Raw genomic sequence first — 72089 nt, 5'->3', positions numbered from 1 at the left:
TTGCTTAAAGTGTCTTCCTCAAAACAAGAAGAAAGGCTATCCATGATAATTCAAAAGAGGTATGGTGAGAGAGGACACCCTTGCCTAAGGCTGGAGGAAGAATTGAAGTAACCTTCATGCGCCCCGTTAATAGATATAAAGAAATGCACATCAGAAATGCAACCTTTTATCCACAAAACAAAGACATCAGGGAAGCCCTTGGCAAGCAAATGATTAAGCAAAAATTCATCGAAAACCGTGTCAAATGCCTTATGGATGTCAAATTTTGAACAAAAAAAAATTGTATGGCATTTAAATTAAAATCCTTAAGTAGGTCATCCGCAAGCAAAATGTTATCAGAGATGACTCTGTCTTTAATAAAGCCAGATTAGCTAGGATGAATAATGGACGGCATAACCTCCTTCATTCTGTTGGAAAGAATCTTAGCAATTATCTTATAGAGGGTGTTACAAAGTGATATTGGCCTATAGTCAGAAATGTCTTGAGCAATAGGCCATTTAGGGATAAGTGCAATGGCAGTGGCTTTTATATGCTTAGGCATATAACTAGTAGAGAAAAAGGATATGATAGCCTCACAAAGTTGTTCGCCAATGGTATTCCAAGTGGATTTATAGAATTTAAAAGTGTACCCAACAGGTCCCGGGGATGAGGAATTTGGAGATGAAAAGACAAAGTTCTTAATTTCATCCATAGAAATTGGAGCCAGCAGCTGGGGGACAATGTTTGTGGGTAGCTTGAGCTGAATAGGAGCAGCCCAGCAAGTGGTGTTGGGGGGAAGAACTGTATTGAAGAGCTTATGGAAATGCCAAATAATGACATTATTAATATCTATGGGGTTGGAAAAGGTCCCATCCGTGGTAGTAATGCCCTTAATCATGTTGGTATTATGCCTAGCATTGATCTGAGAGTAAAGGAATTTAAGATCATCCTTACCACTAGACATCCATTTTGCTTTAGCTCTTTGTAAAGTTCAATTAGACCAATCAGAGTTCCTCTCAGCAAGCTTATGGTTAGTATTTTTTAAAGCCGAATTAAGATTAGGATCCCAGGGAGAATCTTGAATTTGTCTCAAGTATAAATTTAGGGTACTAGTAAGCTCCAAGGGATTGGAGGGAGTTTGAGGATACCCAATTCTTAGACTTAATGTTGAGTTTGAGGGTCTTGAGCTTTTGGTAAAAAGAGTGGATTGGACTGCTGTGAAATTTTTGAGAGAACACAGAGATGAGTTCATCCCAGAATTCAGGTTTAGAGAAACAGTAATTCTTGAAGAGAAATCTATGCTTTAGCAGGTTGTTGAGAACATTTTGTAAAATAATGGGGGATTGATCAGAGATCCGAGGGTCATCCATAGTGTAAAAAGAATTTGGGTAAGTTTTTACCAACATTCCCTCTGATTAAACGATGTAAAGTAGTGGCCCACAGAGGAGAGTTCATGGGCTCCAAGGTTGAAAATCAGATTGTTGAAGTCTAAAACATTATTGTTGGTGAGCAAAAAACCACCAGCCTTTTCATGGGGGAACCTGCAGCAATTAAAGTCCCCTAATATAATCCATGGTGTGGAAATGCTACCAGCCAATTCAGAAAGTTTATTCCAACGAGTTTTCCTTGCAACCATAGAGTTAGAAACATAGACCACAGAGACACAATAAGTTTCAATATTACCCAAGAAAACCTTTCCATGAATCAATTCGTTGGATGTAAAAAGTGGCCTAAAACTCATATTCAGTGAGTTCCATTTAATCTAGATTTTTCCAGGGTTATCAAATACTAAATTGACGTAAGAGCTTCATGAGGAAAAATAGCATGAGTGGAAAGGAACCAACAGTTGTTGGTGGAAGCGGTAGAAATTCTGGTTTTCAAAATGAAGAGTAGGTCAAATTTGAAAGAGTTTACTAATTTTTTGGAACTCAATGTTTTGTCTGGGCTGTTAAACCCACGTGTGTTCCACGCGACCACCAAAGGGGGGCTGGTCATTGGGATTTGGAGGTTAAGGTGGTGGCCTTCTTGGCCGATTTAGCTCTTATGTTATTGGTAGAAGTAGTGTTTGACAAAGGCTAAAATGAAGGTCGTTTGTCGTTACTATGGGAAGTGCATCCGAGGACAGCATTTACTGAATCAGGAGGTTTCCCAGCATGGTCTAAAATAGAGGAGGTAGAGGTTAACTGAGTGGTGGTCTTGCTGGTAGAAGGATAGTTATGGTCTGAGAGGGCGGCAAATTTATTAGTGGTGGGAATAGGGGGGCGATGTTGTGGAGGAGGTGGAGCATGGGTAGAATCTAGGTTTATAGGGTTGGATTTGGGGAATAAAGAGGGGTTGTCTGCAGGGGGGAGTTAAGGTTGGGTAATGTAGTATAGGTAGCAGGAATAACGACAGTATATGGTGAGGAGTTGGAGATCGGTGTTAGCTAAGAGATGGGAAAGGAGGTTTAGGGATAGTTAGCCTAAGAGGGGCCTTATGAGGCTTGCAGCCGTTGCTCCTACCGTGATTTTGGGAAGATTCAACCTGCTATGGGTTGGGATTTTTTGGGCAGGAGTTGGGGGCATGCATGATAGAGTTGTAGAATGAACAATAAGTAGGTTTCCAGTCATAAAGCATAGTGAGGGGAAAAATTTTTCCATCCACAATGTAATAAATCTCATCCAGGAGGGGGGAAGAGCTGATCACCTGAACACATACCCTAGCAAAGGTAAGTCTAGTTTTTGTAGCTAATAGGGCATCCATAGCCAGCGGGATTCCCACGTAGGTCACAATTTTGGAGATTCCATCTGGCGTCTAGCATGAAAGCGTGAAGTTTTTGATCTTGATCCATAAATGAATCAAAGGAAATTCTTCATGCTTTGGAACAAAGTCTGGCATCCATCTTTGTAAAATAAATGGATTTCAGAAAAAGAACCATGTCCCATCGAACCATGCCATATCGTAATCCTCCTAGTTATTGAACTTTAGGAGAAAAAAGCCATTATCCAAAGTGACCAGAGAGAGTGTTCCTTTCAGGGTCCAGGACTTCTTGATCATTTTAAGAAGGGATTCATAATATTGTCTAGGCCCAATTGAGTATCCAACCAAGGAAAGAGGCCATTCAGGGGAGCCAGCGGTGAACTAAGCTGAAGTAAAGTGGCTAGTTGCATTTTCAGTCGGGAAGTAGAAAATCGAAGAGGTGAACATTCGAAATAAGGGTTTGGGTGGCGATTAGACTCTTCCAATCGCAAGGTAGTTGTGAAGAGGAGGTGTTGAGAGGGGGAAAGATGGATAAGAACATCCTTGAGGAGGACATCCCAGAGAAGATCCTCCCTGGAGAGGTAGAGAGGGTGGATACAAAATCTCAAAATAAAACCCTAACAGAGCAAAACTTCACACACTCAAGTTCTAATAAAAAGTATTATCATGCAAATCCTGAAAGGTTTCATTTTGATGGTTCAGGCAGGTTTTTTTTTATTTATTTTTTAAATCACCTATTTATATTAAAAAATTCTTTTTGATTTAATATTGATTTTTGTTGGATTGGAATTTATTGGCGGATTATGCGAGACTTTAGTAGAAAGAAATTTCTATGTTAGAGAACTAGAAAACTAGAAGAAATTTTAGTGAATACTTAGAGTAAGAGAGAGATATATATATATGAAAATTAAAAGTATGCCAAAAGATAAAAAATAAATCCAGAATGGCTAAAAAGTGCCTATTCATCCATTAGATATAGGGCTTAGAGGACTATAAAAAATATTATACAAAAAATATAAAAACTAAAGAATTATTTTTGACCATTTAAAGATTTTGTTTGACACATGGTGTGACTCATAAAAGTTTTGCATGGCTCTCTGCCTCTTACATGGCCCTCTATTTCTAGAGCGAGTCTTCTTGGGCAAGTGTGTTGTGAGAGGCCTTGATATATGACATGATTGACAAGTAGTTCATATGAATGAGCCCTCGGGATGCAATAACAAGCCTCTTATGTGTTGGAAAGTCCTTATTCATTATATATGGACCTTTGATCATGAGGGATGACTACCATTATGTGATGATGACTTCTATTCGAGGATTGATTAAAATTGGAACATTAAAATTAAGGACCTTTTTATGGGGCATTTTTTGTAATTGGAATAAGGATTTGCTGCAAATATGGTTTCAAGAAATAGAATTTTGATGATAATAAATATTTCTCTTTTTCTATGACTTTCTTGCCTACTGATGTTTCAGGTCCACAAGATATAACTGCAAATCGAACCAGCTTAAGATTGGGTAGATTAGGACTAAGTCAGCTTGTAATGTACGTCAAGTGTCTTTTACCTTTTTTTGAGTCCATTGTAATATTGTGGGTCCTGATGTTATGTAACCTTGCACACACACACACTTGGGGGAAAAATCCATGATGATCCAAGTATTGTCCTGGATGATTCGTCAAAAACAAAAACTGTAATTAGAGCATCCTCGTTAAAGTAGCTGCAATTAAGCGAATCATCCTGGATGATATATTTCATCGTCCAGGATGATAGACTCAAATCAGATAGAATCAGCCATCATATCTATTTAGGCATCTTTTATTTTTGGACATCATCTGAAACATCGTCCTAGATGATGTAGCACAATTATGCATAATTTAATCTAGTAATTAAGGAAAGTAATTAAGGTTTGATTACTGATTATGTCATCCTTGACAATTATAGGATCGTCTAGAACAATTAGTTAACAAACCTTAGTTCTTCCTAGATGATCAAAAATCGGCTTGGTTCCATTCAGGGTGATACTCTAGATGATATGTACTAAATTAAACTAATTATTCGAGATGATCATGTGATCAGCCTGGATGAACATATTATTTTTTCATCATCTAGACATCCATTCAAGGTGATGTTCTGGAAGATATTTGGCATTTTGTACTAATCGTCCCAAACGATCTAGTTATTTTTCCATGCATCATCTAGACATCCATCTAGGGTGATGGTATATATGATATTCAATGACTTGAATTAATCGTAAAGGATGATATAATATTGTCATGGACGATCTAAAAAAAATAACCTTCTAATCATCCAGACCCTTTTAAATCATCTTTGCTGATTGAGCTAAACTTGAACTAATGGTACAGGAAGATCGATAGATTTTCCTAGATGATATTTGATGGTTAGTTGGTAATTAGGGAAAATTTGGGGCCCTTGTTTAAAAGATCTCTTATTTTTCTCAAGAGATCATCCTTTGATGTTGCTTGACCTGAGAGAGCCAAGAGGAGAGGGAGAGTGAGAGAGAGAGAGAGAGAGAGAGAGAGAGAGAGAGAGAGAGAGAGGGGGAGGGGGGGGGGGGGGGGAGAGAGAGAGAGAGAGAGAGCGGGAGAGAGAGGATCTTGTGGGGGGGGGGAGTTTGTGAGGGGTTTCATAAAGGTTGCTCCAAGCAAGGATCCGAGTCATCTTCTGTGGTTGTAATCCCTAATTCCTTGGAGGTTTGAGAGAGGTCTATTTCAGCAACTAATCATGGTTCTCTATCCGCTTCTAGTGGAAACAAAAGGAGTTGGGTTCTTTGCCTGCTTCTAGAGAAAGAAAAAGGAGTTGGGTTCTCTGTCTGCTTCTTGAGGAAGCAAAAGGAGTTGGGTTAGTTGCCTACTTCTGAAGAAAGCAAAAGGAGTTGGGTTCTCAGCCTCATCGGGGTAGATGGAAAGGAGTTTTTGTATGGGCTTTTACACCTTGTTATGGGGGAAAAAGGAAAGACACTGAGTTTAGTGAAAGACTTGGAGGAGAGGCTCTAAGGAGTGGACATAGGTCAAATTGATCGAACCCTATAAAATTTGGTGTGTTCTTTTTTATTATTCATCCACATTTAATTTATGCAATTTGTTTCCCTTATGGTGAATCTTGTTTTAATTTAAGATTATGTTTTTGTTTGAAGAAATTTTTAAATACCAATTCACTCCCCCTCTTGGTTAGCCTCGGGACTAGTTCATAAGGGCTTAACAACCCTGACAAACTTTTAAGTGGTATCGGAGCGGGATTCATAAAAACTAGGTTTTGAAATCTTTTGAATTTCAATCAATGGCTAACTTTTGTATTCGTAATATTATGGAAGGATATTATATTACCTGACCTCCTTTGTTTGATAATATTCCATTTAATTTTTGAAAAACTTGTATGTCTCATCAAATTTGATTTTTCCATTAGAGGGAGCGAACCTGACCTCTTGTAAGGAAGAGTTTTTTTGATGGAAACGTTTTGCAATCGATTGACTATTCCATGTGGATACTTGTTAAGGATAGTTATTCACCTCTGTCTCATAAAATTAATGACAATAAAACTGAACCTTTTTTTACTAAATAGACTTTTGATGATAGGGATTTAGTGCAACTGAATGCAAAATATTTAAATTTTTTTTTCTGTGCTTTAAAATCAAAAGGTTATATGCATGTTTCAATTTATGCTATAGGTAAATAAATTTGTGATAGATTGTGTATTACTTATGAATGAATAAAAAAAGTCAAGCAATCTAGGTTGAATATTATAATGCATGACTATGAACTTTTTTTTATGACATCTACTGAATCAAATTTTGACATGTATACTAGGTTTACTCAAATTGTCACCTTATTGCATGCTTAGGAAGAGAGCTACCTAACTATAAAAGAGTCAATCAAATTTTGAGATTATTTGATGCTAAGATTATTGCAATTATTGAATCTAAGGATTTGAATACTTATTTTATTAATAACTTACTTGGGTCACTCATTGCTTACGAGCAAAGGGTAAACCAAAGACAACTTGATGTAGGTGAGAAGAAGAAGAAGAAAAAAAGTATGGCGTTGAAAACTAACGATATGGATATAAATTCTTTCGAGTCTAAAAGCGATGTTGTGCCTTCACCACAAGGCAATTTAAAAGCTTTCTAGGGAAGAATCACAAGCATCATCAAAAGTGAAAAAAAGGTAAGGATAGCAAAAAACTTTAAAGTTCTTATGATATTATTTGTTTTGAATGCAGGAAGCCTAGACGTATTAAAGCTGATTTTCCTAAACTTAAGGATCACTCAAGCAAGGAAAAGGGTGAGGAGAAACCCAAGTTAAAGAAGGACAAGAAGTGGTTCAAAAAGGCATTATGGGCGGATTATGCATCTAACTCATCTAAGAATAAAGCGGACGAGGAGACTACAAATTTGTTCTTGATGGCGGTTGATCACCTTAGTCAGTCTGACCAAGCAGAGGTATGCAAACCAACCTATGATCAATTACTTGAAGTTTATGAACAAATTCATGCATCATATAAGAAACTTAAGAAATTGCATGCAAGATTGAAATTAGAGTTTTTGAATTTACAAAAAAAAAGCATGAAATTTTATTGAAAGATCATCCCAAATTGATAGTAATCACATGTCATTACTTGATCAATTTGATGAATTGAATAAAAGTATTATGAGTTAGTTATTGAGCATGATTCATTGAAAGCATCTAACACCTTACTTGAAACTGATTTTAAAATATATATTGATGAAGCAGAGTATAGGGAGCACTATTTGAGAGTTGATAATGCTATTTTAGAAAGTACTAACTTGAGGTTTAAAGCTAAATTGAATGAATTTGAGGAAAATAAGACCACTCCCACACTTGATCCAAAGCCAAAACCTAGGAAGGGGTATTATAACCCGAATAAATTAGTAAATCATTTTCCTGGTGTTAGATATTTTTCATGTGGCATACTAGGGCATATTTCACACACACTAATCACCATAGTACACATTGAGTGTGGAGACCCAAATTGCATGATTCATAGCATAACACACATACATTGTATTCTTCCTTCCATAAGAAGATACCCAAACCTATTTGGGTTCCTAAATCTAATGTTAGATATTTTTGTAGGCTTACTCTCACAAAAGGCCTCATGAGAGCATGTTATACCTAGACAGTAGATGCTCATGACAGATTATTGGAGATGCTAACCAATTCATTTCACTGGAGGCCTGAGCTGGAGGCAAGGTCACTCTTGGAGACTACACCAACAGGAAAGTGGTAAGGTACATGTATAATTAGAATCTCCAAAAACCTTTTGATTGAAAATATTTTGCTTGTAGATGGACTGAAACAGAACTTACTAAGTATCAGTCAGCTCTGCAATAAGGGCTTCATCAAAATTTTTTTGGAAAGTGCATGTATTATGAGCTTGAATAACAACACTATTTTGCAGGCAAAGTAGATTAAAAATGTTTACATACTTAATTTAAATAATATTGAATGTACTGCTTCATTTCGTTTAAAAATTATTGATGATAATTATTGGTTGTGATACAGGAGGTTATGTCATGCCAATATGAAAACCCTTAGAAGACTGACCCAAAAGGACCTAGTTAGAGGTGTTCCTAAGCTAAAGTTCACCAAAGACCACCTGTGTGATGTCTGCCAAATAGGAAAGCAAATTCAATCATATTTCCATTCCATTAAGGACATTAGTACCTCTAGACCTTTAGAAGTCCTTAACATGGATTTGTTTGGACCCATTAGCACTACCAGCATAGGGGGAAAGTCTATGGTTTTGTGATCGTCGATGACTACTTGAGGTTCACTTAGATTAAATTTTTGTCTCATAAGAGTGAGTCTTTTGATAAGTTTTTGAAAGTGATTAGATGACACTAGAAAAGGCTCTGATACCACTTGAAAGTTCATTAGGGATGTTAAGCCATATAAAACTGGCCCATGGCTAACAAAGAGGGGGGGAGGGGGGGTGAATTGGATAACTTTAAAACCAAAGATAAAACTCAAACCAAAATCACCACATAAATCAAGTGTGGAAGAAAATAATGCGGAAGCAAAAATAAGAAAAGAACATACCGAATTAATAGTGGTTCGGTCAAACCTTGACCTACGTCCACTCCTTGGAGGCACCCTCCAAGTATTGCACTAAACTAAGTGTCTCTTCTTTAGCCCCCACAGCTAGGCGGATAAGCCCTTACAAAATCACTTTCACCTTCCCCGGTGCAGCGGAGTCGTCGGGTCCTTTGACACCAAAATGAACTTCTTCTTTGGTGAACTTCCCTTGAGATAAGCCTTGAATCCGACGATATTAAGATGCAAGCCTGTCGGAGCAACCGTGTGGAATCCCCTCCACGTTCCCTTGAGTCCCCCCTTAAAGGATCTTCTCCCTCACAGACTTCACCCGTTCTTCACTCCCTTTCATGCTCTCTCTTCAAGTCTCCCCATATGAATGAAGCTACAATGGCTGCCAAAGACACTTACAAAAGTGCCATGATAAAGCTTAAATAGAAGCTCTCAAAATGAGCTCATTAATGGAAGTTACCAAAATTATCGTTCAGAATGATAGGTATATCGTCCTGGCCGATCAGTACAAATTCAGCTCATCAGCACAGGACGATTTGGGATGATCAGAAGAAAATTAGTTATATCATCATGGCTGATGTCATGATCATACAGGCCGATTAGTTTAAAACCAATTTCAATTGTCCAGATCATCACCCTGAATTTGAGCTTTTCGATGTAGATCATCCAGGACATCGTCCCAGCCGATCCGGCGATCTTCCCAGACGATGTGATCGTATCAATCAACCATTAATGCTTTCCAAAGATACCAGATCAATTTATGCATAATTGATTTAGATCAGCCTGGATGATATAAATATCATCATGGCCGATTTCCTAAAACAAAGAATTCTTAAACTTATTATGGCGGCAAATTCTTTCTGAATTGAGACTATCGTCCAAGACGATCAGCTAATGACGACTGCCTTAATGAGGATGCCCTAATTAGGGTTTCTATTTTTGGAGAGATCGTCTAGGACTATATAAATATCATCCCAGACGTTACCAAAAATAGATAGGGTACAATAGAACATCTACCAGGATTACAAATCATCTAGTACCATACCAAATACAACATACTCAAGAAAGGAAAAAGAGTACAAACTGACTCAGACCTAGTCTACCCAATCTTGAGCTGATTCCTAATTGCAGTCTGATTGTGTGAACCTGAAATATCAGTACATAAGGCAGTCATAGAGAAATAAGACAAAAATATTTTTGTCATTTTTAAATTTTTGAAAAGAGAAAAAAGGGATACAAATTCAACATTACGTTCTCCCCCTTTGACATTATCAAAAAGAGAGGAGGCACAAAACACAAAATGAATAAAAGAAAAAAAAAAACATTCACTGATCTAGTGAAAAAGCAAATATTCTTAAAATGAGAAAGTACCTTTTTGTTTTAATAAAAAAACTTAGTAGAATTGGGTTGACATCGCATAGCCCAAAAAAAGGTTTAGATACTCAGAATTTGATAATCCAAACTCAAGTTCTTTAAAAATGCTAAAAAACTTTTTAATTCAATATCAAAATCAAGGAATAAATTATAGAAAGAAACAATCATTTTTCAAAAACTCCTTCCATAAAATATATCTAATAGAAGTTCAATGCACGAATTGTTGAATCAAGAATCAAGATTTTCAAACTCAAGTATCGAAAAAATCAAGGATTTTCTTAAGCTTTTAAGAAGTACAAGAATGGTAAGCAATAAAATTTTGTGGGCTCATTTTTTGCCTCTTGACAATTGGTTGGCGCACTGCACATCTTTTGATACACTTTGTGTATTCTATTTTTTTTTCAATTTGGCGTCTTTGCGCATCTTTTATTTTTGGCATCATTGGCCAATTTTTTGAATATGCTACCTTTCTGAAATCCTAAAAACCAAAAGTAAGCACATACTATTGAAAAAAAAAATCTTGATTAAGAAAATTATGATGTAGATTCAGCACCTTGTAAAAGATTCCTATGCGATAAATAAAATATAGGGAGTTAAAACAAATTGTTTCAAAAACAAATTTAAAAGATGAAAAAGATTTTAAATCAAAAGTAAAATAATCTCTTTTAGGAAATAGAGATTGAGAGTAAAAAATACGAGTTTTCTTCCTTTAACTCTTTTAGAGAAGTCAAACACAATTTACTAAAGATTTCAAGTAAAAATAGGAAGTAGATTTTTTATTTTTAGAAAAGTGAATGTGTGTGTTGATCAGAGAAAAACTTTCATGAAAATAAAAATTTCAAAGAATAAACAAAAAAAAAATAAAAAAACATAAAAACAAAAACACAACACAAAAACACGAAAGGCTTTTAACCATTATCTCTCTCCTGATCGGATGCCTCAGAAACCAAATCTGCCCATGAGATTTTTTGCCTTTCATTATTTCCCCAGTTTAAATTTTGCTTCGCCTTGCCCTTTTCTTTCGTAGGAAAAATTCTTAAATTAGGGCACTAATCTTTCATATGTCCAAGCTTCCTACATCGAAAGCAAATAATGTCAGAAGAAATATGGACATCCTTACCATTTTTACCTTTTTTACACTTTTGCTTATGCTTTGGTGAGCTTTGTGATTTGCTTGATAAGTCATTGTAATCGTCACCAACAAAACAAACTTTTTCCATATCTTCAATTTTTAGAACAATCGTTTCACCTGCATCCCAAAGTCTTTGACCCAAACCTTGCTCATAGGCAATGAGTGAGCCAATCAAATTATGAATAGAATAATTATTCAAATCTTTTGATTCACAAATAGCAACAACTTTGGCATCAAAATTTTCAAGTAAACAATGAAGAATTTTATTGACTTTTTCAAAATTTGAAAACTCTTTTCCTAAGGCATGCAATGATGTTACAATTTTAATGAACCTAGTGTACATGTCTTAGATTGTCTCATAAGGTTTCATGGAAAACAGTTCAAAATCATGCATTAACATATTCAACTTGGATTGCTTGATTTCACTAGTGCCTTCATATATGGTGTGTAGTTTATCCCAAACTTCCTTACCATCAGTGCACATGGATACTAATATAAAATCTTCAGAATTTAAAGCACAAAAAAAGTAATTTAATGATTTTACATTCAATTGAGCATTTACTTATTCTTCCCTATTCCATTGATTAAAAGGAATATCAGTTTTAACTACATTAATAATACTTGATGGTGATGAATAACTAGTTAAAATCATATGCCACATGCAAAAATCAATCGATTGCAAGAAAGTAGTCATGCAAATTTTCCAAAAATCAAAAGGAATATTTTCAAATAAAGGTGGTCTCGGGATTGAATAACCTTCTGCAACAGTATGATTTGAAAAATTAGCCATGGATAAAAATTCAAAAAGTTTTAAAACTTAATTTTTATGAATGAACTTCCATCGAGACAAGCCTTGAATCCGATGGTATTAAGATGCAAGCCTACCGGAGCAACCGTGTGGAATCCCCTCCACAATCCCTTGACTCCCCCCTCATAGGATCTTCTCCCTCTCAGACTTCACCCGTTCCTCACTCCCTTTCAAGCTCTCTCTTCAAGTCTCCCCCACAAGAATGAAACTACAATGGCTGCCAAAGGAACTTATAAAAATTCCATGACAAAGCTTAAAAAGAAGCTCTCAAATTGAGCTCATTAATGCAAGTTGCTGACAGTATCGTCCAGGATGATATGTATATCATCCTGGCCGATCAGTACAAATTTCGCTAGGGACAATCAGAAGAAAATTGGTTACATCGTCCTGGCCAATGTCACGATCGTCCAGGCCGATTAGTTTAAAACCAATTTCAATCATCTTGATTATCGCCCTGAATTCAAGCTGTCCGATGTAGATCGTCCAGGACATCGTCCCGGCCGATCTGGTGATCGTCCCGGATGATGTGATCGTATCAATCAACCATTAAAGCTTTCCAAAGATACCAGACCAATTTTGGCATAATTGAGTTAGATCGACCTGGACGATATAAATACCATCCTGGCCGATTTCCTAAAACAAAGAATTCTTAAATTTATTATGGCGGCTGATTCTTTCTGAATTGAGACTGTCATTCTGGCCGATACAGGTATCATCCAGGCCGATCAGCTAATGATGGCTGCCTTAATGAGGATGCCCTAATTAGGGTTTTTATTTTTTGACAGATCGTCCAGGATGCTATAAATATCATCCCGGACGATGTTACCAAAAATAGAAATCTTTAAGGTACAATAGAACATCTTCCAGGATTATAAATCATCCAGTACCATACCAAATACAATAGACTCAAGAAAGGAAAAAGAGTACAAACTGACTCAGACATAGTCTACCCAATCTTGAGTTGATTCCAAATTGCAGTCCAGTCGTGTGAACCTGAAATGTCAGTACATAAGGCAGTCGTAGAGAAATAAGAATGTTTGCTATCATCAAAATAATTAACCATTGATCCACAACAGTTTTGACTCTTCTCCACTTGGGTTCAAAAAATGTTAGGTTGTGAGAACTTGACCATCCATAGTGACCATGGGGGAGAGTTCAAAATAAGAGATTTGGAGACTTTTGTGAGGATAAGGGGATTAGCCATATCTTCTCAGTTCCTAGGACCCCTCAGAAGAATGAGGTAGCTAAAAGGAAGAACTGGACCTCAGATGAAGCCGCTAGAACCATGCTTATTGAGTATTCACTTCTAAAATACTTTTGGGCTGAAATGGTAAACACATCTAGTTATGTATTGAATAGGGTGAATATTAGATCCAAACTTGATAAGACACCCTATAAGATCCTTAAGCATAGGACACCCAATATTTTCCACTTCCATGTCTTTGGTTATAAGGTTTTCATTCCTAATAATGGGAAGTTATGCTTAGGAAAATTTGACCCAAAATCTGATGAAGGAGTATTCTTGGGATATTCAAGTGTTGGGAAATCCTTTAGGGTGTTTAATAAGATTAAATTGATGATGGATGAGACTACTCATGTAGTGCTTGGTAAACTTAATCCTAAGGTGTCTAGAGTTGAGGATGAAAATGGTGTTCGAGAGATTTCCAAAGGTGTTGAAAATTTGGAGAAGAGGGTAGAGTCCCAAAACACTGAAGGAGTAGGTGAGATTACCCAAGGAGTAGAGAACGAAAATCTAGAGGAAAGGGTTGATCCTTCATACACTTTACCTAGGGATTGGAGATATTCTTTGAGTCATCCTAAAGAACTAATCTTAAGAGACCCTTCTGAAGGTGTTAGAATGAGACATGGACTTAGGAAGGAAGTGAACCACTCTATCTTTATCTCAATGACTGAACTCACCAATATTAATCAAGCCTTATCTGATGAGTTTTGGATCTTAGCCATGTAAGAGGAATTAAACCAATTTATTAAGAGTAATGTTTGGGAGCTTATAGAAAGGCCAAAGGGATAAAGTGTAGTTGGAACCAAATGGGTCTTTAAGAATAAGATGAATGATTTTGGTCTGGTGATTAGGAATAAGGCGAGATTGGTGGCTAAGGGGTACAACCAAATAGAAGGGATTGATTTTAAGGAGGCCTTCACTTCTATAGCTAGATTGGAAGCCATTAGAGTGCTACAAGCCTTTTCCTGTTATAAGAGATTTAAGCTTTACCAAATAGATGTTAAGAGTGCCTTTTTAAACTGGGTAATAAAAGACAATGTGTTTGTAGAGAAACCCTCAGGTTTTGAGAGTTCCCAATTTCTAAATCATGTTTTCAAATTAAGAAAGGCCTTATATGGATTAAAATAGGTACCAAGAACTTGGTATGAGAGGCTTAGAACATTTTTATTAAATAGGGATTTTGTTAAGGGCAGCATAGACATCACCCTTTTTATGAGGAAAGTATGAGATGAGTTACCCATTGTTTAGATCTATATTGATGATATACTTTTAGATCTTCTGATAAAAATCTATGTGATGATTTTTCTAAAATAATAAGTAAGGAGTTTGGGATGAGTATAATGGGAGAGCTGTCCTACTTTTTGGGGTTTAGCATAGGATAATTGGATAATGAAACCTTTTTAAATCAATCAAAGTATATAAAGGACATCTTGAATAAATATGAAATGTATAAAGTCAATCCAATAAATACTCCTATGATTTTTAGTGTTCAGTTGGATAAGGACTCAAATGGAAAATCTATTGATCAAAAGAAGTACAGATAGAAAATTAGATCTTTACTTTACCTGACTGCTAGCTAACCTAATATAATATTTAGTGTTTTCCCCTATGCTAAATTTCAAGCTGATCCTAAAGAATCCCACATGACTGCAGTTAAGAGAATTTTTAGATATCTTTTAGGGAACCAAAACTTAGGAATCTAGTATCCTAGGCACAACACTTCTTTTGAGATTATTGGATATTCTGATTCTGATTTTGCAGGATATAGGATGGATAGAAAAAGCACTTATGAGACTTGCCAATTCATAGGGCATTCTTTAGTCTCCTGGTCTAGTAGAAAATAAAACTCTATTATACATTTCACCGCCAAAGCTGAGCACATTTCTTTAAGGAGTTATGTGGCCCAAGTCCTTTGGTTGAAGCAACAAATTGTGGATTTAAGATTACCTATAGGCATAATTTTAATCCTTCGTGACAAAATCCTATCCAACATTCAAGGACTAAATATATTGATATAAGGAATCATTTTATTAGAGACCATGTGACCAAAGGAGACATTGAGTTACACCATGTGACAACTGAGAATCAACTAGTTGGAATCTTTGCTAAACCATTGGCTTTTGACACTTTCAACATCGTAAGGACTAGATTGGGTGTGATTAGCATAAATACATGAACTTGATGTTTACTGAATTCTAAATTTTATGTTTGGTTGCTTGTTGTTGATTTTTTATTTTTTTATTAGTTTCAGATTTTTTTGTTTCACTTTCTACTTGTTATTATTTTTCGTTTTAGTTATTTTAGTCTTTCTTCTTTTTCTTTATGATCACTAATGAAGTGAGATTTCATGCCTTATTTTTGTTTTTGAAAAACTTTGTAGCCAATATTTGACATCTCTAAATCAGTTAAAGGGAGAAACAACTGGACTTTGCGATTGAGATCTTTTCTATCTTACTACAGTAATCTTTATTATATATATAATATTCAAAGTCTTTATTTTACTTTCAAATTCTTTGAAATCTTATTTTTGCATTTTTCATATGAATATTGATCATGTTTTGTGGTTTATTCTTCCTTATATTAGAGAGTGATTTTTTTATCTCTAATATCTGAAAGATGTACTCACAACTGGTAGTATTTAAGTATTTTGAAAGAGATATAGCTTGCAAAAAATTACAAGGGCAGCAAATGAGGCCTAAAATGAAAAGAAAAATGAAAAGATGCACAATGATCGCCAAAAAAATTGAAAGATACACAAAGTGTATCAAAAATCAAAACTAAGCATTGACAAGAGGCATAAAATGAGCCCACAAAAGCCAAGCTTCCTTATCTTTCAAACCTTTAAATCTTAGAATAATTTATGTGTCACTTAATATTTTCAAAGGCTTGTGCTCGAAATTCATGATTGTGACTAATTACTTTGATATATTATTCTATAAGATATTTTTTTAAAACTAAGCATTGACAAGAGGCATAAAATGAGCCCACAAAAGCCAAGCTTCCTTATCTTTCAAACCTTTAAATCTTAGAATAATTTATGTGTCACTTGATATTTTCAAAGGCATGATTTTGAGTTTTGTGATTGTGAAAAATTACTTTGGAATATTATTATATAAGATATTTTTCTGGAACCAAGTTATGAATAGAACTTTTTTTTTCTTGTCTAATTGATTTTTTTGAGTTAAGTGTTTTGTTTTTAAAGATGATTTGCCCTGAGAGAAGTTCGAGCTAATGCTAACAGGATCGGCTATTCTATCATTTTTTGGATTTTGATGATGTTAACTCATTGTTCTTACAAAATTTTTGAAATCAATAACATGGAGAATTTTATTATATTCATTCTTTGATTAAAAAATAACATAAATAAATAAATAAACCTTACTTTTGTTCTTCTTTTTAGTCCTATGTTTTGCATTTCTTTTCTGGTTTTTTCACATCCTTTTTGTGATGACAAAAGGGTGAGTAGGGTTTGTTTGAGTTTGTTCCATCGTACTATTTTACTTATTCATGTTTTATGTTTTACATGTTTGTGTTTTATTTAGTTTTGACTATTTGCCATAATAAAAGAGGGGGAGACTGTTGTGAATCTGATTTCAAAAAATAAAATTTTGTTGATAGAAACATTTTTGTTTTTCTACAACTACCTTGCCTACTAATATTTCAGATTCACAAGATCGAATTACAAATAAAATCAGCTCAAGATTGAATAGATTAGGACTGAGTCAACATGTAATATACATTAAGTGTCTTTTACCTTTTCTTGAGTCTAGTGTAATATTGTCGATCCTGATGCTAAGTAACCTTGCACAAACACACTTAGGGGAAAAATTATTTCTGATTGTTAATATTTTCTGTTTTGATCAAATCAGCAGGGAGGATCCAAAAATTAACCTAGACGATCTGTAAAAAAATAAAAACCCTTATTACAGTATCCTTGTTAAGGCAGCCGCAATTAAGCGAATCATCATTGATGATAGTTTTCATCATTCGGGTTGATTGGCTCAAATAAAAAAGAATCAGCTGCCATATTTTTTTAGGCATCTTTTATTTTTGGACATCATCCAAGACATCATCCTAGATAATGCAGCATAATTATGACTAAATTAATATAATAATTAAGAAAACCTTTAAGGTTTGATTGCTTGATCATATCATTCTTGACAATCGCAGGATCATCTAGGATAATCAATTAACAAACCTTTGTTCTTCCTGGATGATAAAAAATCAGCCTGGTTCTATTCAAGGTGATGCTTTGGATAATATGTATTGAATTGAACTAATCATCTGTGATGATTATGAGATTGTCCTGGGTGATAAACTTATTTTTTCATCGTCCAGACATCCATTCAGGGTAATGCTCTGGACAATATTTTCCATTTTGTACCAATCGGCCCGGACGATCATGAGATCATCCTGGACAATCTAGTTACTTTTCCATCATCTAAACATCCATCTAGGGTGATGGTATGGATGATATTCGATGATTTGAACTAATCATACAGGATAATATAATATCATCTTGGACGATCTAAACAAAATAACCTTCTAATCGTCCAGACTCTTCCAAATCATCCTGCCTGATTGAGTTAAATTTGAACAGGTCATACATGACGATCGATAGATCATCATGGATGATATTTGATGATTAGTTGCTAATTAGGGATAATTTAGAGCCCTTGTTTAAAAGACATCTTTTTTTTGTCAAGAGATCATCTTTTTCTTCTGTCCTAACCAGAGAGAGCCAAGAGGAGAGGGAGAGCAAGGGGGAGAGAGAGAGGTTCTTGTGAGGGGGAGTTTTTAAGGGGTTTCACAAAGGTTTCTCCAAGCAAGGATTAGAGTCTTCTTCATTGGTCATCATCCCTGGTTCCTTGGAGGTTTGAGAGAGATCTACTTCAACCCCTGATCAAGGTTCTCTACCTTCTTTTAGAGGAAGCAAAAGGAGTTGGGTTCTCTGCCTGCTTCTAGAAGAAGTAAAAGGAGTTGGGTTCTCTGTCTGCTTCTAGTGGAAGTAAAAGGAGTTGAGTTCTCTACCTGCTTTTGTAGGAAGTAATAAGAGTTGGGTTCTCAGCCTCTGTGAGGGAAAAAGGAGAGACACTGAGTTTAGTGCAACAACTAGAGAAGAGGCTCCAGGGAGTGGACGTAGGTCAAGTTGATCGAACCACTATAAAATATGGGGTGTTCTTTCTTTTTATTCTTTTGCATTTAATTTATGTACTTTATTTCTCTTGTGGTGAATCTTGGTTTGATTTAAGATTGTGTTTTTGTTTGAAGAAATTTTTAAATACCAATTCACCCCCCCCCATCTTGGTTAGTCTCGAGACTTGTTCATAAGTGCTTAACATCCCTGGCAAACTTTTATGATTATCAGTCGTAACCTAGTGACTTAGATGACAACGAGTGACATTAGAAGATTAATCTATGCTGAAATAATTGATTTATAAGGGCTTGGATTACTAGTTAAGAGTAAGTAATGGGTAACTTGATTGATCTTGTTGAGTTTTTTATTAGAACATGCTATATAACTATGAGGCACCTAAATGGTTAAGTGAAAGTGTACATTTAGTTCCTTTAGTTCCCCAATTAACTTGACTCCTTGAAAAGTGAGTTCCAAAAAAGGACAAGTGAAAGGTGAGCATTTATCAGTACTACCTAATGGTAAAAAGGGAGTATAATTAAAAATCACTACTCTATCATAATTATTTTCTCATGGGTTATGTGATTTTTTTTTATTATAAATGTGAATTGGCCACAACCACTTTCTTATACTATAAGTTATATTCATACTAAATTCTTCGTTGGTAACAAACTCATTCATGAAGGAAAATATGGATCTTGTTGAATAAGCTATGTTGAGCATCACAACAACAACAACAAGCCTTTATCACACTACGTGGGGTCGGCTACATGAATCCTTTTTCTTCATTGTGTCATGTTAAAAGTCAATTTCTCATTTAAATCTAATGATGAAAGATTAAAAGGGTAAAAAAGGTTGTCCTCCAAAGTGATATAGTTTGAGTCACCTACATTCTTGACGCTTAGTGAGAGACTCTAGAGAGAGAATCTCTAGGAATTTAGTCAGAGAAAGCTTTGTTTTTTTTAAATCCTCTGATTCTTATTTCCTGGCTACCTTGAATGGTGGTGGAGGGTCGCCGGTCATCGGGTGAAGATGATTTGAATACCTTTGCTCCATCCTATGTGTGGTATCCTAATGATTTTTATCATGATGGATCGAATAGCAGAGGCATTTCAATTTGGGATGGCTTATGCAAACAGCGTCCTCTGATCATGAATGAATGAGGCTTCAATTCTTAACATGAGTCTGTCTCAATGATGGTTAAGGGAAAGGAAGTAGTTAAATCTCTAGAGAAAGATGTCTTGGTAGTACTTTCTTCTCCGAGTAAAGATCTATTGGCATGAATGGCGAACAATTCAGAAGCGTCATATTTTTTGGGCTAAAATTAAAAGTATGCAGTTTTTTCTTGTTACTGGTAAAGAGGCAAAAATTTAAGAACAATCCGATTTAAATTCAAATGTCATAGCACAAGATGATGTTCAGGTTGTTGTTAACAAACAGAGAAAGAGATGAAAGCTGGACCAGAAGCAAAGAACAAGCACTTTAATTCGGTAAATGATTGGTTTCAGACCAATCATATTAAAGTAAATTATGTGGAAATTGATCCTAATGAGGATAGTGATGCACACGTGGTTAAATTGAATATGGATAAGGTATGTGAGAATGTTAAGCTTCTTGAATAATCACTTGTAGTGAAAGTGTTTGGGAAGGGTGTACCATTTTCCACTTGTAGCATTGAGTTGAGAAGACAATGGAATAGATTTGGTACCTTTCATCTCACATCTTTTGGCTTATATTGGATTTTGTGTTCTTTCAAATCTTCTCAAATAATGGAAGAAGTTCTAAGTGGAGGTCCATTGTTTGTGGGTGACCATATAATAGGGATGGATAACTGGACCCCTCAATTTTCTCCATCCTCATTAAAAGGCCTATCCTCTCCGAGTTGGATCTGATTGCCTCATCTACTTTTACACTGCTGGGATGAGGTGAATGTTACAGAGATTGTTTTAAAGATAGGAGTTCCTTTGTTCTTGGATGGAAAAATGTTCATATGGGGAAGATGTGAATTTGCAAGAGCCTGTGTTCGGATTAATCTTTACTCTAAATTAACTAATGGAGTATGGATTGATGGTTTTTATGGATTTTTTTTTCAAAAAAATAGAATATTAAAAAATTTCATCGTTGTGCTTCAAATGTGGTAAGATAGGTCATAAGATTGAAATGTGTTTGGATATTCAATATGAAGACCAAAATAAATTGCATAAGGAGGTATTGGATAATGAGAATAAAGTTTTGGGTAAAGAAGGAAAGGCTAATGCTTATTCTAAAGAGTACGGCCCTTGGATACATGTGAAGGTTAAGAATTAAAGGTTGAACAAGTTAAAAAATTAGACTCACATTCCTGCATTAGTTGGAAAACGAAATCATGATCATATTGAGAAGGATAACAAATCTGATGTGTTATCTCATAATTATGAAATTGGAGCTCAAAAGAAAGTAAATTTGTCTAATATTCCTATTTTGGGTGAGTAGGAATGTTCAAATCTAGTAGATGCAATCATTGAGGAGGTTGTTATAGACATATGGCTCATAAGGAGCAAATTTCAGAAATTGTGGTTGCTGATCCAGCAGAATTTATAGATCAGAATTCTGAAAGAAAAAATGTTTTAGCTGATGAAATAATGACGTTGATTAGTAGGTTGTGCTTTCAAAAATTGGAAGTAGTCAAGCTGTAAAAGTAGACAAGGGAGAAGATGTTATTCTTGGAGAGGCAGTTGAGGAAAGACCAGAAAATTTGCAATCTTGTTATGGCCAATTCTGTGCATAATATTAATAATAATAAGGATTGTTTGTTTGAAGATGGTAAATTTAGGTTACCATCAAAATCTATTCAGCATAAAAAGAGATTAAACAAAGATTTTGGGCCAATCAAAGGCAACCTTAGATGAAGAAAAATGAGTTTGCTTGGTGTAAGAGATGGATTCACTTCGCCATCTATCAATTAATCTATTTTGAATGGATGAGGCAGGTTTGTATCAAAGGTAAATGTGTGAAGTATTGAAGGAAAATGGATATCTTTGGATTGATGTGTTGAGTCAACAATCCATTGGTATTGTAGTCATTAAAAGAAAGTTTTTTTCTTTTTAAGACTACTGAGCTGGACGATGGTTGTATTGAAGGTCACGGCATGGTTTGGATGAAGGCATTGGAAGGGAAGAAATGGTTTTCTTCAAAGCATAAAGATCATTATTTTTATTTTATGTTTTATTTTGTTATTTGTTATTATGATTGTTATATTTTTAGGTTTATATTAAGCATTAGAGTATATTTGAAGGATGGGGATATAATTTTGAATTTTAAGAATCACTATATTCCATATTTTTTATTTAATCGGGAATTCTGGGATACTAATCAACCCTTTGGTTTATTTAATTTTTGGTATCCCCTCCACCCCAATTGGTTTAAAATGAGGAGTGGAGGATCTTATGTTCCTTATGAAATTTCATATCTTCCAAATGTTTATCTTTTTCTTAATTATCAATTAATAAGCCTTCCTTTCATTTGTTTTGGAAAGACTGACATTAAGGCATTTATTTTCTAGTTTGTAATAACTTTATTTTCTATTTAATGCAATTTGCATCTTTTCAAAAAAAAAGAAAAAAAAGTGATATAGTTCACTAGCAAATTAAATGATGGTCCTAGAGGCTAGTGCGCATACTAGCCTATGAGCAATTGAACTGACTAAACCTACACCTTTAATAATAATAAAGATGTATGAAAGTGAAGCGCCATTGGCTATGATGCCACTAACTTTAGAGAGCTTGAGGGATCAGTCAATTCCTCTAGCATAGATGATGTCCTTATAGTTATTAAGCTAATCAAATAAGCTCTTGTTGGGTGCACCAATCTAAGTGGCAACTATTGAGCAAGTGACTCCAACTAAGGTGGCTATAACTCTTACAATTTCTAAGCTAAAATTTAGCTAGAATGAATGTATGAATAATTAATTGCAAGCTTTTTAAGGGATCATGTATTGCGTCATTGAATCATTATCCACAACTGAGATGATAACAGGCCTCTCTAATGTGAGTTGTTGGGACACCCACCAAGCTAGCTTCAAACACTAGTTTTAATGTGTTAGGTAACTGGTTGACACTTGAACATGATGATTTTCTATGACAGACTATAGGCTATCCTTAAGTTTTTTAAAATAAAAAATTTTCAGTTGCTAATACTTTACTATTAAGCACCATATTGACTACCTTAAGATTGAATACTATGGAGCATCTCGTGACATGATTATTAGAGGTTGAGTCCATATTTAAAATAATTTGATTCTTAATGGCTAAGGACATTAAGAAGTTTGCAGTGCCGCTTTAAGCTTAAGAACCTTTCACAGATGCACCTTTGGTGACTATTGAAGTGATTACTTTCTCCCACACAATTTGGACAAAATATAATGGGATTCGTACATTGAAGAACCATCACAAGCATATTATCCTAGTATATAATATCCTTAATGTACAAGTTGAACTTTTCGACATCCATGGGAGTTCATTGAAGGTAGCTAGAGTTGATTACAATATGTCACTCTAGTTGGAGATGGTAAACTTCAAACTAAGATATACGCCTTTTATCATTTTGTTAAGAAGTGTAAGATTTTTTAGTAGGACAAACTATAAAATTCAAAACCTTGCCAAAATTATGATTGGCGGCTATTTTTTCATAATAATAATTGATCATCCTAGATGATCTAAAATTATCCTGTACAATTATTTAGAAGAGATGATCATATAATATGATAACTTCAAAAATTGAACTTCTATTTTGACTCAATCTCACTCACCCTGAGTGTGTGTGTGTATGGTCACTAAGCAAGCATACACCCTTAGAGAAATTGACTAAAGAAATAAAAAATACACCAATGAATATTACAAAAATCCTTACGACATTACTTATTTTACCCATTCTTGAGCCTTGAGTCTTCGCTTGATGGTGCATGGAGTTCATAAAAGTTAGTACACAAACAAACAAAAAATATATTACAAATATAAGTAGACAATAGGATATGTTCCACAATATTTGTTATCATCAAAAACATAAACTCGTGAGCTCGAGTTATAACAATCTCCTTTTATATCATGGTAAACATTAATGAATGAATTTGCAAATTTAAAAATATTTTCTCCTAATCACCTCCTTATTAAGATAATTATATTAAAAATAGGGAAAATAAAAAAAGTTTCCTTTTTTTTATTTTTTTTGCATAGAAATAAATAAAAATTAAATAAACTTTTAGAACCTAGATAAAATATAAACTAATGCAAATACAAGATGAATATACGCAGCTTAAACACAAATACAACTAGTCAAAATACATTCCCCCCTTTGATATTATTAAAAAAAGGGAAACACAAAAAAAACAAAATAGAACATATATTATAGACTCTTATCAGGTTAAGGTAGTGCTGATATTTAAAAAGAATGAATTAATTTCAATAAATTTTTTTCAAAATGAGAAAGTTACCTCTTGATTTTATTCAAAAATACATTAAGAAATTAGTTGACTGTGCTAAGATCTAGAAAGGTTAAAAATTTAAATTTTATTGACCCTAGCTCACGCTCCTTACAGGTTGAAGCCCTTTTTTTAAAAAAAAAAAAACTAATTGATAAAATAATTAGAGAAGAAAAAGTGTCTTTTTCAATCTTCTTATATGAAATATATCTAATATAATATCAAGAAAAAAATGGTAAGTCATGAATCAAGATTTTCAAACATAAATATTAAAAATTTAAAAGTATCATTTAGACACATGGGTTTTCTAAGATTTAAAAATAAAAGAAAGGTAAGTTAACTTATTTTGGGCTCATTTTGTGCATCTTTATCAGTTTTTAGTCCACTTTGTGCACCTTTTAATTTTTTATACACTTTTCTGCATCTTTGAATTTTGATATACATTACACATATTTTTATTTTGGGCTCATTTTGTCCCTCTTTTTATTTTATAATTTTACTTCCTTTCTAACTTTTATGTACTAACTTTTTAAGAACACCATACATAATTCAATGAAGATTCAAGGCTCATGATTGGGTAGAATTGGTTATGCTGTAAAGATTTTTGTAATATTCAATGATGTATTTTTTATTTGTTTGGTCAAGTCCTGTAAGGGTGTATGCTTTCTTGGAGACCATGAACACATACACTCAGGCGGAGCGAGATTGAATCAAAAATAGAAGTTCAATTTTTGAACTAATTATATTATATAATTTATATAGTATTGTACGATCAACTCTTCTAAATAATCATACTGCATGATTTAGATCATATAGGATGATCAGTTGTGATCATAAAAAGTAGCTATCAATCATAATTTAGGCATGTTTTTGAATTTCATATTTTATTCTAATCATCTAGGATGATATACATCATACTGGATGATCTATGAAAATCATGCCTAAATTAATCATGTGATTAGTCAAATGAATGTACTTAATTTTGATATTCTGATTGTAATATACGAACTGGTTCATATTGGATGATCAACAGAAACTATTTTGGTCATCCCAGATTTCATCCTAGACAAAGATCATTTCATTTGAACTAATCATCCTTGATGATCATAATATCATACTAGTCGATTTTTTCAAATACTTGAATTGATCATACAAGGCAATATTAATCATATTGGTTGACTTGCCTATTTTGGACTAATCATACATCATAATCTATCGATCATATTGTATGATCTTTGTAGGTAGAATTAAATTTCAAAGGTTTTTTTAAGCCCTCTATTTAACTTTCTCCAAAGATATTATAAGTGTCTTTTGCAACCATTATGTCTTCTTTCTTTTGGAGAAAACTTTAAGAGAGGACTTGAAAGGAAGAGAGGAAAGGGTGGAGTTTGAGATGGAGAAGATCCTTAGAAGAGGTTTTAAGGGAATGTCAAGGGAATTTTATAAGGTTTCTCCAGCATGCTTGCAACTTAGTATCATCGAATTCAAGGTTCATCTTAAGGGAAGTTTTGGGAAGAAGAAGATCTGTTTGGTGTCAAAGGACCCGGTTACTCTGCCTTACGAGAGAAGGGGGAAGGGATTCATGGTTCTCTTCATTCTCCATTAGGGAAAAGGAGTCAAGACTCTCTTCTTATGAAAGGAGTTTTGGTCCTTTGTTGCACCGGCTTGGTGGAAAGATTTTATAAGGGCTTCTCCACCCTGCTATAAGGGAAAAAGGAGTGTCACTAAAAGATTTTAGTGCAATACTCAGAGGGTGCCTCTAAGGAGTGGACGTAGGTCAGGTTCGATCGAACCACTATAAATCTGGTATGTTCTTTCCTTATATTATTTTCACATTTATTTTTTTTTATTAACTCCATGATTGAAAATATTGATTTATCTTTTTATTTTGAATTTAATTCATTTCCACATCAAGTCCTAAAAGGATTTTTCTTTTATGTTTAAAGAAGTTTTTAAATACTAATTCACCCCCCTCTTGGTTAGCCTCGAGATTAGTTCTTTAGGGTTTAACACTCTTTTAAAACTTTCGGTTCAACATACACATCTTCTTTTTATTCCCTCATTCAAAAATGCACTTTTAACTTTCATTTGCTATCGAATCCTTTAAAGCAAGAAAAAGTTAGTAGCACCCTTATGGCTTCTAGTCTAGCTATGAGAGGAAAAGTTTACTTAAAGTCAATCCTTTATATCTTATTATACCCGTTAGCCATAAGTCCTGCTTTATTTCCAACAACTACATCATAATTATTTATTTTCTTTTTGAAAAGCCATTTTATTTAACAACATTCTGTTCCTTAGGTCTTTCAATTAGCTCCCAAACATCATTTCTAGCAAATTGATTCAGTTCTTCTTGTATGACTAGGACCGAGAATTCATCAGATAGTGCTTATTTATATTTATTGGTTCAATAATTGAGATGAAGGTAGAGTGGTTCACTTCTTTCATAAGTCCATGCCTAGTTCTAACACATTTAGATGCATCGCCTAAGATCAATTCTTTAGGATGACTTGAAGTAATTCTCTATTCTCTAGGAAGTAAATTTAAGTTTCTACCCTTTATTTTAGATTTACAGATTCTACTCTTTAGATGACTTCAACTACTTATTCTTCTACACTATACCCTTCAAAAATATTAGATTTATCAAAAATTACATGTGTTATCTCCTCTACCACCAGTGTCCTTTTATTAAAAACTCTAAAGGATTTTCTAACTTTTCAACATCTTAGGAAGACTCCTTCAACAGATTTGCAATAAAACTTTCCTTACATAGATTTCTCATTATTTAGAATAAACACTTTACATTCAAAGACATGAAGGTGAGAAAGGTTTGCTATCCTACCCTTAAGGATTTCATAGGATGTCTTTTTTTGTTTGGTTCTTACATTAACCATATTTAGAACATAATAGGTTATATTTACCGCATCTACCGAATAGCATTTAGGAAGTGAATATTCAGCTAACATGGTTCTAGCATCTTCTACTAACGTTATTTTCTTTCTTTCAACTACCCTATTTTGTTGAGGGGTTATAAGAGCTGAAAAAGTTGTGATATATCCCTTGCTCCTTATAATAAGATTCAATTTTTTCTTTTTCAAACTCTCTAACATGATCACTATAAATTGTTAGAATTTCATAACCTAGCTTCCTCTGAATCCAAGTGGAGAATGTCTTAAATTTCTTGAATGATTCAATTTTATGAGACAAGCCAAGTAAACCTTGAGTAGTCATTAACAATCACATACCCAAAAACTTTTCCTCCTAGGCTTATAGTTCTGTCGGGTCCAAAGAGATCCATGTGAAGGAATTATAAAGGTTTACTAGTATTAATGTCTTTAATTAATTAGAAGGAGGATTTAACTAATTTTCCTAACTAATAAGCATCACATAGGTGGTCATTAGTGAATTCTAGTTTGGGTATGCCTCTCATGATGTCTTTTTGGGTAATTTTTCTAAGGTTTTTATGCTTGCATGATATAATCTCCTATGTGATAACTAGGATTCATTAGCAATAGTTTTTAGGCAAAGAGAATTAGCAGATTCAATGCAATTCAGATCATGCATGTAAACATAATTAACTATTTTCCTTTACAAAATAGTTTTTCCATTTAAGCTTATCATGCAGCTGGTGGAGAAAAATTTTAAGTTGAAGTCTTTATCACAAAGTTGGCTAATACTTAATAAATTATGTTTTAAGCCATATACTAGTAAAACATTTTTATTCATGATTTTTTTTGAGTTGTCAATTATATATAACCCCATCACCTACATAGTGGTGTTATCTTTATGTGTTACCTTACCCCCTACCCTATCCTCCATAGTGATAAATTGTTTTACATCTCTAGTCATGTGCCTTAAACATCTGATGTCCAAGTACCACATGCTCTCACTAGCCTTTTGTGAGAGTAGCCCTACAAAATGGTCAAAAGTTAGATTTAGGAACCCGAACAAGTTTGAGCTCTACCATATGAATTGAAAAATAGGATGTCTGCATGCTATGATGTGGTTTATACAATTTTGGTTTCCACACCAAATGTATTTTATGGTGAATAGTGCAAGTGTGCAAGATATGTCCTAGCAAACCATAAGAAAAGCACCAAACTCTTGGGAATAGATTCACAAGTCTATTTGGGTTATGGTGCATTTTTTAAGGTTTAAATAATGCATGTTTTTACAATGATTTATGAAATTATGCAAGTATAGGTAATTGTTTATTTTCATTAAAAGTAGTTATTACCACTTACAAAAATTTGTTTGAACTTTCATTAATATAATTATTAATTTTTAATGCATGCTTCCCATCATCAGGTTTATCTAATCATGCTTTTAATTCCCTAAATGAATTTTCTAAATCAATATGGGATGCTTTTACGGAATAATGCTTATGAGTTAAATAAAGATATATTTTATTTAATTCATCAAGTAAGACCATATGATTGTTATCCAAGGTAAAGTGGTCTTTTCTAAGGCATGCATGTCCTTTTTGTATAGTTAAAAAGTCAGAAATCAGAGATGCATACATTTTATTTAGCTTCCTATATGTATTATGATTTTTTTTTTTAAAAATAAGCATTTCATCATAGGAAAGCTTACATACCTCCCCTTGATGATAATGATCAAGATAGTTATATGCCATTAAGCATGGGTTGATTTCGGCCTCTTCATCTTTTGTCTCAGATGAGTCTGAAGCGGAGTCTGCCAAAAAATGCCTTTTGCGTTTGTTGTTTTCTCTTTTTAAATTTGTCTTTTTCTTCACCATTTTCCTTGATTGGGTGAGCTTTAAGATTTGGGAAATCATTCTTCATGTGTAATGGCTTCCTACATTCAAAACTGATTACATCAATAGAAGTTTTAAAATTTTTATTAGATTCACCCTTATTTCATTGCATCAATGTTTTTTCTTTTCTTCAAAAAGCTTTAAATTGCCTTATCATCAGCACTATGTCATCATCTCTTGAGGCATAGAATTTTCACTATTAGAATCATCTGTCTTTTTGGATATGGTTTTCTCCTTTCTTTTCTCATCTACCTCAATCTATCTTTGACTCACTCCTTACTCGTAAGCAATGAGTGATCCAAATAAATTATCAAGTGAATAAACATTTAGATCCTTGGAATTAGTAATAGCAGTTATCTTTGCATCTTATGAACTAGGTAGACGATGCAAAATTTTATTAACATTTTTAGAATTAGTAAGTTCTCTAACTAATTTTTGTAAGAAAGTCACAGTTTGGGTGAACCTAGTACATATTTCAGAAATACTCTCATAAGGTTTCTTATGGAACAATTCATAATCATGGAGTAGAATGTTCAACCTATATTACTTTACTTCATAGTTTATCCCAAATTTCTCTTCTAATTATGTATATAGAAACACATATAATTTTTAGATTTTAAAACGCAGAAAAAATAGTTTAAATATTTTGCATTCATTTAGGCTAAATCACTATCATCTATACTTTATTAAGAAAAAAAGGTATTTTAATTTAATGTCATTTACTAAATGTGAAGGTGAAGAATATCCTTCCTAAACTAACATCAACATAAGATAATTAATAGAATGCAAGAAAGTAGATATTCAAACTTTTAAAAATTCAAAAGAAATATTATCAAATAAGGGTGGTTGTGTGATTGAATACCCATCCACAGTATTACAATTACTAAAAGTAGCCATGGATTATTTTTTAAAAGTATTTTAAAACTTAAATTTTAAATCTCTCTCGCATATAACTTGAAAGTTCATATAGGTTATTAAACCTAAATGACCCAGCCTGAGGCTAACCAAGATTTTATATAGAAAGAATTAATCCCCTTTAATGCAAAAGCAACTTAAACTTACGATAATAGAGACTTTTAGTTTGTCAACCACACAATAAACCAAAGAAAAATAAAGATGAGAAAGAAAAAAGAACACAGAGAAATTTTTTAGTGGTTCGGTCCAACCTGACCTACGTCCACTCCGTGAAAACCTCCTTTCCAGGTATTGTATTAAAAGAAGTGTCTCTCCTTTTTCCCCCATAACAAGGTAGAGAAGCTCTTACAAAATTTTTTTTGCCAATCTAGCAAACCTAGAGAACCTGAAATTCTTTTTCACCCTCCTAGTGAAGGTAATGAACTTGCAATTCTTTCCACCCTCTTGGAGATGGCAGAGAACCAACAATATTTTTTCTCCCTCCTAGAGAAGGCATAAAACCTGGGACTATTACTTTAGTATGTCTTTCTAGAGCCTCCAAAGGATCGAGGTGGAAGCTTGAAGAAGACGAGGAATAACCTTGCTTAGAGCAACCTTGTTAATCCCTCACAAATTTCCCTTAAAAAAATCTCTACCTATCTTCTCTCTCCCAAATCTCTCCTATGCATCTATTTGGTCAATCGCAAAGCACTTAGCAACCAAAATTCTTTTGAAATAAGATAATAGAATAATTTAAATAGGGAGACTCCATGAAAGAGTTTAATTTCAATTTATCACTTCTAATCTTCCTGTCCAATTTTTTAAAATAGAAACATCAACTAGTATAAACTTTAACCCACTGTATGATCAGTTCAAGTCATTAATTTTATTATCATATATGATTAGGCACATCATACTATACAATTAGCTAAAATAAATATCTAATTATCTAGTACAAGGGGTGGCATTTAAATATAGTCCCATGCATGAGTCGAGCCATACAATACAATCATCTTGATTGTCATGTATGATCAGTACAAACACATGGCTAATTATCCAGTATGAGAGGTGGTATTAAATGTCATCTCAAGCAAGAATCGGGTCATATAGTATGATATTCTTAGATCATCTTGTATGATATGATTAAAGAATTTAATAATAATTAAATACTTAATCATAGGATCAATTTGGACATGATTGTCATCAGTCGTACTATATAATGAAGATCATATGGTATGTTTAGACATAGATTTTTAATATTAAAATATTACTTAATCAGGGTTTTCTATTTTATTTGATCATCCATTATTGTATAAATCATACTATATATGATTTGGTCAAAAAAATAAAAATTTTCCTAACTCACCAACCCATTTCTTTGAGTATGTGTGTATAAGGTTACTCAGCTTAGTATCCATCATATACATTACTTGGCTCAAGAAAGGTAGAAGTATATTGAAGTTAAAATTACAAATAGACATAATCAAAGTCTACCCAATCTTGAGCTGATTGAAGTTGTAATTGAGTTAATGGGTTTGAAATGTTAGTGAGTAGGGCAACAAAATAGAAATTTAATGGTAACAATTAATATAATATAGTATTAAGGAAATAATAATAATTTGTTGTCATCAAAATTATAGTGCTTCAGTCTAGATTTATAACATGATTTAGGATGAGTGCTCATCTTTTTTTATTATTATTAGGTTAGTCCCAAAAAATCCTACAATGAAATTAATGCTTGGCGGTGGGTGAGATGAGACATACAAAATATGTAGTTAAATTAGAAGATATTTCCATGGTTTGAGCATAATTGAAGATGTGAATAATGCCTTCTAATCTACATCATTTCCTTTCTCTATAAATAGACCATTCTCTGATCATGAGGGCCATGTATGTCATTATGAATTTGCAAATTTATTTTTCTTTTGCTAAAAAACTATTGTGAGTGTGATTAAATAATATGGCACCTCCTCACAAGTGTGACATGGAATTTACTAATGCTAGCTACTTATATTCATCTAAGGTAATTGAAAGCTACCAGTAGAAACTTTACAAGCGACGAGGATGAAATTTGTATATACACTAACCTAGCATAAATGGGAAATTATTTTTGAAATGCTAACCTAGAAATGAGGGTTTTTAATGAAGATAAACACATCTAACATTATAATATAAGGAAAATTGCATCCTATGCAACGGCACTAAAATAGGATTATGACTTCCTTATTGAATAAAGTTAGCTAACCTATTCAACTTCTAGGGAATCATTTTGCACGGATCCTCCCCAACTCAATTTGAAGTACAATTTTTGTTTTTCATTTGTCACTATGTAATCACCCCTTAATGCTAAAGTTATTTAAACTTGTTTTTATTATGAAGACATTCAAGAATGGGTGCATCCAATTTTCTTTAGTAGAGATAAGTGAAAGTGGCATGCCAAATAAGGTTACATAGTGTAAAACCAAGTTTTTATTTATAAACCCATCAATCTAATATGAGTTAAATTTTCCCATCCCTTTCAATAAGGATAAACCATAGCTTATCAAGATGAATAAGGATGATGGTTAGGACATTATAGCTTTGAATTGGAAGTCACTGAAGATTATGCATTACCTAATCCATAGCACATATAAGACACTATATATGGTACGTAGTATACCTTCTTGAATTTATTCCTAAAAATTATATAAGTTATATACTCACCTTAGTGCTAATGGGTTACCTTTATAGGTGGCTTTCCAAGCTAAATATACCCTCATTGCTCAGAGATTCTATAATTTTTTGGTGGGTATCCTCAAGTTAAGGAAGAATGGTGGGCTGAGTAGGTGGAGGTGAAGCATCGGGTGACTTTGAAATGAGACTCCCTCTAAATAAAGAAAAGAAAGAATGACACCACTAATCATCTTAAGGAGAAATTAGTTAAGAAACCAATGAGTTCATTATGTTGTGGCCTACCTTGAAAAAAGGAGAAGCGAACATTCATTGTCCCCATGGTTAAGATGATTCCAATGTGTTTGCTAATTCCTCTTTTCAAGTAGCATGGGGTTGCTTGAGCTACTCTCCCTAGTGTAAGAAGTAGGATCAACATTAATGAGATTACAAAATGTAAAAGAGCATAAGGGGTAGCTAGACCCAAAGTGAAGGCTATAGTGAAGGGAAAGGGTAATCAAGTTACTTGCATCCTCTAGAAGTAGAAGCAATCTTATTATTCTCTTATGACAAGGGGTTTGAGGGCATGGCCTACTATAAAGATGAGGCGCAGTCCATCCACCCCCTAAGGACTTAATCTATGTTTTTTATAGCCAGCAGCTAATGCTATTTTATTTATTCTCGTAGTTTTATTACAACATTTTTACTTTGTATTTTTTCTTTTTTATTAATATATATTTATTCGGGATATAAAATGATCTTGTATAATCTATTAAGATAAAATATTTTCTATAAACTTCATTAATTCATAAATAGATTTAAAATAAAATTTTAAAAATATTAAGCATAATGTTCTCTTAAAGCATTTTTTAAATATCATATGCTCTCTTTGGGTCTCCTAGAAGGGATATATGATTATACTTGTAGGTGATAAAAACCTCCACATTCTTGTGTAAACAACATTGCATGCATAATAGAAGTGCCTTCCATTCTTAAGAATAAATAAATTTACATTGTATATCATGAATATTAGATAAAGCTTCTTATAAAGTCATGAAATTTAAATATTCATAGAGCTTATCTTTGTATGCTAGGTTGAAATAGTTATAATTTAGGAAATATTTCATGTTTTGCTAAATAATTCTAGATGTGAATAAAATGGTCATTACATTCACCTCTTTTTACAAGAAATCTCTATATGACTAAAGATTATAACTCCAACCTTTTTCAAGAACTTCTTTTCAAATTATAATTTTCATTTAAACTTGATTTTTCTTTTATTTGTTTTAAATCTTAAAAAAAAGTTTATCACACAATTCATGGTAGTTAATGAATAGACTTTTGATTGTGTTGGTTTGACTATCTTCTTAGATAAATGATTTCAAGCTTGATATCCTTGGGATGATGGACCATACAAAACTGACTAAGCCTTTTTATACCTTTTATTAGATTTCATGCTCCTCGTGCACTCCACATTTGAGCCCAATATAGTTTTTTATTTTGTTTTTGTTGGTTCATCAACTTTGACTACATAGATGTTTTATGAGAAAAGATGATCAATCATTTATTCACTAAGATTCATCATTTTCCTTGTAGATTAATCTATTTTTAAGCTTAAACTATACTATTATGTCAATAGTATTTGAATCGTGTTCTTTCCTTTTATAAGCATCCTGAATAAGTCATGATAAATGTCTACTTTATTTATTGAGAGTATCTTTTGGAGGTGTCCTTGAGTGTAATTAACCTTATGGAACCTACTCCATTCATGAGAAAAAGTAAGTCATATTCTCTATATTTAACTTCACAAAAATTAATAATATGGCTTCTTGTTTTTAATTACGTGATTCTAGTAAGATTTGCTTTCCCCACCACATTGGAAAGCTAATCTTATATCATCTTGCAAGATCTGTCATACAAGAAAGACACCCACATATCAATATATTTTCCACATAGCACATGTCCACTTTAAATATCTTAAGAAATTATTTGATTGATATTTTAAAATCAATATGACTACTACTTGATTTAAAATTAGACGTTCCCTACTAAGAAAAAGTACAAAAAATCCTAGGTACATTATACAGTGCACAAGAACGAGCACACAAAACATTATCGAGCTACAAAAAACAACATTCTGCTCAAGCAATCTCATCAACAGCTCAACATCACGATCACCTGCACAAAGAATAATCTGCATAAAGAGGTAATAGAGAGAAAAGCAACAAAAGCAAAAATAATAGTAAGGATTATGATAATAACACCAATAAAAGTACAAATTACCACCAACAGGAGAGCAACCGGAAAGAAGGAGGTACCATCTCATTAGCCACCAAATCAAACCTATATAATAAAACATAAGATCCATCTCACTAACCCCAAGAACAACAAAAAGAAGAAAGGAAAACAACTAGCTCACCCCCAACCAATAAGCCAACAACCAATTTATAGCAACCAAAAAAACCCAGAACAGTAAGCCCCCGTGAATAAAGAAATAGCCCCATATAAGGAAATCCATAGAACCAGGGAGCCTACAACCAAAGAACATTGCAGTAGAAAGAAAAACTCCCAGCCTTTGCACAGACCAAAAGAGACGAAATAGCCAGTTCAAAATTCGTTAGGGATGTTAGGCCCTTATGAACTGGCCCAAGGCTAACCAAGAGGGGGGGTGAATTAGTATTTTTTAAAAATCTTTAAACTACAGACCAACAAAGCTCAAACCAAAATCACCACAGAAAAATAAGTGCGGAAAAATTAAGTGCGGAAGCATGAAAAAGAGCACAAGGGTTTATAGTGGTTCGGTCAACTCGACCTACGTCCACTCCATGGAGGCGCCCTCCGAGTATTGCACTACCAAAGTGACTCTCCTTTTGCTCCGATAGGAAGGCAAAGAAGCCCTTACAAAAACCTCCTTTTTTCCACCCCCGACAAGGTAGAGAACTCAACTTCTTTTGCTTCCTCCTAAAGCAAGCAGAGAACCTCAATCAATCCCTGAAGCTTACCTCTTCCAACCCTTCCAAGGACAAGAGACTCTAGTGGAAGAATAAGTGGAATGATGCTTGGATTAACCCTTGTGAATCTCCCTCACACGCTCCCCCTCACAATATCCTCTCTCTCTCTCACTCCCCTCTAGGCTTTCTCTGGTCAAGACAATAGCAAAAGATTGTTAAAAATGTTGAACAATAGCCTTTAAATAGAAGAGCTTCAAAATTGCTCATTAATTGCAAGTTGTTGACATTATCATCTAGGACGATAGTAATATCGTCATGTACGATCAGTGCAATTTGAGCCCAATCAGCGGGGATGATCTGGGATGAACAGAAGAAAGTTGTTCCTATCGTTCAGGATGATAATTAATCGTCATGTACGATTAGTTCAAATCACAGACTATCGGCTAGACAACCGCTCTGAAAAGAGTTCTGGACGATTCCAAAATAGCTTGATCATCCAGGCCGATCTCACGATCATCCCGGACTATTAGTTCAAATTTTAGAAAAATTGTCCAGTGCAACACCTGGAATTTGAGCTGGCCGATCCTGATCGGCCAGACCATCGCCCATAATTTGAGCTGTCTGATATTAATCGTCCAGGAGCAACTAATGTTTTTGAACTGATCATCCCGATCGATCTTGCGATCATCCAGGATGATATGATCGTATCAATCATTCTTAATTGCTTTCCTTAATTACCAGATCATTTTAGGCTTAATTGTATCAAATCATCAAGGACGATACAAGATCATCCTGGCCAATTGCCAAAAATAAAGAATGCCTAAATAGATTATGGCGGCTGATTCTTTCTATTTTAAGCTTATCGTCCTGGCCGATACATTTATCGTCTACGCCGATCGACTAATGACGGCTTCCTTAACTAAGATGACTAATTAGGGTTTTTATTTTGAACCCTATCATCCAGGACGATAATAATACTGTCCAGGATGATGCGAGTAAAAATAAAAATTCTAAGTCAAACAGAAAAAATCACTCAAGTGTGTGTGTGTAGGGTTACTTAGCATCAGAATACTTCAATGGTTACAATTGACTCTAGAAAGGGAAAAAGAAAATTACAGACTGACTCAGACCTAGTATACCCAATCTTGAGCTAGTTTCGATTTTCGTTCGATCTTGTGGCCCTGAAATGTCTGTAAAAAAGGTAGTCATAGAGAAACAAGAGTGTTTTCTAGCATAAAAAACATAATCCATTAGCAACAGATTTGCAACAATCTTCCCCTTTTTTATGATGGCAAACACTTCGACGATAAAAAATAGTAGTTCACATTTTTCAGAATAAACCAGTGAAAAATAAAACAGTGCAAACACTAATATACTACTCCCCCTTTTGACATCTCAAAAAGGAGGAGGAAACTCAAAAACAAAGTAAACAACCCTAAATTTTTTTTTTTAAACCAAGGCATGAACATGATGTAGTCTTCCATGTGATTGATTTTAAAGATTTGTATGTTAATTATTTAACAACATCAAAATTCCCAAAAATATTAGAATATCCGATCATGTTAATCCCTAAGCTCGGACTTCTTTCAAGGTAAAATAGTCTTTTGAAATCAATGACCTAACTCAAAAAATTCAATTGGATATGAAAAAGGATCCATTCACCACTTGATTTCAGAAAATATATCTTATATAATAATGCATCAAAGTAATTATGTCACAATCGCAAAAAGTTAAAATCAAGCCTTTGATTTTATCAACTGATATATGAATTCTTCCAAGTTTTAAATTTTCTTTTTTTAAAGGAGAGGAGAGCTTGCTTTTGGTGGGCTCATTTTATGCCTCTTGTCAATTTGAATGGCGCTTAGCTCTTCTTTTTGATACACTTTGTGTATATATTTGTTTTCAATTTGGCGTCATTGCGCATATTTTTACAAGCTACATTCTCTTCAAAAAAAAACTCTTAAATAATCTTAGTTGTGAGTATATCTTCTAGATATTAGAGAAGAAGAAGTCACTCTCTAATATAAAGAAGAACAATCCGCAAAATAGAATCAATAATCATATGAATAAATGCAAGGATAAGAGTAACGAGGAATTCTTGATGTGACAAAAAAAACTTTTGATTATTATACATAAAAGATAGATTTACTGTAGCAAGGTTAGAAAATATCTTAATTGCATACTCCATTTGTTAATTTTAGATAAAATATTGATTAGAAAAGAAAACTGTACCACTAAAATATGTTAGAGAAAGAGACACAATCAATGGTATATTTTTACCCTTTAATGGATTAAGAGAAGTAAAACATTGACTATAAATTTTTAAAAGAAAGAACAAGGCATACGATATCATTTCAGCATTGATTAAAAAGGAATAAAAACAAAGCAACAAACAAAAAACATAAAGTAATAAATGAAGAAGAGAAGAAGAAAGAAGAAGAAAAGCAAAGAAAAAGAAGGAAAAAGAAAAGTAAATAGAAATCAAGTTCATGCATTTATGTCAATCACACTCAATCTGATCCTTAAAGAGCTAAAAGTATCGAAGACCAATGGTTTAATAATGATGTCAGCCAGCTGATTCTCAGTTGTCACATGGTGTACCTCAATGTCCCCCTTTGTCACATGGTCTCTAATAAACTAATGTCTAATGTTAATGTGCTTAGTCCTTGAATGTTGGATAGGATTCTTAGAGATGCAGATGGCACTAGTGTTGTCAAAGAAAATTGAGATGATGCCTACATGTAATCCTAAATCCAATACCTGTTGTTTTAACCAAAGAACTTGGGCCACACAACTTCCTAAAGCAATGTACTCGGCTTCAGCAGTGGAAAGTGCAATAGAGTTTTTCTTTCTACTAGACCATGAGACCAAAGATTGTCCTATGAATTGGCAAGTTCCATAAGTGCTTTTTTTATCCATCTTACATCCTACAAAATCATAATAAAAAAATCCAATAATCTCAAAAGAAGTGCTTTGCCTAGGGTACCAAACTCCTAAGCTTTGGGTCACCAAAAGGTATCTAAAAATTCTCTTAACTGCAGTTAGGTGGGATTCCATAGGGTCAGCTTGAAATCTAGCACAAAGGCAAACACTAAACATTATATTAGGTCGACTAGCAGTCAAGTAAAGTAAGGATCAAATCATGCCTCTGTACTTCTTCTGATCAACAGACTTACCACTTGGGTCCTTATCCAACGGAGCACTAGAAGTCATGGGAGTATTAATTGGCTTGACTTTATCCATCTCATACTTCTTCAAAATGTCCTTTATATATTTTGATTGATTTAGAAAGTTCCATCATCTAATTATTTTATACTAAACCCCAAAAAGTAGGACAACTCTCCCATAAGACTCATCTCAAACTCTCTACTCATTATTTTAGAGAATTCATCACAAAGTTTCTTATCATAAGATCCAAAAAGTATTTCATCCACATAAATCTGAATAATGAGCAAATCAACTCCAACTTTTCTAAGAAAAAGGGTTGTGTCTACGCTCCCCTTAACAAACTCCCTTTCTAGTAAGAATGTGCTAAGCCTCTCATACCAAGCTCTGGGTGCCTGCTTTAAATCATATAAGGCCTTTTTTTAATTTAAAAACATGATTTGGAAATTGGGAACTCTCAAAACCTGGGGGTTGTTCTACAAACACATCTTCTTTTATTTTCCCATTTAAAAAAGCACTCTTAACGTCCATTTCAAAAAGCTTAAATCCTTTATTACAGGCAAAGGTTAATAGCACTCTAATGGCTTCCAATTCAGCTACAGGGGCAAAAGACTCCTCAAAATCTATCCCTTCTATTTGGTTATACCCCTTGGCCACTAATCTTTCTTTATTCCTAACCACCACTCCAGAATCATTCACCTTGTTCTTAAAGACCCACTTGGTTCCAACTATACTTTGTTCCTTTGGTCTTTCAACAACTGTATATGTTGCAAACTCGCATACGAATATATCTAGCATGCTAAGTTTCACAATTTACAAAAGATCATTCAATTTCAAAATCATAGTTTCAAGCATTTAGCAAAGTTCAATTCTTTTTAAATCCTTTTGATCTCTATATCCTATCATTATATGCAAAAATTGTAGCTCTTATAATTTAGTACAAGTGATAGAATATACACACCTTTAAATTTAATCGATTCTTTCAGTAAAGTCTATCTTTGACATTTCATTCCAAAACAATTTGACGGGGTGAAAGAGTCAGGTCAACTTCTAAGAATCTTCCCCCAAAATTTGTAAACATTTATGTTGAATGTGAATTCAACACATTGAGTTTCAAAATAAGGTAAATTATGTCGGATTTTCAAAAATTCAATATCTCTTTCAAAATCTTTCAAATCAACTTCAATCGTCGTTGTTATATGTCTTTTATAATATTCTTTTGTAATTAAACACATGCAACACAAATTCTAACTCTTAAGTCAATTCTGGATTTTGACATTTCATTCTAAGCTAGTCAGTGCAGTGAAAGAGTCAAGTCCAGGCCTCCTAATTTTCTCTTGATTTTTTTTAACCATTATGTTGAAAATAAAACTAAACATTTTGAGTTTCAAAAGTGAAGGAATATCGTTCAAACCGATTCCAATCATTGTTACCATGTGTCTTTTATAACATTCTATTGTAATTGAGCACATGTAACGCAAACTCAAAACTCTTCAGTCAATTCTGGGCTTTAACATTTCACCCCCAAATCACTTGGTGGGGTTAAAGAGTTAAGCCTATTTTCTTTGGATCTTCAGGTTATTTTTGTAAACCTACACATTTGAATAAAAATCAATGTGTTGAGTTTCAAAGTTTGAAGAAGATCTATTCAATTCCAACCTCAAAGTCAAATAAAAAGCTTAAGTTTAAATTCAATCCCAAAATTGAATTCAAGTTTGACTTCAACTTTAAATTCAACTTCAATTTTGATTTTAAAGTTAAAATCTGAGCTTTGACATTTCATCCCAAGCCGATTGGTGAAATGAAAGAGTTAAGCCCAATTTTTGGATTTTTCATATCAATTTTGTGAACCTACTTGTTTGAGTGAAACTCAATATATTGAGTTACAAAATTTGAAAAAAAGATCCATTCAACTTTAACCTCAAATTCAAACTTAAAATTCAACCTTAAGTTCAAACATGATTTCAACTTTCAAACTCAAATTCAAACTTTGACATTTTTCCCCAAGTCAATTATTGTAGCAAAAGAGTCAAGTTCCACCCTTAAGATCCACTCATCAATTTTATGAACCACCGTGTTCGATGTAAATTGAACACGATTGAGTTATAAAATTTTCAATAAAGTTAATCAGGTTTAAATTTCAAATTCAATTTTAAATCACTAATTAAAAACACTTTCTTAATTCCAAGAAATCAAACACTCAGATGGCTGGAAAACTCGTCTTCTCACTGAATAGAGATGTGCCTGTAGAAGAAATTCTCAATGGCAATTTAATTCAGTATGAGATAGAATTTCAAAATCTCAAGATTTCAGTTATTGGGGAAACACTGATTGATCTGTCTGCCATGATAGTAGGAAAGTCTCCTTTAGTTGAGATTATTTTAGGGTTAGGAGCTGACTTCCCCATCTCTGAGATAGAGGTCATTGTCACCACTATACCCACTGTACTCTCTACTCAGGAGGATTAGAACTAGAAGTTAATAATGATTAAAGAGCTACCATCTTAGTCTGAGATCAGGTCAAGTTTTAGCACCCCTGTCATTGGTAGGAACAAGATAAAGAATTACCTTTGAAGACCCAAAAAAGGAATCTTAAGGCTAAAAAGATCGTTGAGTCGGAAGCCTTAGATAAGGTCTACTTCAAGGCCAATCGAGAGTTCGTTGCTCCTTCTACATACCCCCTCCCTGGTGGAAATCACTTCCATCCTTCTCCTGTTACTCAGAGGAGGGAGGTTGTAGAGACGAGAGTGTGATCTTTAATACACCTGCTTGACTACTACATAGAAAGACTCAAGCAAGAAAGAATTGAGCGATCACCAGCAATAGGCCATAGGCCCCCAGTTGAGGGTTACAACCCATCCACTTTACTAGATGATGTTAAGGCACGTTACTACACATATCCCGCTACATCATCTATAGAGGAGGAGGAGTAGAAATAACTCGGGGTGCCACTCCCTTAAATACTAGGCCATTAGTAATGTGAGAGGGGAAATAATCTAAGATTGTGTTAGATAGTGATACCGTCAAAATTTAAATTTTGAACGGGGTCCTATCGTGATAAATCTTTTGATTGCAATGATGCTGCATTATCTAGGGATAGTGCAGACCCTATAACAGTCTCTTCCTCCAAAGAGATTGTAGGAATTCAATTCCAAGTTGACAAGGGTCTTGCCACCTAGACTTGTAACCATTAAGGAAAATTTATCAATTTCTCAAGTGTACTGGGTCTGGATTTTCAAGATAGTCGATTCCTCTTTTTAATAAAAATTGACCTCTACCTTAAGTCTTAAGAAGGAGAGAGTTGTAGTTAACTCCATCAAATGTTTGAATGTCCCTCCCTCCCACTGCTTTTGTGAGTTGATTTAACTTTTAATTAAAATCTACCTCAAATTTAAGTTGATTTAAGAAATGATTTTTTTTTTTCAATCTTCTTTTTTAATAGGTGATTCTCGCATGTCTAAAATCTATTCAAAGATTTTCAAAAGTCAATCCCATACTCTTTTCAAAAAGAATAGATGTGCTTTGAGGATTATTCTTCCTTGTATAAGAGAATGACTTTTCTTCTCTAATACTTGAGATATAATCCCAACATTCAAAATAAAGAGATCAATCAATTTAAGGTATTTGAAGAAAGTGAAGCCTCTTCTCAAAAAATAATTGAAATCAAAAGATGAGAGAATGCTCCAAAAAATCAAAAGATGCGTGAATACGCCAAAAATTAAGAAATGCACAAAGTGCACCAAAAGTTAAAAGATACGCAAACTGGTTCACCAAAAAAAGAGAAGAAGAGTAAGATGGCTTCCTTCCTTTAAATCATTAAATCTCAAAAAAAAAAAAAAAAACTGATCACCTTTAAATACTTGACTTTGAAAATCTTGAATCTAGATTCTTCATCATGCATGATTTATCTATCAGACATAAAAATATCATGCAATTGGATTGAAAAGATCAAATTTCTTTATCCAACCTAAATCCAATTTAAATTGATTTTAATTCAAACTTTGTATAAGCGAGACCCTAGTTTAGTTTCTACAAAACTTGTTCTGGGTTAACAAAACTAAAATCCACCGAGATTAATTAGAGTCGACTCTACTTCTCACTCTAAAAGATGAATTTGTTCCTGCTTGTCATTCCTATAGGGTCCAAATGACTAGAGGAAATTTCCAATAAAAAGAACGAATCTTCTACTCCTAATAAAAAATTAAATCCTGTCCTTGAGAAATGTGTGTGAGTCCTTGTATAGAGGCATCTTTTCCTTTAAGGCCCTTTCAACAAAAATACACTCTGTACTGGGTCCAAGATCAAGCCCACTAGAGGAGTATTTGTAATGCCGGGAATTACCGTTCAAAATCAAACCACGACTGACCAGAGTGCCCAACTTTAATTTGAGGAGCTCGAGGCCTTGTAGAACTTTTTCTTTAAGGCTCAATAAAACTAAGAATCATATGAAGCCTGACTGGTTGAGGCTCGTGATAAGATAGAGCAACTTAGAACCTTCCAAGGAGGAGACTTGGTCTAGGTTCTTTAGATTCATATCTTAGCCATCCGAGAGATTTGTGGAGGAGCTTGAACCAATACAAGACTGTCCTCTTGTCATAAAGACGATCTTTGAGAAAATTTTAAACATTAACTGATCAACCCTGAAAAATGCCACCTGAATTTTTCAAACATCGGGGTGGCTCTTTAGGAAGTTCCATGCCAGATGAGTGTCAAAACTTAAAATCAAATTCAATCTCTTCAAACATAAACAAATTCAAATTCAAAACTTCTCAAGTTCAAAAAATAAAAATCAATCAAATTAAATCTCCAAATTCAAAATCCGTTAAATCAAATTTGTCAAATCAAGCTTTAAAATTCAAACATTTTCAATTTTAAAATAAAATCAATTCAAATTAAAAAATCATTCAAATCTCAAATTCCTGAAGTCAAATCTGATCCTCTATGTAGAGCAAGTTTTCTCTACATACGATCATTACAGACTCGATCCTCTGTATAGAGCAAGTTTCCTCTATATACAATCATCTAGACCTGATCTTCTGTGTAGCACAAGTTTTCTCTACATACAATCATTCAAATCTGATCCTCTGTGTGGAGCAAGTTTTCTCCACATACGATCATTCCAGACCTGATCCTCTATATGGAGCAAGTTCCTCCATATACGATCATTCCAGACTCAATCCTCTATGTGGAGACACATTTCTCCACATATCATCATCTAGACTCGATCCTCTATGTGGAGCAAGTTTCCTTCACATACGATCATTCTAGACCCAATCCTCTGTGTGGAGCAAGTTTCCTCTACATACAATCATCCAGACCTGATCCTCTATATGGAGAAAGTTTCCTCCATATACGATCATTCCAGACTCGATCCTTTGTGTAGAGCAAATTTCCTCTATATACGATCATTCCAGACCTGATCCTCTATATGGAGCAAGTTTTCTCCATATATGATCATCCAGAGCCGATCCTCTGTGTGGAGCAAGTTTCCTCTACATACGATCATCCAGACCTAATCCTCTATATGGAGCTAGTTTCCTCTATATAAGATCATTCCAGACCCAATTCTCTGTGTGGAGCAGGTTTCCTCTATATACGATCATCCAAACCTGATCATCTATATGTAGCAAGTTTCCTCCATATACAATCATTCCAGACTCGATCCTCTATGTAAAGCAAGTTTCCTCTACGTACGATCATCCAGACCCAATCCTCTATGTCGAGCAAGTTTCCTCCACATATGAGAATCCAGACCCAGTTCTCTGTGTAGAGCAAGTTTCCTCTCCACAGGATCATCTTTTAGTAATGAAGTATGCCCTTTATGGAACCATACTAAATTCAAAATCTAGATCTGATCTTTCGTGGGAAACAATGCTTCCTTCCCACAAGATCTTCTAGTTTTCTTTTCCTTAAGATCAGGTGTGAGTCATCGTTCTTTCTCTCCTTAGGATTTGATCCACTAGTAATGGAGCATGCCCTCTATGGCACCATCCTAGTTTCAAACTCCATATCATATTTTTTGTGGGAAGCAATGCTTCCTTCCCACAAGATCATCTAGCTTTCTCTTACTTAAGGTTAGATGTGAGTCATCGTGCTTTCTGTCATTAGGATTAGATTTCTAATGATGGATCACGCCCTTTGTGGCACCATCTTAGTTTTCAAAATCTAGCTCTGATCTCCCGTGGGAAGCAATGCTTCCTTCTCACAGGGTCCTCCAGCTTCCTTCTCCTTAAGGTTAGATAATCTCTTTCTCCTAAGATTAGACTCCATATTTTCAATTTCACCTTCAAAATCCCAAACAGTCTTCTTCTCCTTAAGGTTAGGTTTCTTCCCTTCCTTAGTAGACCTACTAGTGGTAGAGTACGCCCCTCGTGGCACTACCCTAGTATCAAATTCAAATTTGATCCTCTAAAGTTAGGAGTTCTTCCTTCCTATACGATCATTCGACCCTTCTTTTTTTTAAGGTTCAGGTACACCCTTCCCTTAGGATTAGATATACTAGTGGTAAAGTATGTCCCTTATGGCATTACCCTAGTACCAAACTCAAATTCGTTCCTCTATACTTAGGAGTTCTTCCTTCCTATACAATCATTCCAGCCTTTTCTTCCTTAAGGTTTAGGTACTCCTTCCCTTAGGATTAGACCCACTAGTGGTAGAGTACGCCCTTAGTGGCACTACCCTAGTACCAAATCAAAATTCAATCCTCTAGGGTTAGGTCTTCCCTTCCCTTAGAACCAAATTCAAACTCAATCATCTAGGGTTAGGTCATTCCTTACCTTTGAATCAAATCAAACTCAATCTTCTAAGGTTAGGCTTCCTTTCCTTTAGAATCAAAACTCAGACTTGATCCTCTACAGTTATGAATTCCTCCTTCCTATACGATCACTCAAACTTTCTCTTCCTTTAGGTATAAACTTTTCTTCTCCTTTAGGATTCAACTCATTAGTGGTAGAGCACACCCTCCGTGGAACTACCCTAGTATCAATTCAAACACCAATTCCCCAGGGATGAACTTTTCATTCCCTTAGGATCAAAATTCCAGACTTGACCTTTAAGTTTGGTCAACGCCAATATGTGCAATAAAACTTCATTCTATTACACATATTGGGGGTCCATTTTTTTACCTCATTTTTATATGAGGTCACTTAGACCAATCCTGACCCTAGATCAATTCAACTTCCAGACAAATCTAGACTCTAGGATCCTCCTAGAAAACAAACCCTAGGATCTACTATAGACCCTAGGATTCCTCCAGAAAAATCTAGACCTTAGGATCCATCTAGGTCCTAAGATTCTTCTACACTCCAGACCATCAGATCTACTCTAGACCCTAGGACTTTTCTAGACTTCAGATCTTAGGATCTATTCTAGGCCCTAAGACTCTCCTAGATCCAGACACTATGATCTTCTTAGGCCTTAGGAGCTATCGAGACCTTAAGATTAATTTAGATCTAAGATCAATTCAAACTTCAAATCAATCATGACATCAAGTCAATCAAGATCTCAATTCAATTCAAGCCTCAATCAAAATCCAGACTTCAGTGCATTTTAAAATCTAAACTCTAGTTCAAATATTGATCCAACTTCAATCCTATCCAATCACTTATGATCATCCTAGATTATCATAAATGATTTGAGTAATTCAAATCCAATCATCCAGACTCAAAACCCAAATCAAATCTAGAATTTCAAATCAAAGTTCAAGGGTAAAAGGCTATATCCTTAAGGCCTTTTCCAATGAATCTTCAAACACTTCAAAACCCAGTCAAAATACCTCTAATTTAAAGTCTATCACTTGCAAAGTGATAAGACATGTCTCTAGAGGTAACCCTCTAAATTTGAGCTGATTCTGAGGTTTTTGACCCTAGAAGCCTAATCAAAATCCAAAGGCTGTAAAACCTTCAAATATTTACGGCCTATGACACTGGACCTGCCACCTAGTGGATCCTGACCTTGTAGCTTACTTCAAAGCCTCCAACCACTTCCAGACCCTTGATTATGACCCATTGAACATTAAAATGCATTTTGATGGACCCACTTTAACCCCTAGTTGACCATGGGATCAAAATGACCAAAATACCCCTTAGGGGTTCAAATATCAATTTCAAACCAAATAAACTCTGAATTGCTTGGAACCACTTCCAGCAAATTTCAAATATCAAACCCAACCTGTTAGACCCAAACCCAAACCTTGGGTCAACCTAGGTTGACCAAATAGGCCTTTAAGGGTCAAAATATGCATTTTGACTGAATCGACCTCCCTAGACCTTGGGATCACCTCCAATGGTCTCCAAATGTCATTTAAAACTTGTCAAACTCAAACCCTAACCCTAGGTCAACCTGGTTGACCTAGCAACCCAGGTTGACCAGTTTAAACTCTTAAAAGTTTTCACTTTGAATTAAGCCTCAAATTCATTCAAAACTCCTCAAAACTATTGCGATCACTTCACTTGGTGATTTTATTCCAATTGGATCTTTAACCCAACCATTAGTTGACTTGATTAACTAGACCTAAGCCTAGCCGACTCAAGTTAGCTTGGATCAATCCTTTGAATCTAATAGAAGAAAACCTTAAAACCCTTCTACCTCATCCAAATGCATACTTCAAAAATCTCTAAACTTACCATGAGTCACATCATGGGAGTTTTAACTTGGTAAACCCAATAAGACTTAGTCAAATTACTTCAAGTTTCCATTTTCATTCAACTTCAAACCCTTTAACCTCAAGCCTTCTTCCAAATCAACCCAACCAGCTCCTCAAGCCTCTTTGGTTGCCGCCTCAGCACCTATTTACCTATTTGACTGGTCAAACAGTCAACATAAGTCATTATATGGGTCAAAGAGGGTCAAATCAATCCTAAAGTTAATCCCTTATATTCCAAATTAACTCCAGAAGTTTAAACATCATCTAGAGACTTCTAATACCATTTCAAGTCCAGTTGTTAGTCTTAATTAAGCCTTAATCATCTTCCCATGAGCTCAAAAGTATAATTTCACCTTTCCACAAAGGTGTACCTTATCCTTTTTTATTCCCTTCTTCTAACAGCCCTGGAGACAGATGGCATGCATCAGGAAGACCTCCAAATCAATCAAAACCATCCAAACTACCTGGGTCTTTTTGAATATGACAAAAGGGAATGAAATGAGCTTATTCTAACCTAGAGCCTCTCTCTCCACACTCAAGCTATCCAGACAAACACTTGTTTCATTTAGGATCCAAAGAGGCTCTTCTACACTTTCAGACCAAAACCTAGCCGGTCAAACCTCACCGGCGACGGCATTGCAGTGAGCCAAGACTTCAATCCATCCAAGGTTGATTTACCCTCGATCCGTAGCTTCTCTGACCTTGGCGTCTTCATCAAAATCGAGTGTGGAAAGTCTACAAATTCAACCATTCCATAAATGAATTAATCCATCCATTGAATTGGGTAAAATTCTAAACCCTAAGCATTTACTTAGGTTCCTAAATAACTTACAAAAAAATGCATGAAAGGCTAAAAAATAATTCCCCACTACTCCTTGAACTCTTTTAAATCTCTGTTTAAAATTTTAAAACATTTGGTGGGGTATTTCGCTTAAACAAAATTAAAAAAAAAAAAAAGATATAGGGTTTGTGGGTTGACGTAGGAGGAATACAGATCGCCAGCCGTTGGATCTGTTCTGTTCAGATCAACGATTGTGATCATGTCAGACAAACTATCCGTAATGCCATTTCAAAATTGCGGTTAGCTAGATCCCCGTCCGGCCAGGTCTAAACCTTTGATCCAAACCACGGGATCTCCGATGACCGTTTGATCATTCTGGATCAAACTTGAAACTACGGGTTGGATATTTGCCGTCAAATCTTTTATATGATCAATCCGACGGCTATTATCCACTGCCGCACTGGTTAAGAGGATACAGTCAGCTGACCGTCGCCATTTAGGTGGCCGAATCTGACTTTGATGCCTGGATAGCGTTGGCCCGGTCAATGCCGCTGTTTGACCAGGTTACTAAAGCCCTAAAATAAATCCAAAAATTCTCTAGAACCTAAAAAATTCATAAGAAATTTATTTCTAAACAATTTTTAGAGTTCTTGGTCATGATTGGCTCATATTTTTATTTACTATATTTTAAAAATAATTAAAAATTATTTTGAGTATTAGTTTCTTAATTATTTTAATAATATAGAAAAATTCATTTTAATTTTAAATAAAATTATATACATTATTTTGGGCTGAAACTTTGCAGAGGTGTTCTAGAGTCTAGGACTGATCTACCCTGATTTATTTAAAGACATTTGATGCAATTTCACTTAATTTATTAATTTACAAAAACCTATGTCAAAATTTGATTTAGATTTTTGAAAATTCCTAAATAATTCAACTTAAATCCAATTCATGCATGCTGGGGTTCTATGGAATCAGTGAAATGAGTTCTTTCACTTCAAAATAGATTCCGGGCTTAATCATGATTGATTTGAGAGTGAATGACTATCTTTATTGTAGTCAAGTTTTGTACATTTGCTCTCAAATTAAGTATGACCATGACCTTAAACTAAATGTGGAATTATTTAGGAGTATCCTTTGTATCTCCCAATGATTCTAGTTTAGTGTCATATATCTGTTTCTTTATATTTAAATTTGTAAGTTCATAAGGATTTATCTAACCTAAGGCTTCTATAATTTAGTACAAATCATTCCATAGGGCATTAGGGCCCTTTCTAATGTTCAAAATTCCATAAAATTCCCAAACACTTGGGAATCTCTGCTTAGGTCATTACTGACCTTTGGATTAGATTTCAAGGAGTTGGTATCTCATTTAAAGCAAAATCACAAAAAGCCCCTTAATTAAATAATTTTAAAAATTCTAATAATTACACACACATCAAAAACATTCTTAACTAATTCAAGAAAAATCCAAATCAGTCAAACTTAATTGAATTCAACTCATAATAATTTCTATTATTTATTAAAAATATTAAAATTCTACAAAATCATTAAATTTGAAAAGTCAACAAACAGGTCAAACTTAAGTCAAAATCAAGCTAAAACTTCAAACCTCCATAATTAAATTTAGAAAAATCTAATTTTAGCATACTTATAGTCTAACTGATGTATTAAGGTCTAGTTTTTTAATAAAATACAAACATTCCAAAATTTGACCTTAATTTAAAAGTCAACTTTTAATCCCTTAATTAAATGATTAAAATAATCTAGAAAATTCTTAAAATTCAAAAATCACTTTAAAACTCGAAAAATGTTTAACAAACACTTAAAACCAATAATCAAACACTTTTAAATAAAATCCATTAACTTTTAAACCTTAATCAAATTAAACCATTTAATTATATTGGGTGCCACTAGGTAACCCAGGCCTACGAGGCTATTAGCTTAGTCCCAAGGAACGTGAAATAAACTTCACGGCCTCGGTGAGAAATAAAGGTGGTGTCCAACAAATAATTAAAATCTATTTTAAAATTAACCTTAAGTCATTAATATTTAAACTCAAACCTAAATTTTCCCCGTACACCATTCAACCAATCAAACCTTAAGCAACTTCAATCAAATATCCCACATATGATATATCAAAACCACACAGCCTTTTACACACACTTTAGATGGTTTGCTAGGACAACCAACTCTAGTTATTGGCTAGGCCGGTGTTTACTTTTCTGCTGTGTGTCAGGTTTTTGAGCTTTCACTGCATGTTGTTTGCTAGCTTAGAATTGATTGATTGTTTATTTATTTTACTGCACTCTGTTGAGCATTTAAATTTCAAATATATCAACTGCTTGAGATCAATTATAACTGCTTGGGATTATATACAACAGCTGATTATTAGGATAATTCTGTAGGATCAAGTCTAGACTTTTCAATTTTGATTAATATAAATTTGATTTGATTTGAGTTGTAATATTAAGTGCTTTGAGGATTTGGATTATAATTATCCAATTTGGGATCCAAAGAGGAAGGGACATCCCTTAGGGGAGAGTCCCTCTTCATTTGGAGCTCCAAATTAGGATGATTTTAAAATATCCAAAGAGAAAAGATAACACCCCTTCCAAGGGGAAGTTTCTTTTCATTTGGATATCCTGACCCGACGATCCAAGAAGTGGCAAAAAGAAGAAGAAGTGAATAACGAGAAGACCCATTCTCAAAGTCACTTGAGTTTTAGGAATAGAATCTGGGTTGTTGTCAGTGGTGCCAGGCCACTTTACTTTCCTGCAATTCTAAGATGTAATAATAAGTGGCGCTTTCCACATGGACTTTCAATTTGAATAATTAATTTAGTTGATTTATTTATTTGATTCCGCATTAGAAATACCAATTTTTTTAGTCTTTTGACTTGCATGCCGTATTTGATTTTACCTGGAGTACGATTGTAGGCTCTTATAGACTTATTAAAATTTTTCTACTCAAATCAAATTAAAAATTTTAAGTCAACATAGAAACTCTAACGATTTAAGAAGTAAGCCTAGGACCGCCGGAAGTTCTCATTTCATAACTTCACATTTTAAATTTAAATCATTTAATCGAGTTAATTAGCATGCATCTCATTAGCAATAAATTTAAAAATCTCTAAATATTTAATTATATTTATTTAGACATTAAACCTTAACATAGGTTAAATGACCAATTAGGATCTGCTCTTAATGTCGGCCCTATTCTAAAAAACTTTTCTTAAATAACGTCCCTAACACTCAACATTAAAAGACTGGACTCATAATTTTAAAGCGCCTAGGTGGTTTAGCTGGCTCCCCATTTCAGGCCGGGGTAAGTCCAGATTTGTACTGCATTAGCTAGGCTCAGGTTACTTTTGGTACCCATTTTAGACTTAGGTTTTAAGGCAAGCTCGGGCTATAAGACCTAAACCTCCGGGAATCTACTCACAATTTTCTAATAAAATTGACCATTTAACTTAAAAAATTCTTTCAATCAAATTCAAGCCCAACACTTAGGATAGGCTAAGGTGTTTCTGAAGTAATTTAGAATCTCAAAGCACCTCCTACTTCTCCTCCTTTGACTTCAAAAATAAGTGCTCAACTTCTATCCAATCTAATTTAAAATTTCAAATCCCTACCTCCTTTGATATCAAGCTTTGAAAATCTTAAATAAAAATTTTAGCGCTATTTTAATCGAGAGTATTCATAGTAAACTTTTTGTTTCCTATGATGTAATTAACTATGAGGGCTTGCGCTCGGTGATTTAGAAACCTAGACTAGATTTTTAAAATCAAAATTTTCAAAACCTTTAATTAATTGTCTTTGGAAAAATTCAAAATTCAACGATCATTATCATTATTTTCAAATGATTAATAATAAGCGATATTTTCTTTCTTCGGAAATATATGTCGTTATATTATTATGAGTTTGATTATAAAATTAATGATCATTTTATCCAGATTAGCATAGTTAAACACTCAATTAAATTCCATTTTGACCCTTCGGGGTCAAATGTGATCCTTTTCTGAGTTTGACTACGATAATCAGAATAAAGTTAAAGTTTTGTAATCTAAACCTACTAGTTAATGATATTATCGTATTCTGAGATGATATATTGTTCCTAATGTTGTGTTTGATTTCAAAACTAAAATTCAAAAATTTAACTTTCCTAAAAAAAATTAATCCTTTTTTCAAAACTATATTTTTAAATCAAACACTTTGCTTTTGTTCTTCTTTTTTGTCTTTGGTTCTGCTTTTCTTTTTTGATTATTCCTCCTCTTTTGAGTTGTTTCGTCATGCTATTTTGCTTATGTTCGTACTTTCTTTAGTTTTTATTATTTTCCATCATAACAAAAGGGGAGATTATTATGAATCTAATTTAAGGGAATATAATTTTGATGATAGCAAACATCTTTATTTTTCTATGATTACCTTGCCTACTAACATTTTAAGTCCACAAGATCAAATCATAATTAAACTTGCTTAAAATTGAATAGATTAGGACTGAGTTAGTTTATAATATATGTCAAAATGTCTCTTACCTTTTCTTGAGTCCATTGTAATATTATGGGTCCTGATGCTAAGTAACCTTACATGTACATACTTGGAAAAAAATTCTATCTATTTGATTAGTGTTTTCTATTTTGATCACATCATTCAGGACGATCAGTTAAAAATAGAAACCCTAATTAGGGCATACTGGTCAAGGAAGAAACAATTAAGCGAATTGTCCTCAATGATATTAGCATCATCAAGGATGATAGGCTCAAATCAGAAAGAATTAGCCATATCTATTTAGGCATATTTTATTTTTAGACATCATCACGGACAACTGGATAATGCAATGGAATTATACCTAAATTAATCTGATAATTAAGGAAAGAAATTAAGGTTTGATTGCTCGATTATATCATCCTGAATGATGATAGGATCGGCTGGGATGATCAGTTCAGAAACCTTAGTTCTTTTTGGATGATCAATAATCAGTCTAGCTCCATTCAAGGCGATACTCTAGATGATATGTATTAAATTGAACTAATCATCCAAGATGACCGTGAAATTGGCCTGTATGATCAAGTTATTTTTCATTATTTAGACATCCATTCATGGTGATATTCTTGACGATATTTTTCATTTTGTACTAATCAGCCCAAACGATCATGAGATAATCTTGGATGCTCTAGTTATTTTTTCATCGTCTAGACATCCATCAAGTGTGATGGTCTGGATGATAATCAACGACTTGAACTAATTATACAGGATGATATTCTATCATCCTAGATGATCTGAACAAAATAACCTTCTAATTGTTCAGACTCTTCTAAATCATTCTAACTGATTGAGCTAAATTTGAACTGATCGTACAATATGATTGATAGATTGTCCTGGCTGATATTTGATGATTACTTGCTAATTCGGGCTAATTTTGACCCCTTATTTAAAAGATATATTGTTTTTCTGAAGAGAACATCTTTTACTGCTATCCTGACCTGAGAAAGCTAAGAGGTGAGGGACATCAAGGGAGAGAGAGAGAGGATCTTGTGAGGGGTTTCACAAAGGTTGCTCCAAATAAGGATCTGAGTTGTCTTCTTCGATCGTTATTCTTGGTTCCTTGGAGGTTCTAGAGTGGTTTAGTTCAGCAACTCATCAAGGTTCTCTGCTTGCTTTTGGAGGAAGCAAAAGAAGTTGGGCTTTTTGCCTGCTTTTGGAGAAAGCAAAAGGAGTTGGGTTCTCTTCCTACTTCTGGAGGAAGCAAAAGGAGTTGGGTTCTCTACCTCACCAGGGTCAGTGGAAAGGAGTATTTGTATAGGCTTCTCTGCCTTGCTATGGGGATAAAATGAGAGACACTGAATTTAGTGCAATATTGGGAGGAGAGGCTGCGGGGAGTGGACGTAGGTCAAGTTAACCGAACCACTATAAAATATGGAGTGTTCTTTCTTATTATTCTTACACATTAAATTTTCGCACTTCATTTCTCTTGTAGTGAATATTGGTTTGATTTAAGATTATGTTTTTATTTGGAGAAATTTTTAAATACCAATTCACCCTTTCTCTTGGTTAGCTTCGGGACTAGTTCATAAGGGCTTAACATCCTTGATGAATTTTCATAAATTAGGACTTTTAATAGAAGATTGAATCCTAAACAAAAATGGACACCAGAGTGTGAGATTGATTCCTGAAGGAGCAATTTTAAAATCAAATGTAGAGATTAATTCTCAGATAGGGAAACTTAGACTTAGAATGGGAGATTAATTCCCAATCAAAGATGGATACCAAAGTGGGAGATAGATTTGTAAATGGGTGAATTTAAAACTTAATCGAGAGATTAATTCTTTGACTGGAAAATTTAGACTTTGAATGAGAGATCAATTCCCAAATAAAGATGGATATCTAAGGGGGACATCGATTTCAAAACAAGGTAATTTAGAACATAAATGAAAGATTGATTCTTGGACATGGAAATTTAAACTTTATATGGGAGATTAATTCCCAAATAAAGATGGATCCTTGAGTGGGAGATTGATTCCAAAACAAACAAATTTAGGTAGAAGAAGAGTAGTTAATAGACTACATGATTTTAAGATATATTAAATTGTATAAAATCAATTTCAATGAGTTTCATAGTTCATAAGTTTTGATGAAGGTCTTTGGAACCAATTTTGTCATCCAGACCTAGTTTACTTATACAGTCTTAGTAGCATTAATAATTAAACTTTAGATTTATTTAATTACAAAATTCTAGTAATACATAAACCATTATAAGACTTATTAATATAGGTTCCTTTGATAAGAAATATGGGATGATCTCATTTATAATTTATCAACTAATAAGAGCCTCCCTGATTGGAAAAAATTTTATATCCGGACAAAATACTGAGCATATCGAGTGTACCGAGCGGGTAATAAGTTCGATACCGAGTGCTCAAGTGACATGGTGCTTTGTTATTGGTCTCTAGATGCGTTTGGTGTCTGGACATAATAATTACTCCCTTGATAGACCTTCTCCACCTTTAACGGACCTTCCCATATAGGTTCAATTTTATCACCCATCTTTTGATGAGCCAAAATGGATTTTCCTAGAACTAACATCAAGTCACCTACTTAAAAATTTCTCAAACGAACCAATTTATCATAATCTTTCATCAATTTAGCTTTATATAGTTTGAGCTTCTCCTCCAAACCTTTGTGCTCTTCTAAGTGGATTGTAGCATTCTGATATGAGGTTATCTTATAATTTACTGCAACTCTAAGTGTAGGTAATGACACTTTCAAAGGAATAACATCTTCTACACTAAATATTAAAGCATACTGCTTAGCATGAGTTAGAGTTCTAAACGTGGTTCAATATAGCTACAAAACTTTAACCAACATCTCATGTCATTAATGTTTATTATCATTTAAGGTTTCCTTTAATATCTGAACCAAAGTCTTATTGAAGTCCTCTTTCAATCCATTTACCTAAGGATAATAAATGGTAGAGTATCTCAAATTGATGTTATGATATCTAGTGAAGCTGTTTATCTTTGTACTTATGAATGATGGACCATTATTTGAGATAAATTTAATAACAGTCATTGAATATGTATATGATTTTTTCTTTAAATAATTTTAAGGTATGATGTGCTCTGAATTCTCTCAAAGGAACTATTTCTTCACAATTTAAGAAGTAGTTTATAGCTGTAAATATGAATTTATGGTTTCTAGAGGATGGAGGATCTATCTGACCGATAATATTTATACCCCAACATTCAAAAGGCCTTGAAGCGATTGTTGGATGAAGGATATTGGGTGGCTCATGTAAGGTTATATTATACACCTGACATTAATGATAACATTGTGCAATAGTCATGCTTTTATCTATCATTGACTGTCAGTAATATCCCATTTGTTTGTTTTTCATCTTCTTCTTTGGCCCAGATTGGTGTGCACCACACAATCCAGTATATACTTCTATAATCTTTTAAGCTTTTGACTTATCTAAACAACATAACCACATCTAATTGAATGCATTCTATATAAGGCGTTATTAATCACATAAGAAAATGATCTTCTTTTAATTTGATATGCTACATATTTGTCATGAGGGATCTTATTTTCTCACAAATATTCGATGAAAGGCTTTCTTCAATCCATAATTTCATTATCTATTGCTAGAAAAAATTTCTCCTTAGTTGATGATTTTATATTTATATGCTCAAAATTAATGAATGATAAGATTTGATGACCTTGCACTTCTACCACAATCGAATTCCCTTTAGGCAAGTGCCTACTAGAGCTTTAACTAGCTTTGCTAAGGCATCTACTATAGAATTCTATCCATAAGGAATCTTGTATAATGTCACACTCAAGCTCATTTCTAGAAAATGCATTGTATACTGATGATAAGGAATCAAAGTTACCATCAACACATTAAAAATTTCAACTACCTGATTAATTTTGAGCTACAAATTTAAAATGATTTTGATCTCCTTGATTTCATTTAAGATTACAAAATCTAAGCTAGTTATTAATGCCTCATACTTAGCTTCATTGTATGTATAACATTCTGACATATGGTAAGTGTAATACAACAAACATTTATTTAAAGTGATGAACACTATACAAAAACTATTTTGCCTAAGGGAAATATCTTCTAATGCTCCTTGTTGTCAGGAAGCAACACCATCATAATAAAATTTCTTAGTAGAATTTTTATTTTATTTTAATTCCATGATTTATTAATCTAGTAATTCATCATTTATCAGGCAATCATCCGGCACTTGATGAGCAGCTATAAAGTCTAGAATGTCTTGTCCTTTCATTGCTCAAAAAGTAATGAATATAATCTAAATTTATGATTTAATCATTGACCATTGAGCTAAACTTCTATATTGCGTAGTTCGAGTCATAAAAAATTATAGTGGGTTTAGTCTTGATATCAAACTTAATTTATCGGATCACATATAGTGCCTCAATTTTGAGCAACAAATATCAAGGATAAGGAATTCTTCTTAATAATAGGATAATTTACTTCAGCTGGAAGTAAATGTCTATATAAAGAAAAAAAGCACACTCTTTTTTCCTTCCTCGTTAGCTTGAGCTAACTAAGTGCCAATAGGTTTTCTTAAAGTTTCTATATATAAGATTGATGGCTTTCTAAGAATATGAGCTACAAGTGCTAGAGAATTTATAAAAACCATTTTATACTACTAAATGCTTTCTAGAAGTTCTCATTCCATCAAAATGTAGCATCTTTGTTCCATAATGTGATAAATGGCTGACATCTTCCTAAAAGGATTGAAATGAATCTTTTAAGGCATGCTCATATATATTGGATGATCTCAGGTGGGTAAGAATTTTAGATGGAGGTATTTTCTATCATCGCTTAAATTTATTCATATCAAATTCATTTTCATGGTTTCGAACTATATAACCCAAAATTTTCTCTTAAGTAATGCCAAAAATATACTTCAAAGGATTAATTTTTTAATTATATTGGCATAATGTTTTGAAAATAATTCTTAGGTCATATAAATGGTAATCTTATTCAAGCTTTTAATAACTAGATCATCTACACAACACCCCACCTAGTGGTGGATAAGTTTGTCAAAAATGCTCATCATTACTCATTGATAAGTTTCCTATGCATTCATTAATCTGAATGGTATAGCTTTATAGTAGTAGATCCCTATAAAAATTTTGAATGTTCTATATTTTTCATCTTTAGGATCAAAAGTGATCTAATTGTATTTAGATGAATTATTGATAAAAGAAAATAGTGCATGAGAGGAAGCAATATCTACCATGGTTTTAGTATAGGAAGTGAAACTCATATTTAGGATAATATTTATTCAAATATTTAAAATAACAAAAAAAAAAAACATATATAACCTTACTTTTTCTTAACTAGAATTATGCTAGCTAACTAGGTTGGATATTTCTCCTCCCTAATAAAGCCAACATCAATTAACTTCTTGACTTTAACTACGACTTGCTATTGGAAGTCGAGTCGCATTCATCAAGGTGCATATTTTACTGGAGCTATTTTTGGTTGGATTGCTAATTTGTGCTAATTTTGGAGATAATATGGGCATCTCTTTATAACTCCAGTTGAAACAATCTTGGAATTTTTATAATAACTCGGTCATGTTGTTCGCCATATCCTTATTATGAAAAGAGTTTATTAAAATTGAATTAGGTTTATCTTCAGTGTCAAAATTTATTTATTTTAGATCATCGATTATAGATTTATTCTCCTCTTCATGGTCTAAAAGGTGCATCCCTAACATGATAGTCTTCTATAACATCTCAAGTTTTTAAAGAATATTAGTTATAAGATTTAATGTTCATCGAAAAGAGACTTTTAGACTCTTGATTTTTTATATAACTAAGAAATATTAATCATCGTCAAATGAACTTAGAGTTACAAAGCCAAAATCTAATCTTAATACATATTTGTGATATTTAATACTCCATAGATGTTCAAATTGTTGGGATTCATTCCTAGTCCAATTTGAAGGCATTAAATCTTTCTTAGAATATTTATTCTTATAATTTGAGTAACATCAAAAGGGAGTTCTATTATCTAATCCTTAAATGGATCATTGAGAGTTAAATCAGCTTTCTGGGGTTTACTTGTGGGATGGTACATAGGTATTGGCCTTGTAATCTAGATCTAAAGGAAGCAAGGCTTTCAACTCCTACCTTTTTACAATAATTTAGGATAGAGGGGTTAAGATAATATTTTCCACGTTTAATTTTAACTTATCCTTGGTAGGCAAGTCATAACTATCTTCCCTAGTAACATAAACCTATAAAATTCTATAGAAATCTCAAACTCTAGCTAATTGGCAAATTTCCTATATTCTATTATGGGTGAATCTTTCTCGAACAAATAAGACTCTTAATTTGAATTGGATTCTAAATAAATATAATTTATAGGCTCCCTTACTTGCATTTATTGCTCTTTATTTTCATGTATCTTTTGGCTTTACCATCCTCGATGTCTTCCTCTGAATCATTGTGACATTCTACTATTTGTTTTTGAAAAAGGGCAGGTGAAGAATGAACATTATGTCCAAAATTGGAATGTTGTTCTTTTTCCTTTTCTTCTTCTTTTTTTCCTTTTCCTCCTTTACTTATACATTAGCGTGTTTTAAATTCTTAGAGAAAATAATTTACTTTTTAGGTAGATAATATGAAGCATCTTTGTATATGCCATCTTTGTGAATTTAAAAAAGTTAAAAGTTGGCGTTGATGTTGCACTGAGGTTGATTGGAAGTTTATGGATTATCTACAACCTGTTTCCCTTTACTAGTAGTTGTAGTTCATGGAAGTAAAACTTTACCACTATAAAGATTGATTTGTACTTCTTTAGGTGAAAGTTATTCATTGGGTTTTTATTATTGATCATCAATTTCCATTTGATTTTCTTTTGGTGCATTATCTAAATAAGAAATTTCTAATTCTATATTGATAGGATCACCTTGCACATCAAGTAAAGGGGAATCACTATTGTAGTAATATTGGAATTATCCTTCTATATTATTTATAAGAGTTTCTTGAAAATTATTTTCATTGTTACCAAAATTTTGATATGAATATGCATCAGAAAAACTAAACATGATGTACGTATAATCCTTTGTCACTACTTTCTATCCCAGGCAGGGAGAAATAAAAGACATACATAGTTAATGGTTTGAGATACATGTGATTTTTTTGCAAAAATAACTTTTTCTTCACAACCTAACTCTATATTATTCTTCTCCTCCTCCCTTGAGGCTTCATAAGCTTGATCAATTTGCACTTCCTTAGGCTTTCCATTGAAACTTTAATCTACTTTTGCTCATGAACTAGCCGATCAACTTGGATGGGATTCTATATTCTTGGGGGTTCCTGGAAAGATGAATAATACAATTTATTAAGGATTCTTTTAAAGGATTGAGATAAAGCAACATCCCACCCATCACAGATTTCAAAGTAAGAGATAGTACAAAAGGGTAACAAATTATGCATTTATTCAATCCTTCAATCGAATCCACTAAATATTCTTTGTGTATCACAAATATTTCATCTCTATAATTTATGTCAAACTATTCTTTGAAATTTATGCAATGTTCTAACTCGTGGCCATGCACTTGGTGATATTGACAAAATTTGGGTTGCCTTTCTTTACTTATCGCTTCTAATTTCTTAAGATTAGGAAGCTTAAATCTTGGCTTCTTTTTGAGGATTTTAAACATCTTCTTAATGTTTTATCTTTTAAATAATTAGATTTTGTTCTTAAAGTAGTCTTAAATTTCCGTTCTCTATTATGTAATTAAACAAGGTCGGGATTTAGACTGTTGATCACTTTTGGGTATGCTATACTACTGATATTGAGGAGATCGAATTGGATTACTTACCTGAATCAGTATCGGCTAGTTTCCTTTATCAACTATAGACACTGTTCATGATTTCTTCTCAAAAATTCTTTGAGGTTTTATTTTCTTTATTTATAAGGAGGATTGATCTTTTAGGAATGTTAGTTGAGAAGCCTCCACTTTTTGATTTGAAACCTTACTAAAAACTTCTCAAAATTTTTTATCATGAAGCCTTTGAGCAAAACGGTAACTTTAACATGAATATTTTTTAGAAGGATCTCTATAGCATTCTACTCTTGCAAGTATGGCGCACATCTCTAGCTAAGGTTCCTCCATCTCACAATATTGTCTACCAAAGTTTCACTTGGCTTATATTTCTCCAATTCTAGATTACTCGCAATGATGTGATACTTTGCACCAGTAAACCTTTTTAGAAATAACCCTTCTAATTCACTTAACCCATTGGTCATTTTAGCATGCGAATCAAATGCACTACAAGATAAATAGCTAAAGAATTTTTGGAATAAAAGGGCATCAATGCTACTAGCATTGCAACAAGTAGCTTTGAAATATGCAAGATGTTGCTTAGGAATACTTGTACCATCAAAATTTTGGAATGAAGGAGGTACAAATCCTTTTAGATAAGGGACCAAGTTATATTCTTCTAGATATGATCTACCCTAAAGAATAGTTGAAGCACCCTTAGGTTTAGCTGGTGCTTCTTTAACTTGTTACTTTACCATCTACTTACTATCTACTGATTACACTAACTATTCTTTTAAATTTATTGGTTTATGATTTACTTCTTATTTATTAATCTCTTTTCCTTTTGTTTTGACATGTACAATTTCATAAATCAAAGGTATGTTTTTTACATCTGATGTAGGACATGTTTTACCTTACATGATATCAATAATGGCCATCATCTCCTCTAATGTTTTTTTAATTCACAGAATTTGCTCATCTTTCTCACTTAATTGTGATACTAGTTGCTGAACTAAATCCACTATATCATCCTCTTCAGCTTCATCATATCAGCTCTTTACCTTTACCCCTTTTTTTTGCTCTCGTTGTAGACAAGAATAAGTATCTACCTTTTTAAACTATAAGAAATTTCTTCCTCTTTCAAATTCATTTATGCATCCTTTGCAGCTTCTTGCTCTTTTATTTGATGGATAATCTCTTTTAGATGATCCTTCATTTCTTCTATTGACTTTACTTCCACATGATGCGGATCTACTTTAGTATAGTCTCTAGTAGGAGACAATCCAATTACAAACTTCCCTTTTCTTATATTTTCCTCTATTGCATTACTTCTATGTGAATTATATATAGTGATTACCATCTTAGGCTACAAAATCTTCTTCCAATCAGATAATGATGCTAGTTGATTTGTTGAATTCAACATTCTTGTATTAAAATGAGATGAAAATTGGCTACCACGAAAGTGATGCCTATCAATTCTAGGTGAGTGATTATCCCAAGAGTGACGAGGAGTTTTTCTTTGTTAATCTCTATAATATTTTGATACATGTGGGAACACTGGCTTGTAACCTTTTTAAGTTAATGCTCCATATCACAAAAACCTTTTATAATTTTAATGATTGTAACTACTACTAGATGCACATTTATCACCAGTATATGGAAGAACCATTGATTCTTAGGAGCATTCTGCATTCACAACTGACTTGTGGTTCTCAAAAGTTACTCTCCTTCTCATTGGAGGTGGAGCTACCCTTTCTTTATGTTACTAAGGTTCAAATTGATTTCCTATCACCTTATTAACATCCTTATAGAATTCAGTCTTTGATTGTTCATAGTTTGATGAACACTCACAAACTAAACCATCTAGTAAAATTTTAAGCTTCCTCTCTTCTTAGATAATGAAGGAAGAACTAGTTATTTGTAGGGTAAATCAAGTAGTGGATTTATTATTTGAGTTGCACTCTCTTCTCCCATAGTAATTGATAGCAGGTGAAATATACTACTTGATAATTGTGGAGAATAAACATGTACTCCATGAACTTTTGGATATATTTTATTTGCTACTTTAGTTGCAATGGTAATTATATCATTCTCTTCTAGTAGTTCGGATTTCTCAATCCAACGACTAATTTAGTGATTCATGTTACAGTGTTGAGACTTGGTCATCTCACTAATTCCAAAATATGTCCCCATCTATAAATTTTTGAACACAGGTGCTTCAAAAATTGTTTCACACTTTCCCTTATCATTGAAAGTTGATCATGGGAAAGTCAAGCAAGAAAAGATTGAATGTTTAGTAACTGCAAGGGAAGCTACGACCCCATACTAAGCATTAATCCGAATATGAACTGATATTGCAGAGACTTTTATAGATATGACCTCTTCAGCTTGTGATCCAGTGAAAGTAAATTGCAGGTTGTTAATTCCTGACAAAAATTAAATCATATAGCCCAATGTAGACTAGCTTGCAGTGATGTTGAAGTTGAATATGAACTTTCTAGACATTTCTTAAAATTTAACCCAAATTTTTTATTAATTATTGAACTTACTGAACTCAAACAAGATGTTTAATCAAAAGATAACACTGAACTTCATTTATCCACTTATAAAGGAAAATTATAGATGATTAATGATGGAGGGAGATATACTTAATTAATGATCCTAAATAAAAGAAACACATGACTATAAAGTATAGATTTTTAATGCAAATTAAATGATAGTTGAAATTAAACTTAAATTTTATGATTGATAGAGAGGCTGAAGTCAGAATTTGGATATAATGATTGAAAATAGGCAACACAGTTACATAAATATTTAGTTTATGAATTTTAAGCCTAATCGCAACTAAAGATGGAAATTAAACCCAATCCCCACCAGAGTCAGCAAAAAATTTATTTATTAATTAAAATGATCTGACCATCGATTTGGGATTTAGTATTTTTATAATCAAATATGCATAATTGGTGATAATTACATTAAATGATAAACTATCACTGTTATTATTGACTTGTGAAAAGAAATAATTTAGTTTTGGAATTTAATTTTCTACTTCATACATATGAATAGTTCAAAAATCCATATACGACCCTTTACGAATCTGATTTCATACTCTATCAATCGTCTGTATAAAGTGACATCGTACAGTATGAATAGTTCAAAACTGAAGTAATTTGTTTGATACTATTTTGTACAAACCCACTTTGTATACTATGAATCATCTATACGAACCGTAAAGTATGAACTATTTAAACAAATCATCATTCATTTGGTATGAATATGAACTACCCCATTTCATACTCTATGAGTTGTTTGTATAAACCTAGAATTGTACAGTACGATCAGTTCAAAAACTAATGAGATCATTTGGGATGAACTGGTATGCATCCATTTTATACTATGGGAGACGTCTATACAAACTCCCCTTCATATACTATGATCATTTTTAAAAAATTGTGAGTACATTCAAGATGAATTTATATAAACCAATTTTATACTCTGTGAGTCATTTGTACAAAAACATCATCGTACAATATAAAGAATATAAAATTTTTCCAGACATGATTTAATTGAGTTCGTTCTAGAGGAACTACCATGACAATGACTCTCTTTCAGTCTCAAGAAAAATTACAATCACACTACCAGTACGATTTGAAAATCATACATTATAATTAGTTTTAAAAATTAAAGTTTTGACTCACTCCCCCAATTTGTGTATGCACGATTATCCGATTATAATTACACTCTCTTAGACTCAAGAAAAATTTAAAAATTACGTACTCCATTATATGAAATCATAAAATAATCTGTCCTGAATTCTTTGACAGTCTAGAGTATGATTTTTCTGAAATATTAGTACACAAATAACACAAAGAAAATATATCCATTGTATGTTAGGAGAAATAGTATTCATAATAATAATATTTTGGTATCATCAAAAACTCACATGATATAAAAATATAATTTTGAAATCTAGGTAGCAACATTATTTTCCACTTCTCATTGGAAATTATTCTCGAACCAGTTGTCATAATTTGTGACATAAAGCATTAACTGGGAGATAAGCAACATTAGGTCAGACTAAATATTTGATGACTACTGGAGGAATGTGAGGTTGCAAACATGTACAAAAAGGATGGGTAAGGAATTCTTTGTCGGCAAGTATAAAATATTAACGTAATGGGGGATGCATCATTGACTGGGAAAGAGGAACATATGTATGAAGATGATCAAGTCAAATAACTTCAGCCAGTGGTGGATCTCAAGAGAGAAGAAACTCCTCTTGTTGTGTTAGTGCCTACTGCCAAGTCTTTTGTAAAAGTTAAAGGATCTCATTTTTAGATTATTCTATCTTCCAGCTATGATTATCTAGGGATAGTCTTGAAGTTCCTTCTTTAGTAGCATTTTTCCGACCAGGATAAAAAGAGGCAAATGCTTGTCATTAATGATTCATAGATGGATTCTTGTGAAAAGTCTATATAGGTTGTTAGATATATTGCAATTGTCCAAATGCTAACCAAGAGGAGGGTAAATTGGTTATTTTAAAAAAACTCTTGGAAATTTATGAAAACCATTTTCTATCTTTAGCACAATTTGATTTTTTTTCAAAAATAAATGTTTCAACCAGAAAAATAAAATTCTAAAAATAAAAATATGGAAATGTAAAATGAACACAATAATTTATAGTGATTCAGTCCAACAAGATCTACATCCACTCCCTGAAGAATCTGTCTTCAAGTATTATATTATTACCAAAGAGACTCTCCTTTTACCCCTACAGCAAGGTGGAGAAGTCTTTAAAGTTTTTACTCTGTTTCACAAAACCCCGGTGCGGTAGAGTACCATCGTACTTTCACACCCTCCAAGTTTCGACATAGTACTGTAATCTTTTCACATTCTTCAAGTGTCAATAGATAACCATCATCCTTTTACACCCTTCTGGTGCTGGTAGAGAACCGACATCCTTTCACACCCTCCTGATATTGGCAAAGAATCAGCATCCTTTCACACTCTTCAAGTGTTGGTAGAGAATCGGATCTTCTTCAAAGATCTTCCCTCGAGCGTCTTCAAATAAATAAGGAAGAGATTTTTTCTATAAACACAAAGAGATTCTCACCTTTGAGTAACCTTGTGTTTCCTTCACACTCTCAATTTGCAAGAACTTTCTCTCAAACACTCTTTCTAAACAACTCTCTCACTTTTGCTATCAAGAAAAATGAATAAGAATTCATCTTAGACAGTTTCTAAGGACTTTTTAGATGAAAGACATGAAAAACCGTCCTGAAAACTTAAAATTGCAAATTTTATCGCCCATGATCGTATAGTATGATCGAGGATCACATGTATGAACAGTTCTAAATTTTCTCGTATGATCTTGTATGAAACATTTTCATACATGTTTATTATATAATACAAATATATATTGTATAATATGAACTATTAAGAAAATTTTACTGTTCGTTGGGATGAAAAGATACCCCATAATTTTGTACTCTGGATGTAATCTATATGAACATTAGATCATATAGTATGAACATTTTAGAAAAATTTGTTGTTTGTTGGGACAAAAAGAGATGTCATCTTTCATACTCTAGTTGTTTTCTGTTCGAAGGGAACTTCATGCAGTACGATCAATTCAAAAAAGTTTTGATGATCTTCAGGATGAACTTATACGTATCTATTTCATACTCTGGACATCATCTGTATGAAGATGACTTCATATAGTATAAACAAAACTTAGAAAATTTTGCTCGCATGGTTCGATTCACTATTTTTTGGAGGAATTAACCAGACAAATTGTCCCATATATTCTGAAATCATATAGTATGATTAGTTTAAAATTTTATAAGTTTTAACACTCCCCCAGTGTGTGTCCAATTACCATTACACTCTCTCAGAATCAAGAAAATATAAAAAGTATAGACTCCAATTACATTAAACCCTAATCTAATTTGTCTTGAAGTTTTCAATATTCTAGAGTATAATTTTTCTGAAATGTTAGTACACACAAATAACAAATGCAATATATCTAATATCTATTTGTAGAAATAGCAATAAAAATACTAATATTTAGAATCATAAAGAACATACATAATATAAAAACCTAGTTATGAAGACTAAGTTGCAACAATCTCTCCCTTTTTTATTATAATAAAATAATTATTATTTGAGTTAACATTTAAAAAAAAATTTCTCCTTAGCTCCCCCTAAATGAATAGCCGATATAAATGGGTTTCCATTAAGATAAAAAATAAGACAAAAATGAATGACCAATAAAAATAAAGTGATTTCCATGAAGATAAAAAATAAGACACCAAAATTCAAAACAATTCAAACAATCATTCAAATAATTAAAGCATTCACACACATGCATTCAAGCATTCAAAATATATACATAAAATTATATAAAAAAACATACACACATCAAATAACAAATCAAAAAATAATCATCAATCAATCAAATAATATTATTACTCCCCCTTTTGACAATAACAAAAAGGGAATTAGAACTTGAAATGAAAATTTTCAATAGATAAATCAAAAGAATTGAACTAGAAAATGGTTTTGAACCAATTGCAAATACAATAATAATTCCATTGTACTAAAAAATAAAAATTCAAAATTTTAAATGAAATTACAACTATGATAAGAAACGTGAATCAAAGTCATGATTCACGCTAGACAAATTAAATAAAGATGATTACTGCAACAATGATGAAATAAAGATTAGTTAACTTCAAATTAAATATAGGATATTACTGTTAATTAGATTGATTTGAATTAGAGATTAAATGATAGTGGAAATAACACTATTAAAAAAATTTTATTGGCAATATTTCACACTTTGTGGCACATTTTATGCATCTTATCAAATATTTGTGGAACACTTTGTGCATCTTTTCTATTTGGGTTAAATTTGTGTCTCTTTTCACTTTGCGAACCATTGTGCATTCTTTTGATTTTTACACACAATGTACATTTCTTTTGATTTACTTTTTGGGTCCAATATATCAGTAATCTAAATTAAAATTTCACTAATAACAAAAATAAACATATTGAAAAAAATAAAAAAAAAATAAAGACATCAATCTTGCAATAATTATATTCTAGTTATGTTTTTCTAAAAGAAAATAAAATTTATCCCCTTATGTAAATCAAGTTATAATTTAATTTAAATTTTTGAATGATTTGATTTTCATAAAAAATTAATTTGTAAAGCAAAATAATTTGTATCCCATTTCAAAGATAAATTTTAAAGGCTTTTCTTATTAGACATACTAACATTTCAAGTAGCAAGAGAAAAGAACATGCACCAAAACTCAGCATGTTTCTTTGATGTCAGAAAGATCATATACATTTACTTAATATGACACTAATCAAAACAATAATTTTCATCATAACATAAAAACTAAACAACATAAGAACTATAACACTCATAGAAGAAAAGCAACATAACATCAATTCAAAAGCTCAGTAGAAAGAACAATAGTAAAGTACACCCATATTTCGGAGGGGCCCTAATCTGGAAGAGGCTAATTGAACATAGAAAAATAGCTATTCATCATAGCTACATTGATATTGATCGTGTCGAACTGACCACAAATCCAATCAATGTCCCCCATATATCTTCCATCCTATTGATTTAGGTGAGCCTCAATTTGATTAAAGCATTGATCAAAATGAGTCTCTAAATGATCAAACTATTGAACCATTTCTTGAAAGTAAATTTTGGTAGTGTCTAGATGCAGGTGCAGGAGCTCTCTCTTCTTCATCAAAATTATCACTAGAACTTTGATCTCTCCTAAATAGTGATAAAAAATAAGCAACAGTAAAGTAAATTGGTAGTTTAGTGGGAGGCTTAGGATGGACCATGTTCTACTTTTTATGTAGTATGTAGGAAACTAAGTGTCCTAAAGCCACATTCTTTTTCCTCGTATGATCAGGAACCCCAATCTCATAAATATTATAGATGTAGTCCATGATGAGTTGGACATCATCCAAGGTTTTTTAGTCATAATCAGGTATGTGATAGTGGATTGGAGAGGAGTCATATTTATGCGATCATCAGCATTAGGAATAATTGAGGCTCTTAAGACATGTTGGATGATCCAAGCCTTTTGGTTCAATGTGTAGAATCTTGCTAAATTACACACTTGAGAGACACCTCTGAGAACCTTATTAATTTCAGACCAGTCAAAGTCCGATCTAGAGGTCAATGTGTGCGTTCTAACATTAGGTTCTCAAGTGGAGGTAGTTGCCTAAATCTTCTTTTGTAATCTCAACTCTTTATTTTTGGAGTAAAGAAGTGATTTTAGTATGGTCATCACTGACTGTCATACTGGCTAAGAAATACTGGAATGTTTCTTTGTGATAAGAATGTATGAGTGTTATAATGAAAGAGAATTGGGTTGAAGGAAATAAGGGAATTATAGAAAAGTTGAGATCACCTTGAATTAGAAAATGGGAAGGAGTGATTTTTGCAGAGGAATACCTAATGAAGGCCTCCTCATTTTCCTTGGATAAAAAGTTGTCGTCCCCACCACTTATAGATGAGGAACCTTTGGAACCACGTGGATGTTTGCTTTAACTAGCCATTCTTAAGACAATGGCTCTAGAGGGTTTAGAAATGGAATGAAAACAACTTAAAAACCCCTCTATTTAAAGGAAAATGACCTATCATATAATACATAATTTGGTTCATAAGTACGATTTTAAAATCGTATGGGACAAAAATATTTTTGTGCATACAATTGGAAACAGTCAAAAATGAAATGACTTTTTATAAAATACTATTTTAGAGGCATCCTTTCATATAAGCTTTTTAAACACGTGACGTATAGAAAAATAAGTGTTTGTTCGGGACGATTAGAGTATTAAAGATCATTTTAAAGGAAACTAGGTTCATACCCCACAAAAATTGACAACATGATTGTACAAATGAAATACAATTTCGTACATATGATCAGTAATAAATAACTGACACAACTGATAAACCATCCCCATGCGTACAGACAAATCTATACAAATTATACATTACGATGACATCAATATATAGTATGAAACCCATGAAAACTAAGTTTTGCACACTCAACTTCGAATCCAATCATAGACATGCTATAGAATTCATACGAGATGAAAATATTTTATATAGTATGATCAAAACAGTTAGAAAACAAAGCATGATAATCCAAAAAACTTCTCAAATTTTATCATTCTTCAATAAGTGACATGCTTTACAATAAGAACCAAAAAAAATAAAATAAATAAACAAAAAACACAGAGAAACAAATAAAAAACAAACAACAAAAGCAATATCCAATATATGTTTGGAGAAACAATAATAGAAATAATAATATTTGAAATCATCAAAAACCCATATAATATGAAAACATAGTTACAAAAATTAAGTTGCAACATCTTGGATTGATGTGTGTTAGAGCAAGTGGCTCACAAGATGTGATTACTATGTCTATTGGCCATTGAAGTAGCATAGGATAGGGGGAATTACTTTCCCACAAATAATCTTAAAATGTTATGTGCAAGAATATAAGCAACAGTAGAGTTAGAATTTTTGCATGTCAGCGCTGTACGGATATCTAGTATACAAATAAAGAACACAAGAAATTTTATGTGAAAACCCATGAAAAAAGTAAAAAATCATGGGGCAATGTCTAGTTGAAATGATTCAACTAGTATTTGAGTCAGTTATAGTTTGTTGAATCATCCTGGAAATTAAGGATTATCATATTATAATAATTATTCGTTAGGTTCAAATCTAGTGACAAATGCCGATCAGATAGAAGTCCAGCTACATTCAGTGGCAAGGAGGAATTACGAAGTTTGTTCAATACCAGGCAAAATTTTGCATTAATTAGTGGCTAGGAAAAAATTTGGTGGTTGTTGGTGGCCGGGCAGAAGCTTGGCCAGGTTCAAGGAGTCAGGTGCTAAGAGAACTTTAGTTTCTCTCTCTTCCATCTCTTCCGTGCTTTGGTCCCTTTCATGAGTAATGAGTGTTCTATTTATAGTATTTTGAGTGTGGCATGACAATAAAAAAGGAGAGAGGTCAAGGATAAGTTGGGTGTGGTTTGAATGGATGTCTGATATTGATTACCTTGATCGTGAACTATTTACTAAGCATTTTGAATGTATTAATGATATACGAATTTGTTATTTTCAATTTATTAGATTTCTCTAGTTTAGATTCTCAATTCGACTATAATCATGTGACTTTTGAAAATCGTTTAGTCATATAATTTATGGTTTGAACATTACAAATGTGCTTCAGGTCTTCAATTTATACCAATTTGGGTTTGGATTGAGTCAATTTTTGCATTGTTGGGTTTCTAATTTTGAGAAGTTCAATTTGACTAAAAGTTTATTGAAATCACAATTTGGATGGCCTCAGATATAATTTTGGAAGGTTTAGACTTGATTTTTCCTTGAAATTCATGCTCAATCAAGATAAATTTTTTGATGACATATTAAGCCTTAATGTTTAAGTAGTTTGTAAAGCCTGTCACATAAGAGGTGAATATTTTTAAATTTAAATTGTAGTGCTTTTATACGCTGTAAAATAAAATGTTATGCTAAGGCTTCTGCGGACTTCCGAAAGAGCACCGCGTGAACGGGTTGATTGGAAGGGACAGATTGGATCGCACATACGACTAACCATTGGGGATAGAGGCTTTCACCAACACACCTTGATGGGTAGCAATATACACGACCTAGTTACGGGTTTCCCCCACCCGGTATAACAGTTTGAATGGGGTTTAGTAGATGTGGGACCGAGTTTCCCACACGCACAAGCCCCCACGGTTAATTACATCTCAGGCCGGAGCCTGAGAAAACTTTCAATTAAGGATCATACATTATCCCCTCCTAAAGTGGGATTGGCACAGGGGTATGGACTAGGAAGTCCTATCCAAAAGGAAGAAAGGTCCGAAGGGCTGAATCAACATACGTGGCTTGTACCAGCACTCGGAGGCTCTAGGGTACTAGAGAGAAAATGGGAAAAGAAAATCAAGCACTCAATCACAAGCGTGAGAGAAGGATGGAGGTGGCGTCATCCTGTGACACAGATAAGTAGGATTTAGGGTCCCTGAAAAGAAGGGACCTACCTACTATTTAAGGCATACTACGAGACCGAATGTTGTAACCTCGAATCCTAAATCTTGATTAGGCTTTGTGTTCAACGAAACACTAAGACCCGTATCCTAACTAATGCAGTGCAAAACCTGGACTTACCCCGGCATGGATTGGGGAGCCAGCTAACCATCTAATCCCTTTAAAACCTTGCTATCGAGTCAATTATAAAAGATGGGTGGGTGGTATAATCTTTTGGAAATATGACCGACATCTAGAGGATTTCCTAAGTGGTCCCGAACTTATGTGGGTTACATGCTCCTAGCTAATGCAATTAAATTTTATTTAGTTGGTTACTAATGCAATGCATGCTAGTTGAAATGTCGGCTCATGAATGCTATAGAATTATAAAAATAGGCTTATTAAAAATAATTTTTTGAAAAGACTGGGTCTCCCTAGGTCTGGCACTTCATCCTCATAGGCCAGATTATCTGGACTCTACCCGTAGGCAGGGAGATGTCTTATAGAAAGGAAAGAAGAACGTAGTAATATGCATGTGACCCCGGACGATTCCGGCAGTTTTCTAGGTTTGTTAAGTTTCTATGTTATTTAGAACTTAAAATTTTATGAGTTAGTTATGAGTAGAAAATTTTATAGTCCTTAGAGAGCCTAACGAAAATCAAGGCAAAAATAAAATCGGCATGCAAGAAAAGAAACCTAAAAAAAGCAGATAATTTCTACTGCGCATTTAGGTAAACACATCAATATAAATCCAAAAATAATCAACTAAATGGCAATAGGCAAATTTCCCTTATTACAACCCAGATATGCAGAAAGTAAAGTGGCCGGGCACCACTGCCAACAACCCGGATTTCTAAG

The sequence above is a fragment of the Dendrobium catenatum genome, unplaced genomic scaffold (assembly GCF_001605985.2).
Source record: "Dendrobium catenatum unplaced genomic scaffold, ASM160598v2 original_scaffold_96692, whole genome shotgun sequence".
Classification (NCBI taxonomy): Eukaryota; Viridiplantae; Streptophyta; class Magnoliopsida; order Asparagales; family Orchidaceae; genus Dendrobium; species Dendrobium catenatum.
The sequence above is the reverse complement of the archived record's forward strand: the minus strand, read 5'-3'. Positions refer to the sequence as shown.